Source organism: Diuraphis noxia, unplaced genomic scaffold, assembly GCF_037042655.1.
Source record: "Diuraphis noxia isolate RWA-SAM2 unplaced genomic scaffold, SU_Dnox_SAM2 contig0003, whole genome shotgun sequence".
Taxonomy (NCBI): domain Eukaryota; kingdom Metazoa; phylum Arthropoda; class Insecta; order Hemiptera; family Aphididae; genus Diuraphis; species Diuraphis noxia.
In genome coordinates this window covers 33,849,690-33,921,778 of record NW_028301713.1, presented here as the reverse complement: position 1 = coordinate 33,921,778, position 72,089 = coordinate 33,849,690, and the positions used below count along the sequence as shown (strand labels likewise).

The 72,089-nt window shown below is 31.8% G+C and overlaps 3 protein-coding genes and 1 pseudogene across 6 annotated transcripts; all 4 read left to right on the top strand.

The window, feature by feature from the left end:
- Positions 1-21,591: 21,591 nt before the first annotated feature.
- Positions 21,592-24,495, top strand: LOC149057254 (uncharacterized; annotated as a pseudogene).
- A 7,228-nt stretch (positions 24,496-31,723) lies between these two features.
- LOC149057253 (uncharacterized) lies at positions 31,724-32,320 on the top strand. The gene has a single exon (XM_089223353.1). The coding sequence runs from the start codon at positions 31,724-31,726 to the stop codon at positions 32,312-32,314; it is 591 nt and encodes a 196-aa protein (XP_089079479.1). The 3' UTR covers positions 32,315-32,320.
- A 9,783-nt stretch (positions 32,321-42,103) lies between these two features.
- LOC107166188 (facilitated trehalose transporter Tret1-like) lies at positions 42,104-56,306 on the top strand. 2 transcript variants are annotated; one of them, XM_015514752.2, is made up of 5 exons: positions 42,104-42,286; positions 47,410-47,588; positions 50,148-50,283; positions 53,012-54,009; positions 55,155-56,306. In XM_015514752.2, the coding sequence occupies exons 2-5, from the start codon at positions 47,550-47,552 to the stop codon at positions 55,371-55,373; spliced, it is 1,392 nt and encodes a 463-aa protein (XP_015370238.1). In that variant the 5' UTR covers positions 42,104-42,286; positions 47,410-47,549; the 3' UTR covers positions 55,374-56,306. The 2 variants fall into 2 exon arrangements, with proteins under 2 accessions (XP_015370238.1, XP_089080195.1); XM_089224069.1 differs by having other exon boundaries at positions 42,104-42,290.
- A 2,018-nt stretch (positions 56,307-58,324) lies between these two features.
- Positions 58,325-71,874, top strand: Mtp (microsomal triacylglycerol transfer protein). Of its 3 annotated transcripts, XM_089222878.1 has the most exons (16): positions 58,325-58,517; positions 64,678-64,982; positions 66,277-66,486; positions 66,554-66,706; positions 66,789-66,948; positions 67,019-67,170; positions 67,248-67,408; positions 67,482-67,642; positions 67,712-67,833; positions 67,927-68,084; positions 68,222-68,485; positions 68,684-68,915; positions 70,039-70,257; positions 70,457-70,611; positions 71,223-71,390; positions 71,565-71,874. In XM_089222878.1, exons 2-16 carry the CDS (start codon positions 64,704-64,706, stop codon positions 71,707-71,709), a joined length of 2,739 nt encoding a protein of 912 aa, XP_089079004.1. In that variant the 5' UTR covers positions 58,325-58,517; positions 64,678-64,703; the 3' UTR covers positions 71,710-71,874. The 3 variants fall into 3 exon arrangements, with proteins under 3 accessions (XP_089079004.1, XP_089079005.1, XP_089079003.1); XM_089222877.1 differs by lacking the exon at positions 58,325-58,517 and having other exon boundaries at positions 64,376-64,982; XM_089222879.1 differs by lacking the exons at positions 58,325-58,517; positions 70,039-70,257 and having other exon boundaries at positions 64,375-64,982.
- Positions 71,875-72,089: the final 215 nt, after the last annotated feature.

Below are 72,089 nucleotides of genomic sequence, written 5' to 3'. Positions count from 1 at the left end.
ACGATTTAAACTTGTTTGAAGTTTTCATCAATAAGAATAGTATGTCTATACGTACACATTTGGTAGGTACGCAACTCTGTAAAATTGTACTATTATTGTAATGTTATTAGTATATAATATCTGTGGCACGGACCTTTACTGCCGACCCAGAGGTCGCCGACCGATCCGGCTACACTTAAAATAATATAATAATTGAATGTCACTGTTCTATAAGTTCCCTAATATGACTGACCCAAAACAATTGCGCTAGGCACTCAAACGCAGATCAGTGAAAAGTACGGACACCTTAGGTTACATAAATGTAAATATCAATAATAAATAATAAATACAAATTGTATGTTATGATGACATGCCAGGAGCACGATGATTATTGTTATAAGACGACAAAATGATAATAATAACAAGGTCGAGCTTATAATAATAGGGCGCCCAAGACAATTTAAATGATAATTTTATAATTTAACACTGTGCAATAATGAAGCTATACTAACTAATACGTGTTGGTAAACAATAGATCATTGATACTGACAAATTGATTATATGATATAATCACCGGTCCCCTTCCGTAAGCAGTGCTGCCACTCGACGTTTTTCTCGCGGCCCGCTGGTCCACGCGACGCTGCGCAGTTGGCCCACGGAAAATCCTACGGCAGCTCACCAACTCTCGGCAAACACCAGCAATCCGTGGTCGGCGACGGAACCACCAAACTTCTGACCCAAAAGTGGTACAACAGTCGACAGGATCAATCCAATATACGGCACACACGTCACCGATACTCCGTGCGACAGGAATGCGACAGCCGTATAATAATATCAATAATGGACGGTCACAGCAAGAGCACGAGCATGCGACAACAAAACGAACCACGGGTGATCGACGGAAGAATGGACGGCTTAATTATTACCGCACGTAATAAAAGCGCCACGGCCGATGTCGGCACACTCACGAGTCACAATATTACTCGGGCGCCAGTCTGTCGTGCAATACCTTGCCAAGTCGGTGGCCGGTGCTGTTGCAACGGACAGACGAGTATACTGGTCGAACTTATATTTGTCAAGTTCCCGGTGGTAGATATGGAACAGGCGGGGCGGGGGGTATCGAACATTCTAGATGCCGGATCGACGATAATGACTATAGCAACGATAAACAGCCGATAACGTCTCGGCGATTCATTTCGTCGATTAATATAATATTATATATATATATATCCGACAATATCAGTATACTTCAAACTGTTTGTATGGCTGTTGGAGGTAACTGCTGCAGCAGTGTCATTGAGTCTGATCGTGCTGAAGGCGATTGTCGAACTGCTGCGGACTGTCGTGCATTTATGGTATGATAATTTGAACAGTGCCAAAATGTGTAGAGTGTGTACATTTCATGTTTTCTGACGACTATACTATGGTATGTGTAATTGTGTAATTATAGTTTATAACTCATTTATATGAGGCGTAAAAAAATTACAAACGACGCATCTGCAGTGTATATTACCACCATGGCGTCCGCGTAAGATATATATATATATAAATTATATATATTGGCTATTCATCCCGACTTAATGAACAAACTTATTATAAAATTAGGCGCTATGCATCGGTGTATCTTGTTAGTTGTAAACTACAGTGTACTTCAGTTTACGAAAAAATCGAGATCTGCACACCGCACTTTGTGAACTATTAGTGTTCGAAAGAGATTGGCATTATTGGCCTGAGATTAAATCGATAATCACACTTGGTATACTCGTATTTACAAACTTGGTTCAAACCACTCTCTAAACTTTCTCGATGATATGTCTATGAGAACAATTTTTGAAATTTTCATTAAATTTGGTCGAAATTTATTGAGTCTAAAAGCTACAAACATTAAAAAGTAATGGTAAGATACATGGAAATTTGATGTATACATTTCAATAACAAACAATTTATCGATTAAATGATTTTTATTTAATTTCAAAACAGAACTTTGCTCTTTATTAACGTATAGGTATTGAAATTTAAAAATAATAAATTAAGATATCATAATGGAAAAATATATATATATATTTTGAAATAATGGTAGTGATTTTATAAATGAATAATGAGATCTCAGTTCCACCGGAAAAAAATTGCCACTCTATATGATAGAAATTTATTGATTTTGCCGTGTAAATTTGGTACATGATCGAAAAAATATTTACATTTAATTCACATCACTAATCACAAAATGTTTGACGTATACCACCATCATTATGTACCTACCTACGCATTTCATAATATAATTAACATTGCAAAATCATTACTAAATAATAATAGAGTAAATAAGCCCTTTATAGAGTTCGAAACACCATCTAGCTACTATCATAATAAATATCATAACATGGGCGTCCCCAGACATTTTTCTAGAAGGAGGAAAAATTAATTTAAAAAATAAATGAAGATTTTTTTATACAATTTATGCCTAGGAACAATGCTTACATTCTAAAAGTAATCTATATTTACTAAATTGGCGCGTTATAGATAATGCTTTAAAAAAAAAAATGTAAAACTCTAGGGGGTGGGCAAGGCTCCTCTTACCCCCCCCCCCCATAACTGGGTATGCTCATGAGTCATGCATAGATACACATCATCATTATCGTTTTTTTCTTTAGTTCAGGTGCTTTACAATGGAAAATACCCGAAAGATGCAATCTTATAGTTATATAAGATACACCAATTGTGTATTGTATACTATCATTCGTACACAGAAAAAAATTCAAATAAATAACTATTATTATACAAACAAAAAAATAATTATTAAGTAATAAATATGGTCATTCTTATCACTTATTGTGTTAATAAAATACAGAATGTACAAGCTTATTTTTCTTCCAACAGAAAATTAAAGTTACCTCTTTATCACATATTGGTAAGTCAACAACCACAATAACATATTGTTGTAGGACGTGTTCAAAATCAAATCCCCGCCACGGTACAGTTTATCGGTTTAGCGCGCTCGAAAGGCGGCTTTCGGGAAACCGACCGTGGAAAACGTCATCGGCCGTAAACCACGTGGAGGCGGCGTGATTGCCAACGGCTGAAGCTTACAAAGGAGGAGTAGTAGAAGGAGGAGAAGGACACGCAGGAGCGGAAAATACACGTTGTTTATTTGCTCGGCGAATTTCACCAGATTTTTGTAGTGTCGCTCGAACGCTAAACATTAGTCCTTCAAACGATATAGGGCTTTATACGATGTACCTGAATACGACATAACTATAATTATGTGTAGGTACAGCTGGGTGATGTTACAGGTGTAATGAGTGTCATAATTTTCAGACTCCCCATTGTTTTTCTAATAACGCATTTATTCGAATTCAATAGTTTTAAAATTATTATTAAGACTAATATTTGAAAACAATATTTCCAAATAGGTAATATATTATATTATATATTTTCTATACTTTTTGTAAGGTGTATAGTGTATAGGTTACCTATATAGATATAGTTTCAAGCTTGCAGTGACACAAACCTACTATTTTCCAAGTAAACCCTCTTTTTTACTGTAAATTAAAACGATGAATGATTTTGTTGAACATTTTTATGAACCTATACCCACTTAAATCAAAATTCGAACCAGTATTTCATTGTTTAAATTACAGTATATTGCTGTTTTAAATAAAATATGAAACTGCTATTATAATATATTTACCTAATATACTAGGTATATCTTATGAAAATACTCGGAAATTAATTAATTGTTCAAATGTCGACTTTTTTGTTTTTTAAAGTCATGTAGGTATCTAAAGTTAAAGTATCGATTTGAAAATAATTATGGTCTTTTAGTAGATAATTCGACATTTCCAAAATTTGAATGATCACGTACAATCAAAAGAATAAATGGCAATGACCACGGTGCAATTAGGTGAATGACTATGAATCACTTTATATATATATTATTTAAAAAACAATGTGCAGTCGTTGTTAAATCGCGGGAGCTCTCGAGCGAAGGGGGAGGGTAGAGGATTCGTTGCCTGTCTGCAATGCCGGTAAATAAATATAATAATTTACCTTTGTGGATTTATATATATATAATATAGCATGTAGGTATACCTATATTATGTTTTTCAGCAGGAGGTTCATACCGCGTACGCTTAGTATAATATATTTTCGTGTACCTATATATATATATATATATATATACAGGTCAGCCGCAGCGTGTTTGTTTAATAATAAACGATAAAAAATTGTATTAATAATCACTATAAGCGTATGTATACATAACAACGCGATGAAGGCATAGGTACCTATTATACTGGCTATACTGTAAACATGAAAAAAAATGTTCGGTCGATCGCGGTTCCGCTCTCGTTTCCGAATTCACCGACCAATCGACCTACCGCCGCTGTAACGACGAGGCCGAATTTTAAAATATTAATATACGATTCATAGGTACTAATATATAGTAACAACAATAATAATCGTTTCGATGATTCTCGCTCCCCTGCGCGTCGTTTTGAATATATTACGAATTTATAAATAGCGTGTGTGTGTCGCGGCAGTTTTTTGTCCTCCGCTAACGATATGGCCGGTTTTTAATAATAATTGAAACGTCACCCCACCGTCGAACGAAACGAACGCTGCTTTATTATAGTATTTATTATACACATACAAGCGTCAAGCAGTGTGTGATTTTTTTTTTGTCCTTATGTCGTCGTGGACTAGCCACAATCAATTATTACACATATTATATTTTACGCAAGTTTATATAAATCAGGCACGTAATATTATGAACACGAATTTGTTTACGCTGCAGAAAAAAAAATGGAAAATTATTATAAAGCCAACAAAAATGTTAACGAGAGTAAATTTGTATGACTTGGGTTTGTGTGTGTTGTCCACTGCAGCTATCACTACTGTGTGTTTCCCACATCGTTCAAATGATAAAATATAAAAGCATTGTGTTACTTCTATAATAGTATCATACCTATAAAAAGTTGGATCGAAACCAAAAGGCGAGCACCTTAAAATATTGGATATTTTCATTCCAATTCTAAACACCCAAGGAGCGACGTAACGAGAATTCGGTCTTCAGTTATGGAACCATAGGGGGCCCGGGGCGGAATTCGGTACCAGCCGTTCCCGGAGTTATAACCAATATAGGTTATATTTTAATATAAATATATTTTAAATAAAAAAAAAAAAAAAAACCAATATAGGTAACCATTCTGACTTATTATCACTATTTACCTACTAATAATTGCTATAAAATAAATATTAATTTCAATTTGAACCTTGAATCATTCGGTTATCTGAAATTTTAATGCTTGAACAGAATAATATATTGACATAAATTATTTCCAATTATAAAAGTACAATTTTTATTAATTTTAAATCATTTAAAAAAAAAAAAAAAAATTAATCAAAAACGAAAAGAAAACATACATTTCGTTCGTGGTATAAAAAATAAATTACCGCACAACTTAACGACCCCGATTGGGATGACTATAATATAATCTGTTGTTTGATTAAAAGTATTTCATTACATCACATGATGGTACGTCATAATCTGGTGCCGGTTCATTGATGATAAGTGATAAACTGATAAAGTATGATATGGTTGTATGAGTGCATACAATTCTGTTATAATTTATACTTTGTTATTGAGATAATATTGTATAGGTGTACTTATGTTTACCATCGAACGCATCGACAGTCTGTAGGTATTATAGGTTTTAAACAAATAGGAAAACATAAAATCGACGTAGCGTGGCGCTGAATTAATATAATATAATAGTACCTATACATACGTGATATTTCCATAACGGCGTTTCACTCCTCTTGCTCGTCGACGGGTTTTTTCTCTTCTTTTTTTTCCACATAATATACGTTATTGGAAACGATAAATTCGTATCCGGCGACAACTCGACGTGTGCGCGATATTATATTACAAGGAAACCGGGAGAACTACATGTGCTCACAACGTTGTCGTACCACGTATATATGTATTGTAATAACACGCGCATACGAATATTTCATAATAATAATGTTATTACGTATAAATTATTAAATCGAGTTTTCGAGAGAGAGAGAGAGAAAAGGGCGCAGCCGTGACGGAGATCACCCGTCCGCAGCCGCCAAACGGACGTTTGACAAAAATATATAATAACATAAATATTATGCATGCATAATATTTGTATAATACTGCACCGCCTACTTATAATATTAATATAATATAGTTGACAGTAGGCACTCCATTTATAACATAATAATGTAGCATAGGATAGCCGGTATATACCTATAGATGGGTTAGGTTAGTTAACAAGAATCTCGGTCACGTCATACCTTCCTATGCAGCCCTACCGATCTTATTCCAATATATATATATATATAAACCTATAGGCATTTTCATGAGTATGCCGCTTGTAGTCTGAACCCTGAGGGAGAACTGCCTTATCCCTACTCTTGACCATCACTCGTGTGGCCTCAAAACCACGTTATATTATTTACTTCCGACTTAAAAATGTAAAATATTATCATTTAACCGGGTACCTACATTTCTTTTTTTATTCATTAATTTTGAACGCAGTAAAATAATTATTTATCGTGTAATATTAAACTTAACACGTCTCACTTTTTCTCTATATTAAATCATCTCGACATACCTACACGAATATTACCTACCAGTTACGATTGTTATTTGTTACATTAAATTATTATTATAAATGATAATCTCGGATAATCTCATTTGTTCTCACAATGTGCCATCACAAACGTCCATTATATTTTTTACCTGCTCGTTGACAAATAATACGTGAAACGATGTTTTGATATTCACCTGAGTATCGATGGTTTTTAATCATTATTCCGGAACACAGAAACGGGATACTTTATTTTGTATTTGTACAAAAACGTTTTTGGGACGAATAACCATTAGCGTGGCGTCAAACGGGTGCAAGGGGAAATAGCGATTTATTCGTGTATCCATGTTTTGACATAATATCCGAGACAAAATCGTCGTTTGATTCAGTTTGGTGTTTTTTTTTTTATGTTTTTTGTCCCCCTCCCCCCTAGTCTGGTGCAACGCACATCTCGTATACGTTTTTATTGTTTAGTTAACAGTGACCACGTTACCCGTGCAATGTCGGTTTTGACAAATGAACGTCAGTCCAGCCGACGCCAAACACGGCGTAATCTGATGCAGCCTTATACGCGCTCGCGTTCACTCGGTACACATACCTATTATTATTATTATTATATTATATTATTATTTTAATGACAACGTCTGTGAATAAATTCAATTCGGACGATTTCTACCCAACAGAATATAATAATGTTATGTTTTATGTAAAACGACAGACTCAACGTAAATATGTTTACGTGTCCGAGGTATATGTGCACCTATATATCAGCCGTTTATCGTCTTCGTCTTAAAAAATAACAGTATACAAAACACAATGGTGTAGGATCGAGGGAGACGCTCGATCGGTTGTTTTTACGACTGAAATTGAATCGCAAACGAAAATGTCGAATGAGAGGCTTATGGGTATCTACATAAAATTTTACGACGGTAGAATATTATTATATTATTGTACTGTGTGATGGGTAATAATACGATTCGAACAATTTCACAATTAAAGAGTGGCTAGGTGTTCATCGCGCCAGAGTCTAAGGCCACTGGGGGCTTAAAAGAGGCCTCGCGAGTTAAGGATTTATGTCTATACACGAATAAATTAAGAATTTTAAAATGATTGACAATTATGTAAAGAAAATTTAAATTGATACACTCTGCAATGTTATGTAACTGCATGCAAGACATTTAGAGAACTTGAGGTGTGTAAAATGGAGATAGGAATCTTTATCTCGCACTGCGACAGCGGAAACTGATAATAACAAAAATGTTCACTTTATACTAATCTCGTCATAAGCAAGTGTATAAGTGAACAGAAAATAACAATTTTTATAAACAATAATAATAATACGCCTTGGTTTTTGAATATGTACATGTATTATTAATGTATATTTAATATAGATTAGGTAAGGTTTTATATAGGTTTTCGTCTTTTAAAAAAATTTAAAAGATACAAGAATATTTAAATTTATTTATTGAAGGATGCCTATAATCATCTAACCGAAGTATCATAATTATATAATATTTCCTAGATAGTCCATAATAATAATATGTAACGTTAAGTTTGTATATTTGTTTTAATTTAAAATTATTCGAACAAGTTATTATAGGACGAAAAAATATGTCGAATCGATGAATAGCTACTTGGAATTTTTCTTTTTTATTCTACCCTTAATCTTATTCATTATTTATACTTGAAGTTTATCCAAAAATTCGTGAGTTTTAATATCATTGCACGAAATAATGTATTATTTTACAAAAGACGCAAAGCTTAATGTATACACGGGATAATAATTATTAGAGTTACGCCACTTCAGCATTGGTTTCAATAAAATATTCACATTATATAACTTGAGAATTTTTCCTTGATAACCGTATACACGTTCAGAATATTATGATCATAATAACATTCGAGGTGAGGTACTGAGGTTCATAATATTCATGATGACGCTGTGCGGCCGTTTGGACATCGAACGATAACGGAAAATTCAATATCACAATGATATTTTTTATGGTTCATGAGTGTAATGGGATTTTCGGTAAAACGGATCGAATTATATATTATTATGTACCTAAATATAACCAATAGGTACCTATGAATGGCTCACCAACAGCATACCGGTCCAGTATAAGACATTTATTGTGTGTGCGGCCCACACATAACAGTGCGAATAATACATTTTTTGGCACGGTCGGTCCTTACTATATAATGATAAAAACATAACGGTGAAATCAGTAATCTGTGGCGCACAACGGCGCATATTGGTACCCCACTATGTATTCTTTTATTTTTCACATTATCAATGATTTTGGGTGGCTTCATGCCCAATTTAATTCTACGCTCCAGAACAATGCGAGACCATTGCGGTCAACTAGATTTACGACTTTACCTGCGCTAAGATCGCTTAATCCGACAGTATAAAACGGCACGGTCGCCTGAACGACCCGAAATCATGCTACGAATCACAATAGAAAATGGTTTTGATTTCTTGCACTTTTTTTTCTTTTATGAATGAATTTAGATTGTACAATTGACCGCTTTATTCTTTTTACTATTATTATTTTTACGAACCACTATTTTTTTGATGACCTTAGGATGTACACTGATTCAATATATTTTTACCGCAGTCCATCGGTTGCTGATATAATATTAAAATACACGATGTGGTAAGTATATTATATTATTATTAGAGAGGACGACAGTTTTATTAATCTACGTTTTCATCACAGCGGGTGTATGTACCTGGCGAAAGTTATAGACCATACAACCATTTGGAATGGAATCACAAAAGAGCAGATCGTTAACATTAAGTTACAGAGAATTTTTTCTGTAAATCTAAATTTTAACGGACTTACAAAGAGAATAATACATTTGCGGATTATCTACATTGCTTCTTATAACACGTACGACACAACTATAACAAAATACATACAAAAAAAATCTTCTACGCATTTTTCGTCAGTACAAACATTTAAGCCACTGTCACTTCGTACAAACTAATTGTTTCCTGTATCGTGTACCATGGTACCTACGTAACAATTATTAACAATTATTATTATTATTATGTTAATACGATTATATTTATTTAACTACATGAAAATTTAATTGAAGAGGTGTAAACTAATAATGGACCTAGCAAACATTTATAATCTGTATTATCTACTTATTATGTATGAAATATTTATGTTTTATCGAGTGCGTATGCGTTGGTACATACTTTAAGTACCTAGGTTGTTATATAATATTACAACCAGGAGAATAAATAAAATCCATTTCATCTTTACTGTGATGCAAGTATTTAACTATATTAGTAACAAATTAACAAAGTCAACTCACAAGTCAGTGTTTACTAAGTTATTAGTGATTATTACTAGCGGTGAATTGACAAATATATTAGCCCGGAAATAACTATATAAAATGCCCCAATCCGATATACCTATTATAATAATCATTTTTCACAAAAAACACTTATTTTCTTTAAGAATTCTTTTATTTGTATTTACACAAAACGGTGAACACTGCCACAAACCGAAATAAGACAATTATTCACAACGACCTTCCATTGAATATTACTATAGTAAAACATCTCAAATCAAAATGAGACAGTCTGTATTTCTCATGTTTCATTATAAAACAAAATTTGCCACAATCCGACAAAGCAACATGTCAAAATGTGGTATTGAATTTTTCTTTTTTTTTAACTACAAAAATGAATAAATTGAATGATAATACAAAAGTATAGTACGGATGTGTTGATTATTGTGCTTAACGACTTCTGGTGATATACAGCGTTTTGTAAAATAATAGTATCAAAAAATTATGGCTATCGACCTGTTACAATACCTCAACAAAACGGAAATCTGGTACCTAAATTTCCAATATTTCATCTCGTAAGGTCGTAATCAACAGCGGAGGACGAATGACGTCTAGGTAACGTCTATTTTTCGACTGACACTAACCCCTAACTGCTTACACCCCTAATATAGCATTTATAGCGTACCTATATACTGCGTGAATAAATAAACGCGTTTTCCGTGATAATATTATTTCTCACAGCCCGTCCGGGAAAAAGAAGACAATAATAATTATAAACATTTCTATACACATATATTTATTATATATATATATATATACCAGACAGTAAGCGATCTGAGCATTATAATATAGTATGGAATCGTGTGTGATAGTATGCATAATATATAATGTGCACGTAGGTATATCCTCCGCCGAGGGGACTGCCAATCATTTAGGCCTTAGTGCCGTTGGCAGCGTTCGTGTTTGCGTCCTAATACGCGACCGACTCCTTGAATTTATGGTGACAGTCATCGGATAATGGTTTATTATATTATTATAATACTGTAGTTGTGCGGTGCAAACAGCTTTCGGGCTTCGCGGGATTATCGTAGAAAACATCGCGGGCGCGGAATATCCCGACGACATCGTATTATAATATCATAGAGCAGCGGCGACGGTGAGAATGACAATAATATAATAATGCCTAACGCGCCTAGGGTTATATAATAATTTATGTCATCACAACGACTGTCGGCCGACCCGTAACGGGCGCAGTCCGCGTATAAATTATATGTTACGTTCTTATATGATATTATTATTATTATAATTATTACAACTATACTCGCAGAAGTACAATATTGTGAGAGAGAGAAAGAGAGGAGTCAAGAGTGCGGAAGGTAGGAGTAGATGAGGTGTACACATCGCGTGGAAAAAAAAATGGTACGTGATATATTTTTTTAACAACTAATTCGTTTATGTATGATATATATGTATATATGTAAATATTTGTAAAATTTTGTTTCCTGCGAAGGGGCTGCAACAGTGATGGGCTTCTGTCGGATTAACATATATGCGGGATTATTGTTGTCCCCGCAAGCGGCCAGGGATCATTGAAAAATCATTAAAGAAACCCTTTTTATTTGCTGACAAGGAAATCTCGTCTACTGCACACACACCCCGCGCGCGCACTGCTTTTTGAATATATTATTATCAGAACGACATATTATTATCATACCAGCAACCAGCGGCTATATATAGATATAGTGCACTCCAACTCACAGGGTATTATCTGTTTTTATCAACCTTATTATTTATAACATTATATTATGTACGACTAATCCACTGCTGTAGGTCAACAAGATTTATTATCAATTTATTCCAAAAACCATTGAATATTATGCCCGCAACTTGATGTTACGTATATTTTCATCTGAGCTCTGTAACCCAAGATGGGTGCCACCTAATTCGATTGATTGTGCAGGCTACGTGCAGGAATTCAGTATAGAATTGTGTGTTGACTTTTAAGATGACTCGATAAACAAACGTGTTTACGTGTAATTATAACTGTATAAAAGTATAATCTACAATTCGTCTACCATTTGTAATTCAAATAAAAGGGTTGGATGAACCTATTGAAATCTTATAAACAGAACCAGATTTAGTCTAATGCTCCGAAACACTACAAAAGCATTTTTTACTCCGCTATAGAGACAAATCGACATAGGTAGTCACATTTAATAAGATAGAAATTTTCCTAGATGTTGAGTGAAAGGATAGATATGCACTGGTTTTACAATGTGAAATGTGTATGTTTTTCAAAATTATTTAATTTCGTCATCGCGTTTTGGAGTAAAAAAAAAGAAAAAGAAGTGATTGTTGCTATAATAGCAAATTGGATGTAGAATGTCAAAAGTAGAAAATTCCTAAATTATAATGAGTTGACATTAATAAACATATAAATAGTGTATGATACATTTTTGCCAATCAACTAATATAAATGAGAGCGAATCTTTGGTAAATTATAAGCGTGCTCCAACTTTCAAACACAGTAATCAGTAGTCACCACTACAACCTTCCACGATTTGCCACTGATCTTACATAATATACATTGTTATAATATCATATCCTACGTTGTTTTCCGATATGAAATTAATCTTTTAATATTTTGTTGGATTGCTTGGATTAATATAATAATTCCAATGACTATACAAAATTATTATACATGCATGTGTGGACCACCATGTCTTCCTTTTTTAAATTTTCCACAAACAGCTGACACACAAAAAAATTTGTGGCCTACCCTGCACATTATATCTGCAGTAGTATATTAGTGAGATAAATACAAATATCATACACCTTTATATGGGTAAATATTTCTTTTCGCGAGTCTATCAGTAGGTATAGAATATAATACTTCTATATTGTGTTGAATATAATAATGCATCAGCGCCGCTGTCTTGTAGGCTTTGCGATATATATGTACACAAGAGGGTTAGGCATATTTTGTGTATGGGGTGGATATCATATTATGATACCTATGCCGATAATAACGAACAAAAAACAAAAATGTAACGAACGCTTAAACTCTTTTTTCCTTTTTTTTTCCAAAACGTTAAATCATTTTTTCGGCTTTTGTAGTTTTGTGTGATGTATGCGCGCGCGTGAGCTCGAGCACACACACATGCTAAGTAAGAAAATATGTCCACCTGCCCCGGTTAAGTGTATTATTTACAAAATAAAAGAGGAAAATTGTATAAAAATATAATAATAATAATAATAATAATATTACCTATACACAACAATGTCTTATATTCCGCGAACGTCTGCAGGGAAAACTGCAACAACCGCACCACACTATGGCTTGTTCGGTGAATGGGGATCGGGCGATATGATGAACTCTCCGCGAAGCGTATAAAATATTATACACATTATTATATATTGTATACCCGAGTACGATATTATTGTCAACAAACACGACTGTAACACGGCAATAAAAGCGTGTTTTTGGGTGTAAGGGACAAGGATTTATTTCGATGACAAAAATATTAAGACGTACGCCCGCGACGATTCCTTTTGTCGGAAACGGCGGTCATAATTCATATTATTATTATCATCGGCATCGTTGCGCCGCGGAGGACACTCACAGTCGTTTTCGCGTCCTCATCGGGGCGAACAGATGCTAACGACTCTATATCATCTTCAGACTCTATATATTCCGCCTTCCACCCCGTGGACAGGCTATCCGTCATCGAAAATCTTATACGTTACCGCCTGCACCATATCATAATACAGTAATAATTTACTATCTAACTATATATATATATCGAACCGGCAGCTGTATGTTATGTCTTATATGGACAAATTTCGGAATGAAAATCCAAACGATCACAATTTATTTACTACTATACAATGTTTCGTTTTTAGCATCATCACTGTAACAGGTAATAGATATTATAATTAATGTCCGTATAATTTACTCGATTTCATTCTCAAAGCGCCAAAAACGCTCTTTAAATGTTTAAATGATTCATGAAAAATGTATAAAATTAATTTCGTGGTATAACAATATTTGAATATTATAATACGATTTGGATCATTCGCCAAACGTATATATTCGAAACAGAATTAGTTTCTGCTGAAATTCCAGTGCATGCGTAGGTAGGGGAAAGGGGTGTTAAGCGTATTTAGGGGGCAATAGTATCCTTTAGATTAACAAATTTTTAGTTTCTTTTAATTTTTTATTTAGCTACACCTCAACGTTTTAAAGTTTCACCAATGACTCTTCATTATAAGTATCTTAATAATGTGTATGGTATACCAAGTGTCTTAGCTATGTTACAGGAATTCATGTCGAGTCGCATTTAGATTTGCCCCCTTTCTATACACCACACTATAGCGAATAGTAACGTATTTAGAAGGCCTATTTCCTTTTGTGACACTTTTCTGAACAGTCAGTGTTTATAATGTTTTGTATCAAAATTGTAAAATTAAATCTAAATTCTGAACCCATTCATTTATTTGTGTAGATCGTATAAACTAGAATACGTCTCTACCAAAGGAGAAGGAGGGAATAGTCTATCCAATTTACCTATATCATAATATATTATGCAGTCTGCATAATGCAGATATCCTACACGATGTCATGAACATTTTTTCGAAATGCATTTTGTTTACAAATTTCCCGATTCGTATGTTTTGTATGTTTTTATTGCGTTGATTATTTCCAGGGATGTTAAAAAATATTTTATTTATTCACATTTATTTAAATTATTTAACTCGGCCGTAGATAATAGTTTAATGTACGTTATGTATATATAATATAACGTACATAATGGAAACTTCAAACTCTGTCAGGATTAGTGGCAGAATCAAATTCACGTTTTTATATATGCATTATACATAGGTAGGTATATGTCGTATATGTTACAAAGTAGTAATTACTACACATAAGCATTATCCTAGCACTTCAATTCAAAATCAAATAAATAAATAATATTATATAATATTATTCAATACGCATCACAAATAACGATAATTGACGAGTAAATACCCTGCGAATGCTAAGAAGTATGTCGGATAAATATTCTTATGATATTGTTTTAGTGAAAACACTGACTTTTGTTGCTTCAGATCAGTTGAGTTGAAAATACAATGTTTTTAAATTTATTTTTATTTATGAGCCCATATCTATATACCTTCTTAATTATAAAAAAGTTAAATTATTCTACATTAAAAAATATTTGCCAGTAAACAAAATAAAAATAAAATAAATAAGTGTCATTAATCATCTAAATATGTATTAATTTTAATATAGAAATATGCAACATAGAATAACAAAATATACTCCGTATATTTTACATGCATTTGGACCTATATATTGACGTGAATCAAAATTAAACAGCCATTGCGCTAGTCATCATTTATAATTATAGTATATGTTGTTCTTGTTTTATATACATACTTAACAATACTTTATGCATAAACGCGCCTGCTCTTTAATTCGACGACGATTGAAAATGACGATCAAAGTATCCCACCGATGATTATACAATAAAGAAAATGTGTCAAAGCAACCGTGTTCGATCGACATTTTGCAGAGAGAAAAAGAGTATATTATAGTAACTCTGCAGCCCACGCGTATATAAAATTATAACTTATAACAAAATATAAATGTATATAATGCATGTACCTACAACGTATATGTGTGTTTATTATACGCAATAACATGTAAAAGTGTGTGTCGTGTATATATATATTTATATGTGCTGCCATCATCATCTCGTTCGCGGCGTGACCAGAAATAAAAGGATTTTTCATGCGGACGCGTATATGGTGACGGACTGACGGGCAGACAAGTAGATATAAGCGGTATAGGCAGGTAGTTACGTATAGGTACACGGTGTGGCGTCGAATGAGTGAAAAGGGGTAAAAGGATATGAATTCCCATCTGGGGCACGACCTCGGGGACTCGCGTTTTAATGGTACACGAGTATAACAAACGCTGTCCAAAAACAAATCTTGTCCAGTGCGCCCCCATCCCCGCACGTACTCACTATATTATTATATGGGTATGCCCTTCGTGTTGTCAACCCTCCATCCCACCGACGGTTCTACAGGTCACCATCGCCATATACATATTATATGTTATATAATATATGTGTATATGTGTACCTATGTGCGCAGTGTAATATAGGTGATACATTTATTATACGCATTTATTTATATATATATATATATATGTATAGTGACGTGCACTCAACACTCCGGCAAAAGAGGTGACCGTGTCTCCGCGGATGGTGGTCGGAGAGTGGGTGGCAGGTCGGCAAAGGTTCCCGCGCCAAATAGGATATGAAAAACATTTCCAAGGGCTAATTGGATCTCCATCGTTGAGCCGCGAAACAAGAAGGGCAAAATTACCGGACGCTTCCTGTAGATAATGAACGCGACCCGCCCACCACCATTGCGTGCACATACTGCAACCCTTTGGCCGCATCCCTCAGCAGGTGACCCTCACTCACCCCCTCTTACCCAGATAATATGTGTCCAAATATCTTCATTACGTTTGTGTATGTGTGTAAATTATGTGTCGGACGCGTCCTTAATAGACGCATGTATAAGGCCCGCGGGGAATTCTGACTTGTATACCTGATTGTGCTGTACATGTGATCCAATTACGTCATAATTGTCGTCGGTCCCGGAGATCGTCATCTGCGGGTGCTTGCCCTCGGGTATGTGGAAGAATGAGGAAGGGGTAGTTTTTTTTAATATTTAGTTTGTTGTATGTTCCATAACCCGTTTATAAATTTAACGACTGCCCGAATATTTACGGTACACCGACAAATTGGCTATACCTATATGACTATATTATGGCACCATATACTCCATGCGATAAGAACGATGACCTACAACTCCGAGGGTGTAAACAACACTTTAATAATTGCGAAAACTTTTCACAGAATCATTTTCTACCATAAAATTATTGCTTTATTTTCTATAGTATTCCATGATTATAATGCATTTCATGTTTTTTATTCTGTCACCCTATGACCTGTAATATACTATGGTGAAAATCACTTATATCATTTCTATACTAATCAACTGTAATATTAATTTTTTATTAACATCGTCGATATTACTTAAATAAAATGCATATTATGTTTATTTCGTTCATAATATAAATTAATATTTAATAATAACCTATGAATATTGTGTATTTTCATTGCGCATATTTTAAGCCACAGTTTTTTTTTATATCATACCATCAAACAAATTAAATAACTACCTACCTATGTAAATTAATTAGCTTAACTAAAAAATATGTTGTCTGTCCATTATATAGTCTCACTTCCAAACGACCTCTGCAGAAAAACAATAAAATATACCGCAAAAACTTTCCGCAAAGTTATCTGAGATTAACTAAATGTTTACAAACTCCGTATAAAGGGCTCCGAATATACAAAGTTAAATTTAGTTTTTTAAATTATAACAAAAACTAGAAATATATTTATAATGTACATACAAAAAAAGAGAGTGATGTTATTTCGTCAACAAATAAAGTGTTTTGGTGTTCACATATTAGCACTAGACGTTTGCATTTACTTGGTAAGACACCTCTGCAAAGCAATGATCTCTATAGACCCTTTTATATAAAAATAAATATTGTATATATAAACTTTATGTACTACAATACATTATGTATTATAGGTGCGCTCAAACTTAAAGTCACAGTTATTCAAAATGCATAATTTCTTTTGTGTACATAACTCTCCATATCATGGTAATAAATTGGAGATTTCAAAGTTTTCTTTCTTAAAATATATATTTAATATAATATAGTTATATGCATATGTCTTATAACATTGATGTACCAGATTAATTTTTTATCCATATCCCTTTAAAGATTTAGTTAAGAAAAATTTCTATACACATCATGTTATAATAGTATAGTATAAACATTTATTTATTTATTCTTTTTATAAACATTATACATTTTTTTCTGTATTTTGGTTTTCATAGCTAAGCCTATATAATAGTATAAGTTACCTTTAAGGTATTTAAATCGCTAATATTGCAGAAAGTTTAGGAAAATAACGCGCTCGGAATTCTAATGTTGCTGGCCCATAAGAACGATTACTTATCGTACTCGCTGGCTTGTAACAAACGTTTTCGTCTAGGAGATTTTTAAATTTATCGGTCTCTGTGTTGAAAGGGACGTTTTTAGTTCATTTGCAATTCTCAATTCGACCAGCGACTACATACGCACATTTAAAAAATGGATACTCATTACCGTAACACACACGAAATACAAGTCGAACTAGTCCATATCCTGCATGAAATAGTTGTGGGCTTCATGGACGGATTGTATGACGAACACTATAACATGCACACCTGGCTCCTTACTTTCCTGAATTCTATCGACCAAGACACCATATCGAAACTTGTCGAGCTGTTGCAAGAGTCGGAACCCGTGGAGTCCACTGTGGTCCTCAAAGACGTAACGCACGACGCAGAATTTACTAATAACACCAATGACCAGGTCGGCAGAAGTGCAATATTGTCGAGTGGCGACGCGCCGTCCTTGGAGTTGGGGCCTGTCGAACCCACTCCGATTACCGAGGACGGCCCACTCGACGATACGGTGAAGAAGACGTGTGAAGCTGAGAACGAAATTGAGCCGGCTCAGGGCATTGAAGAGCCAGACAGCGGTGAGGTCGTAGGTAGGCTGGACCCGCCAGCAACAACCGGAAAATCCGACCAGCCACGAAGGTACAAGACCTCGTGCTGGAAAGGCGTCAGGCGGATTTTCCGACGTCTGTGTTGCTGGCGAAGAGAAACCGTCCACGACCCACATTAGTCTGGCGGTCCCCTAAGGGCCGAATACGTATAGGAGGGGAGGATACGGGAAAGAGCACGGAAGGTGCACGGCGGTAAGTCACCCGAACGCGTTTCCGACCACCCACGTAGCGACGGGTTCACGAGCGTAGCGCGCTCGGTCGTCGTTGACGCGCGAGACCCTCTGGCGGCTCGGCGAGCGCCCGGCAGTTACGGTCGCGTGGATCGACGGACGACGATGTCGACGGCACGGTGGTTAGTTGAGGCAACGGCGAGGGCAACGATTCCGCCCCGACCGTACCTACGATGATGACGACGGCGATGGCGACTCGTTACGATGGCAGTGGCGGACACCTTGGCACGGGGTAAGTGGTATAGAGATTTATGCGCTAGGAACACGGACGTCAGCGGCACCGGACCCGAGGAAACTATGAACGTTTCAGGGTCCGGTGGCGTGCGACTTCGTGGCGACGGTCATTGCAGGACAAAGACGCGGCTGAAGGGACGACGCCAGGACGAAAATTACCGATTGTCAAGGATCGCGGCACGTCGCTCGTGCGGCGGTCCGATGGCTCTCGCCTTTTCGTCCCGCGGTAAACCCACATCGGCCGGGTCGCTTGTCCGCATAGCGATCACCGTCCACTCCGCATGCGCCAAATCTCGATTCTCTCGCTTCGTTTCCAACGGTATCCGCCGCAAGTCTGTCGCTAGAGTCGTCTCGCCGTCAACCATCAAAGCGCTAACATCGCGCACTAGCCGCCGTTGCTTGTCGCTGTCGACCATCGCTTCCCGCGGCCGTCTCGGTCTGGCCTCGCCGGCTGGGCAAGGTCGTCACGCGTCCGAGCAAACGCGCCCGTGACACTCGTCTACCCGTGGGACCGGTCGTGGAACGTTGTGGAGGTGACCAGTGGCCAAAACTGATACAAATCCGCACCCAATCGCCATCCCGTATCCTCCCCTCCTTGTTTTTGTGTCTCCTGACTGACGTATTTTTTTTTTTATTTAATTTTATAACTTTTTTTTGTGTATATACTGTTGTTGTTTATAGATTCTTCTACATTGTTTGTCTCCCCCCCTTTTCGACTAAATCTTGTACATGCAATATTTAAATTATAGTCATTTTGTACTATTTTTTCTCTTTTTTTTTAAAATGTTTCCCCTTTTGGTATTTGGACCATGAGCATTCCTCCTACCCCTTTTTTGACTTTGAAAATCTTTTACTTGTAAAAATGTAATAATTTAGCCATTTTGTGCTAATTAATAAAAATTTATACATATTATATCTTCAAAAATGTTTTCCTTATAATAATAGCAACTTTGCTCTATTTTTTGACAGTTATAAAATATTTTTTCAAAACTGTATGTTCATTTTTTTTGTTTGAAACATGTACCTATATAAATTTATACATTTGTAACTGTTCGTTCAATTTTTATAATATTTGAATTTTGTAATTGATTATAAATTTGTTAAATTAATAAAAGATAATTTTTGTATACACAAGCAATTTTAGTTTCTTCTTTTTTCGTATTGTTAAGTGTGTAAATCAAATGTTAATGACAAAAAAATCATTAAATGGTTACGTCGTATATGTCTCACGTTGTACGATATAAGATATATAAAATCTTAGAGTGATTTACTACATTATTCATTTTGTGACTAGATTTTATTTGCCCAAATAAAAAGAAATGCGAAAAGGTTTGATGTTAAATTGGACAGTTCTACATCATCTGGAATATTTAGTTTTAATTTTTTGAGCTCTTTAAAAAAAAATAATGAATATCTTAAAACGTTAAAACTCTACCATCACTTTCTCTCTCTCTCTACCATATACACAAATTTAACTCGAGAATTCCTAATCAAATATTCAAAATAATACCATAGTCAATGATAATACCGATTTTCTTTTCCCATGCATTTCGATATAATAGCATGACAATAGTAAGACAATAGTAGGATATCTTCCTCTTAACCTTTTATATAAAAATAATTTCTATTTAATAAAACTAAATTATTCGTAATTTAATATGCAATTATTTATTCTTTCTGTTGTCTAATTTTATCTAAATATAGAATACATTTCCAAATTTATGTTTACCTATAAAATTATAAGTGTATATTTTTCATCATTAGGTACATACTTGAAACAATTAAAACCGCTAATAATACAAAAATATAGCTAATATTATAAATTAATTAATAAATCAAAAAAATTAAGTAAATATTATATAACTTTAAATAAGTTTAAGAGTATAAAATAATTAATAATTAATAAATATATTTGGGTTTCTGTCTACGCAAAATTAGAAATTAGACAAAAAAAATATTTTATATTAAATAAAAAAAAATTGGTAACGACGACACGTCACGATCTCGGATCTAACATAATTTTATAAAACCAAATAAAAGGATTGATTCAGGGACTAAAATTGTGTGCAGTACGACACACTTTGTGTAGTACGAAATGCCAAGTGTGTAATACGAAATTAAAAAGTGTGTAAAAAGTGTGTAATGCTTTATTACACTTTTTTCTTCATTAATTAAAAAATTCTTGTTGGGAAATTGATAGATAAGAATTTAATGTATACCATCTATGTTATCAATATTTTGATTATATGTTTATTTCCTTATATTATCAGCTATGGCTATTGCTATTTTTAGAATTATTATTATATTATAAAACCATTGATTAAGACATATTATACAGTACCTACAGTTTTATATATAGTATACCATTATACTTCTAATCTATGATAAGATTAATATCAATCAATCAACTACGAAAATGATTCCAGATTTTATTTTAGTTATTATTTAATCTACTTTATTCAATATTGGTTTGAAAATTTAACTATTTAAGTATTAAATATTTTAATATTAATAATGTATAAGTGGCTGATAAAAAAAGAGAAGACAATCGACCCAGCTATATCTACCGTTACAGCTCAAAATGAGCATACAAATGATGATATGCCTAAAGAGCCTGGTGTTAAGAGCAATATAATAAATAATGTTTGTTTTGAAAAAGTTCCTCAGACTAAAGGTAAGAAATTAATATACTCTGAAAGTCATTTATTGCAAATTGTATTTAAGGATTATAATAATAATAATAATAATAATAATAATAATAATAATAATAATAATAATATCAATTTAAATAGTTGATATTTTCATTACTTAATTTTTTAAATAATTTATTATTAATTCAGTATTAGTTGGTAATGTAACTTGAATTTGATTAGATGTGTTATATTGTTTAGATAATGTTAATTTAAAAATTATAAGTAATAATGAAAACAATGGTGATGAAAATGGAGCTTCTTATGTGGCAAATAAATTAAATTCTGTAAACCACACTAATGATGATATGCCTGAAGAGCCTGGTGTTAAGAGCAATATAATAAATAATGTTTGTTTTGAAAAAGTTCCTCAGACCAAAGGTAGGAAGTTAATGAGATGTTCTATTTAAGTTCAGTATCCAGGTACAGTATTGATACACACAAAGCAAAAAAATCATGTACCAGCTATTTGTTCATCTGGTGGTACTGTTCCGAGAAAATATATATTTTCTAACCATTTATTATCAAAAGAACACTTTGAATGTTTAAAAGTGCATCGTTTGTCTACTTTACCTAAAGAAGATAAAACCAAAGAAGCTCCTTTAGATAAACTAATCTCTGCACAAAACCTAAAGGTATCTCAAAAAATCAGTGAGTTGATGTGCACGGTTTTTAATGATGCCAAACGAGGAACTATCAGTGCCTGGTCATGGCCTTCTAGTGAAGTTGCTTATTTAAAACGACAAAAACTAGATATTCAACAAAAATTTTGCCCATTAAAACCTTTGGAAGGAGAACTTCAATATATTAATCCACCTGGACATAGAGAAATGCTTCGGCATATAGTGCTTGCTGATATTCCTGAGCTGAAAAATAAACTAAAGTCTTGTATTTCACTTTCTTTACGGGTAGATGGTTCTGTTGATCGCTTTCAAATAGATAATATCCATGTGTTGCTGAAAATAATTTCTAAAGAAGGAAATACTGATTTACTTTTTTTTGGGATTTGAAGAACCAGAAACCAGAGGTGCTTTAGGTTACTAAAATGCAATAAAAAAGTCGATTGAACATTATTTACCTTGGGATCAAATACTTCCACTGATATCTTCTGTTGTCACAGACGGTGCTTCAATTAATGTAGGAGAAAAAAATGGTTTATGGGCATTATTAACTAATGATAGGCTTCTCAATAATATGCCTTTAATGAAAGTTTGGTGCGCAGTACATCGCAGTGCGTTAGCTTGGGAAGAACTTACAGCAAATGTTGTGGAAGTAAAAAAAAAATATTGAATCATGTGCATCAATAGCAACATACTTCCATCAATCTGGTCTTCGTACTAAAGAATTTAAAAAAATTGCAGATGAGAACGAAATGTCTTTGTTACATTTACCCAAATATTTTGAAGTGCGTTGGACTGAATTTACCTATAAACTTTTTTATGGAATTATAAAAAGCTGGTACATTTTAGTATGTTATTTTAATAAGAAAAAAGAAGAAGGCATAGTCAAAGAAAAATCGGTAGCAGTTGGATTCTTAAAATTTTTGACAGATTTTAATAAATTAAAACTATTATGTTTTCTAACAGATTTGGGTTATATCTATGGACGATTTCAGAAACAAATTCAATCAGATGAGACCTTAATTTTTGATGTGGAAGAAAAAAGAGACAGTGTTATACATATTATTAGTAAAATGAAAGAATCACCACTTGTTGGAGGTTGGGAAGATACTATTATTAACACTACATATGTGTCATATACTTCCAACGATGGTAAAGATACAACAACATATATGCTTAAAGGGTTCCAGCTCTTTGACTATGTTTCAAATTCTAGAAGAAAAATTAGCCATCAATTTGTAACAGATAATAGGTGTTTTTCTGCTATTCGTAATGATATTATTGAACATATTACAAATTATATGCTCAAGAGATTAGACACAAACAACTGGTCTAAATTAAAACCATTGCAGTTTATAAAGATGTCAGTATCAGATATGGAACTAAAAGAATGTCATTCATTAATATGTCCAGATTTTACTTTAGTTGATTTTGTGACTTCATATAAAGAAGCTTCTGGACATTCTCAGATTAAAGAAAAACTCATTTCAACTAGCCTTCTCAAGATATTGATAAATTGTGCTAGTTGGGAATCATTAACTGTTTCAATAGTATGTACCATAAGAAAATTACAAAATAATATATAAGATTAGTCAATATCAAACTGTATATTAGGATTAATATATTGTAGTAAGGACTAAGAATTCACTTAATTTTTATTTTTAGTTTAATAATTTGGGTTATTGTAATTTTTAGGCCCGTGTTCTTTCAATGAATCCTCACAGTGCGGATGTTGAGCGCTTAATCAGTTATTACAATGTTATTAAAACTGCAGACCGTTCACAATTATCTCCAGACACAATAAAAGATAGTCTCTACATTAAATTGAATATGCCAACATTGAGTGAATTCAACCCTCATAATGCAGTACTAGAATGGCTAAAGGCAAAAAAAGGCATAATAAGGTACCTATATTATAATATCACTGATGAAATAAAATATAAGTAAAAAAATCAAAAAATATCAATTTTATTTATTACAATTTTCAGGTTCATATTTATGCAACCAAACAAAAATGGTTTGGGGGAGTTTTTCCAGAGGCATCTGAAAAATCTACTATTTCAACGGTTGATGCAACTAAAATCAACTCAAAACTCATACACTTTTAAATTTATAAATGATGTGATGTAATCTGTATTTTGTATTTCTGCACATAAATAAAAATAGAATTGACTACCCTATGTTGGATCTATGTGTATGGACTAGATACACTTTTGGGGGGTGGGGGGGCGGTAACTTGAATTATAATATAAAGTGTGTAGTACGAAAAAAAAAATATTTTAGCATCCTGGAATGATGCAAGGCAATGGCTATACGAATATAATATGATTTATAACATTTCATAATACACATATCAACCAACTTCGATTTTGAAGAATACCTATATAATATAAAAATATGAATTATTAATTATGATGATTAAAATGTGCACAACTTATATCGATAACTTGTATTTGCACGGTTATAAATAATAAATTGCGATAGTACGTTTAATTGTACACTTTTTAATTTCTTCAATTCTTCTTTTTATTCAGTCTATTATAAAGACAATCGCTACAATCACTTTATCTCTTCATCACTCCCTTTCAAAAAAGAAGTAGTCAATTGTTTTCAAATCTTTAGCAACTACATCAATCCATCGAGCCCTGGGTCCCCTTATAATAGTCCTGCAAGTATGGTGAACCTTTTTTTATCCACCTATCAAAAAAAAATTGAGATTACTTTAGCCGATAAATAGAACATTAGGCTTTATCTATAATCTGTTATATAAGGGTTATAATATGATGTGCATGTTAGTCAAAACGACGTTTCAATGTTTTATAAAAGTCTCGATAATGTGTAGAATAATATATTGGTTGCAAATCAACTATTAATAATTTAAAAGCAAGTATATCATATTTTTCCAAATTTAAATCTTAACCACTCAGTTATCATTTCTTCATTAATACAATACATTTTTCTTAATGTTATATTATTTTGACATACATAATAGTTATTTATGTATGACGTACAGTATAATTCAATTTTGATCAAATTAAATGGGTCAAAAACATATTTATAAACGCTTGAAGGTACAACTAATAGGTTATAATAATAAGCACAATAATATTGTTATACTGACCTTAAAATAATACGTGCGATACGTAGTGAGGCAAAGATCTTATAAGACAAATTTTTAAAAGCTTTAAGCACAACTGGTTCGTGTTCAGCTTAACTAAGTGGGCTAGACTAAATTTTAATAGATATAGTATTATACTCTAAATTTTTCTAATCCATTTCATCGGTTTTTGAGCGGATAAAATTGATGATGGACCGTCCATTCTTCAGTATCACCTATAGGTTAGGTTAGGTAAGGATATATCCGGCATTCCGGCATTGCAGCCCCTAACATTTTTTCAATATTCAATGTTTCTCTATAGTTTATAATCAGGTTCAATATTTTATCTGACCTCTGCACAGAAATTACAGTATGCCAATAAGAATATAACATGATTTATATTATCCCATTATTATTATTATACATAGGTCGATACATCGATTCCGGGGAATACAATAATATTCTCGAAAACAGTTTCCAATAAATCAACAGCGCGTTCATATTATTATACGATAATATAATAAGGTATTCGCGAAAATCCGCAACATTATAATAATGCGTCCACACACTCGCACACTCTTCATAATGAATATAATAATATGATAATGCGTATTGCAATAACAGTTCTTCTTTCGCCGCCGAGTTCGAAGTGTGGTGTGAATCGGTGGTATACAATGGTTGCGTTTTCGGCCATTGAGTAGAGGTGATGTGATCACCGCGTGGGCAGTAATATATTATTGTTATTATAAATAATGTCGTCGTAGCAACGACACCCATAAAAATAACTACGACAACAATAATAAAAATATATGATGATAATAATAATAATAATAATAATAATATCGGGAACGAGCAGCGACAGACGACGACACTATAGACAGTGTACGAGCCATGTGATGTGCACGCCAACAACCACCGTGTTAAAATAACAATAATAATAATATTATAATCGTGACAGGCATTCGCATAATAATAATAACATTGTTATTATATATATTGTACCACGATCGTTCGACAAAAACGTATAATATTTAACGAGTAAAAACTATGTAAGAGGACGTACGCACCGGATCGCTATACATAATAATAATAATAATACCTTAAAATATTATGTGTACATATTATTATAACTATAATGCGTGGTAAACGAACCGTACCTGATTTATGTCGTTCGGTTTTCAATATTTGCTTTTTTTTACTTTTCCGCACAATGTCTGTGCCGGCCGTGGGAATAACCGCGAACTCTTCTGCCAACACATACACACACGTCTTAACGTTCCGTATAACCGTATACGCGGTATACTGCGAGGTAAAATAACGACGAGATATTACCTATAATAAAATATGTCTAAACGCTCAATGTCGGTTCTGAGTAAATAAACATAAATTATAATACTATATTATTCTAAATGTATGCATTGTAATAACGACGGATCTTAAACTTTTGGAGTACCTCATTGGATTCTATGAATCCATGATGAAAGACTGGCTGTGTGACCTACTGCAGGCATTTTAGACACAACAGTAAAGTTGACCTAACGGATTTCCATTGATTCGACATGATATGACCAACCTGATTTTTGTTCATTTTAGGTGTAAAAAGAAAAAAAGATAATAGAAATATTGATAAGTTGTCTTGTATTGAACAGTATATTGTTATATATAATAGTAAACATGTAGGTATATTTACATATCGGAATGCAACGGTTAAGTGAACCGGTTAGGTATGGATATGCCCTACAACGCTGTTATATATAAATTTATATCGTATGTTAATTTCTAGGCGGTGTCAAAACGTTGTGATTATAGTGATAGGATTATTAAAACCCAAGTATATAATATGTACTATATATAATACTGCCTAATAATCTGATCAAAGCATATGATATGGACTGCAAACAGTTTTTACGATACATCTCAATTGATCCAAAGTTATGATCATAACCAATAATACAAATTTATTACAATATCACAAATCACATAAGGATAAAGGAGATTCATACTAACTATATGTTTAATTTTTATTTTTATTACACTAAAATTTTACCTAGATATTTAATAGAATTTAATTTTTCTAATCATTTAACAAATTTAATTTTGTAATTACCGCGAAGAGTGGCGTCAGGCATCGGGCACATTACTCAAAAGCTTTAATCATAGCAGTTTGGACTATGTGTCTATGTTTTCTATAACATGTTAATATCTTATGAGTTTTTGACATAAATAGTGGAGAATTCTTCAGCCGTGGTCTTCTCGAGACCTTCTTACTGGTACTCGAATAATATTATTTTTATTGTTCCATCGGCCGTCCTATAACGTGAAAACCGTTTCAAATTTTTACTCCATTAGGGTTTGAGATGACAGTTACATAATATGACATTCCATATGATGGAAACTTTGTAAGTGCACATACATTTTATTGTCGCTTCCTTTCTGCAAAGGGGGAGGCAAGTTAATAAAGACATTTTACATGTTTCTGTTTCGTGAAGTCGACATCCATAATATCAAGTTTTATGTTAATAGTTATTACAACAAATATAATATTAAACTTAAAAGCTTATAGGTACAGCGAAAAAAACTATGTTAAAAAGAATTTAATTATTTACTTTCAGTGTTCCAAATTATTTTTAGAATATATTATATTTTCTATGATAGGTACCTTACTAAAATTTCCTCTCATTATGATTTCCGTGTATCGAAATCATAAAAAATGCTACAAAATATAAGATGTAATTAATTTTAATGCAACTTTTCATTTAATTTCATAAACAACGTAAAATCGAATTTAATTTCTAGTTATATGTATAAATATGAAATTTTTATTTTTATTTTTTTTAATGCGGATTTTAATTTTCTGTCAGATTTAATTGTTCACTATACTGTATAATATTTTAAAATTTAAATTAATGTAATTACATAAAATATAAATTTATTCGATTATTCGAACTCTGTTATACCTACATAAAAGATAATAGATATGGATAATAAATGTAAGTATATAGATATTTACTATAATTTATCTACTAGAGATTCATATCCAATATCCATCATATATAGTACGTAATGATGCAAGCTAAATTATAAGTACCTATATAATAGTAACTATATGTTGAACATAATAATATTTAGTGAAAACAGTAAAACGGGATATAATTTTACAGTCGATACTCAATCCCTTCTCGACATATAAATATAACTGCTAAACGACTATACTATACGGTAATTATTGGTTTTATCGAATATAATACAGTATACTATGTATAATATGTACATCAATAATTATCATCGATGTTCAATTAGCATCCACGCACCATTCAAACTAAACCCAATGCTATTTATTAAACAATATATGTGTGTGTGTGTGTGTGTGTGTGTGGGTTTGTACAGTGTATCTTATGACATCCACAATCGAGTTACAACTACAGGTTGATTCTTTTAAGTGGGTATACTAATTATCTCGAAAAGTATTTACTTTTTTCAAAATATGGCTTCAAGTTATTAAAAAACCAACGCTTCTATTAAAAAATTATATTCTTAAATAATTTTAATCCTTATCATTTTTCAAGTTTTTTACTTTTTTGAATGACAACATAGAGTTTTCATTTCATATTCCAAAGCAGAGTAACTCATAAACTACTCGTCCTAAATTCGAATAATTCGATTTTTATGAATCAAAATACTTAGAAAAATATTCTGCTTTGGAATATGAAATTAAAACCATGTTGTCGTTCAAAAAAGTAAAAAACTTAAAAAATGATAAGGATAAAAAATATTTTAAAATATAATTTTTTAATAAAAACGTTGGTTTTTTAACAACTTGAAACCATGTAAAAAAATATTTTGAAAAAAGTAAATACTTTTCGAGATAATTAGTGTACCCATTTAAAAGAATCACTCTGTATACAAGCCGGCGTTATGACTTCCAAGTGTCACAAAAGTTGATGTCATTTTCGTAATTATAACAAGTGTTTACTCTATAAATTGTCTTTCAAAGATAGGAATCCATAAGGTCCAAAATAACAATATTATTGTGTGTAACGCTGGTATTTTAAATAGTACCAAGTTTTGAATATAGGCGGCGCAACACTGAGATTTACATGGGTTTATGGTGATTAAACATGCTAAAAAGTATTATCGCTATTAAAGCTTCCAACTGAATATTATTCAATATTTTACACGTCTTAGTCAGGGAACGCTACTAATTTATTAATTTCTATAATGCCATGTTTTAATTCATAACATATAACGAAATTGATTGAATGAGGAAATAAAAAAGGGGGAAATTCTTTATCCTAATTAGGATTCCACTATATATGATATTTTTGGTTTGTACGCATCAATTTCAATGCATCTAATGAACTCCAGGCATAAAATACAATAGTTTTTAAATTAGTCCATAACAGTGTAATATGAAGATTGTAGGTATTATGTGAGTGAAGAAGCCGTTGCAAGGCATCCCTCATCTTAGTTTACTATAAAATTAGACTGGCCAATTTTGAACCTTTATGACTTCCTAATTTACACACTTATATAGTTATATATAATTTTATGAACAGATTTTAAAATAGAAATATTATTCTAAGACCGGAGTTCATAAGGTACATACAAAATTCAATGTGTGTAAATATCGCAAATAAATCATCCTACCATATCGTGTCTATGTAATATCTAAACTAGAATGAAGAATTTTGTACCTTTATGACTTCCTAATTTACACACTTACATAACAATTTTGAACAGATTTTAAAATAGAAATATTATTTCTAAGACCTGAGTTCATAAGGTGCCTACAAAATGCAATGTGTGTAAATATTGCAAAAAAAAAATTAACCAACATGTCCAAATAAAAAAAATTAGTATCGAAATTAATATAATAATATATAATGTAAGTAGTAAGCAGAATATATATATATATAGATGTGATAGGTATAGGTATTATTATAATATTATAATAATTTGTATTAAACATGCATGCCGGGCACCAAATGTAAATGTTCTGTTATTCTTATTCCTTTCGCTCCTCGCTAATTCGCGAAGGGAGTTTCTGGATTGGCATACGTCTTTATAAGCCATTAACAGCAGTTTTGTTAAACAATTTTCTTATCTTAATATTTTACATAAATACACGTACATGTAACCAATGAATGATTTTTTATTAATTATATTAGATAAACGCATGCGTCTATGTTTTTATTCGTATATGCTTATACTAGTAAAACTCATAAAAAAAAAAATGTTTAAAAAATATTTTTAAAAAAAACATTTTAAAAATGCTTACACAAAAATAAAATAATATGTTACAACTAAACAAAACCCAACAATAAAAATAGTCTTTAAAAACTTATTAGTATCAAAAAAATGTTTAACAAGCTATACTTAATATTGTTTTTAAATGTTCGTTATAACAATGTTTTGAAGGTCTGCAAATTACAATTTCACCGAATGTGCGCATGCCTCAATGTTTAGAATATTCTACATCTACAACATAAAACATTTTTTGTAAGTCAAAAAATATATTGCTTCAATACTTCTGTTGTGAACTTTACTATTTGCAAATTCTTTAGCGCATTAATGAACATTTTTAAATGTTGACATCCCGAAATAAAAAAATTGCCTTCATTCATAAAAGCCAAGCATACATAATGAAGTACTTCAATATTGTATGCTAGCCATAACAGTGTCTATTTTTCAAAAAAAAAAAAACCTTATTTGAAACTATTGAAATTTGATTGGTGAGGATGAAACTCAAAAAATCTATCTAGAACTAAGGCTATAGAGGAAGGCTATATATATATATATATATAAGGAATAAATGTTTGTCATTTGATTCAACATTAAAAATATAAGATACTTGTAATTTTGATACGTAAAAAATTAAGTTTTTATTTTTATTTATTGAACATTTAAGAAATATTCTTATGAGATAAATGATTGAAATAAAAAATTTTGCTTTTAGTTACTGTTCATAGATTATTGTAATATAATAGTACGTATAACGTATTTAAATCGCTAACATTGCGGAAAGTTTAGAAAAATAAACGCACTCGAAATTCCAATGTTACAGGCCAATGCAAACGATTATCGTACTCGCTGGCTAGTGGCTAGTAACAAACTTAGTCGTCTAGGAGATTTTTAAATTTATCGATCTCTGTGTTGAAAGGAACGTTTTTAGTTCATTTTCAATTCTCAATTCGACCAGCGACTACATATACACTCGTACACATACGCACATTTAAAAAATGGCTGCTTATTATCGTAACATAAATGAAATAGAAGACGAACTACTCGAGATCCTGCATGAAATTATTGCGGGCATCATGGACGGTTTTTATGACGAAAACTACAACATGCACAACTGGGTCATAACTCTTCTGTTTGCTATCGACCAAGATACCATGTCAAGAGTTGTCGATCTGTCTCCAGATTCGGAACCCATGGACGTGGATGCAGTCCCCGAAGACGCAATGGTGGACACAGAAGATACAACCGATACCAATGACCAGTCGTCCATTATCGTGGGCAGTAATGCATTGTCGAGTGGCGACGCGCCGTTCTTGCAGGAGTTGGGGCCCGTCGAAACCACTCCGATTCCCAAGGACGGCCCACTAGACGATGCGGCGAATACGTGTGAAGCTGAAGACGAAATTGAGCCGGCTCAGGGCATTGAAGAGCCAGACAACGGTGAGGTCGTAGGTAGGCTGGACCCGCCAGCAACAACCGGAAAATCCGACCAGCCACGAAGGTACAAGACCTCGTGCTGGAAAGGCGTCAGGCGGATTTTCCGACGTCTGTGTTGCTGGCGAAGAGAAACCGTCCACGACCCACGTTAGTCTGGCGGTCCCCTAAGGGCCGAAGATGTCGTCAGGAAGACGGCGACGTATAGGAGGGGAGGATACGGGAAAGAGCACGGAAGGTGCACGGCGGTAAGTCACCCGAACGCGTTTCCGACCACCCACGTAGCGACGGGTTCACGAGCGTAGCGCGCTCGGTCGTCGTTGACGCGCGAGACCCTCTGGCGGCTCGGCGAGCGCCCGGCAGTTACGGTCGCGTGGATCGACGGACGACGATGTCGACGGCACGGTGGTTAGTTGAAGTAACGGCGAGGGCAACGATTCCGCCCCGACCGTACCTACGATGATGACGACGGCGATGGCGACTCGTTACGATGGCAGTGGCGGACACCTTGGCACGGGGTAAGTGGTATAGAGATTTATGCGCTAGGAACACGGACGTCAGCGGCACCGGACCCGAGGAAACTATGAACGTTTCAGGGTCCGGTGGCGTGCGACTTCGTGGCGACGGTCATTGCAGGACAAAGACGCGGCTGAAGGGACGACGCCAGGACGAAAATTACCGATTGTCAAGGATCGCGGCACGTCGCTCGTGCGGCGGTCCGATGGCTCTCGCCTTTTCGTCCCGCGGTAAACCCACATCGGCCGGGTCGCTTGTCCGCATAGCGATCACCGTCCACTCCGCATGCGCCAAATCTCGATTCTCTCGCTTCGTTTCCAACGGTATCCGCCGCAAGTCTGTCGCTAGAGTCGTCTCGCCGTCAACCATCAAAGCGCTAACATCGCGCACTAGCCGCCGTTGCTTGTCGCCGTCGACCATCGCTCCCGCGGCCGTCTCGGTCTGGCCTCGCCGGTTGGGCAAGGTCGTCACGCGTCCGAGCAAACGCGCCCGTGACACTCGTCTACCCGTGGGACCGGTCGTGGAACGTTGTGGAGGTGACCAGTGGCCAAAACTGATACAAATCCGCACCCAATCGCCATCCCGTATCCTCCCCTCCTTGTTTTTGTGTCTCCTGACTGACGTATTTTTTTTTTTATTTTTTTTTTATAACTTTTTTTTGTGTATATACTGTTGTTCTTCTACATTGTTTGTCTCCCCCCCTTTTCGACTAAATCTTGTACATGCAATATTTAAATTATAGTCATTTTGTACTATTTTTTCTCTTTTTTTTTTAAAATGTTTCCCCTTTTTGTATTTGGACCATGAGCATTTCTCCTACCCCTTTTTTGACTTTAAAAATCTTTTACTTGTAAAAATGTAATAATTTAGCCATTTTGTGCTAATTAATAAAAATGTATACATATTATATCTTCAAAAATGTTTTCCTTATAATAATAGCAACTTTACTCTATTTTTTGACAGTTATAAAATGTTTTTTCAAAACTGTATGTTCATTTTTTTTATTTGAAACATGTACCTATATAAATTTATACATTTGTAACTGTTCGTTCAATTGTTATAATATTTGAATTTTGTAATTGATTATAAATTTGTTAAATTAATAAAAGATAATTTTTGTATACACAAGCAATTTTAGTTTCTTCTTTTTTCGTTTTGTTAAGTGTGTAAATCAAATTCTAATGACTAAAAAATCATTAGAAGGTATATTTTCAACAAAAACATTGTTTATTATTTATACAGAGTTGAGAGTATATAAATCCGCCGACGTTCAGTATAACCCTTCACGATTATCAGATTATTATATTTTATTCAAGAAAATATTTAAATCATCAAACATTATACGCGAAGAAAACTATGAAATAAATCATGTACTAGCGTATTATACGGATATGTGTGTGTGTGTGTGTGTGTGTGCGGTTCGTTTATGCATGAAGTTATAAAAAACAGAAAAAATCTAAATTTTTGTTTTAAATACCCCATAATCTGTGATCAAGTCAAAAATAACTCTTTTGCCTTCCGTTTCCTTTAACTTCCCATGTTTCTTGTAAACTTCATTAGTATGAATAACCAATAATCAATATTTTAGAAGAATGTTTTTTTTTTAATAGATTTTTAACACCTTCGCTATTTTTTTTCTTAAAACTGAAAACAAAATTTAAAATTTCATTCGAATTTTTTTTTTTTAATTTTCAAAATAGCTGATTTGTGAATCTGATTATAATCACAATTTTGACGGTAAAAATCCAAGTCAAGTAGTTTATTTTTATTTTTTGTAGTACCTCCACTGAAAGGCTTCTACGCTCTGTTAATCCAAGCTATATTTTTATTATTATTTATTATATCCTCACTTGTTCTTATTGTTTTGTATAAAACAAATCGAATAAAGTATTGTAAAAATAAAAAAGTAGTTTATTTTTGCCTATAGTTACATTTTTTTAACCATTATTTTTGGAAATTTCTTGGGATTTCCTTTTATCACACGAATATATTTATTAAATACTATGTATTGTTCATCAAATGTTTTTTTTCAGATCTTTCTGTTGCAGTCTGTAGGTACAACGTAACTTCAAATGCATATTTTATTACCTTGTCAAAAAAAAGATATTCATTATTAATTATTATATTAGCTTTATTTTATCAGTTATTTCTATTTCTATTAGAATAAACCCTGAGTAAATTATCCTGTAAGTTAATTGTATTACAATTGACCGATATTATTTTATAACCTATGCCTGCAACCCACGTGAATCACAATATACTACCTATTCTTTATTTATAAAGTTTATAATAATTAAAGAATTATAAAATTAAGATAAGCATTAATTTGCGTATATATTAAAACATTTTTAGCGTGATATACGAGTATTATATTATATACATGTAATTTTTTTTATTGGTCTTTAAATTATTAATAATATCTACTTCGAAATCTTAGCTAAGCCATTAGCATTACACAAAATACCACAAAAAAAATATGTATATTATGTATATATAAAATAATATAATATATTTATATACTTACAATAAAATTATGTATAAATTTATTAAACTCGTCGCATCCGTAGGTTGATGTAAAACTCTACACGCAAAAAAATATTTAAATGAATGTTGGCTAATAAATAATAATGAAATATATAATAATATGATATAGGCACGTGAATCGTATGCCGTAAAGTACCTATACGTCCTTCATTATTTGTCATAATTTACAGTCGTCATACGCGTATTGTGTTTATGAATCTGTTAAGTGATAATAATTTAATGTAAAAAAACATACCTATTGTATTATGTACTGATCTGCAACTTGCGAGTATAACAAAGTAATAGTTACTAATCTATACTTGCGAGGATCGTCGATCGATGTGCTGCTATGATAAAACATCATCGCTTGTCAGCTGTCGCGTGTATTACAAATTATAATATGTAAATCTTACATTATTGTACTAGTTTCGTGACCTTACAAGGACAGCAACTAGCAAGTGGCCAGCAGCTTTACTCGTAAATCACTGTACATATACGTGTAATATCAGTAAAATATTATGTACCTATTGCAATATATTATATCCATACAAAACCTATGATACTAACTTTATTTTTGATGTACTTAATATGTAAAAACCACGCGTCATAATATGTAACTTATATTAGTTGATATTTTGTGTTTATCACGCCTCTTTTTGATTCCTATAGCCACATGTGCAACCGATGATACTCGGACGATATAATTACAATTTTGCCAATGAAATAATAAATACCCATTATGCATATTATACAAAAGCTGTAGAGTTTAAAATTTAAATATTATTTACCTCTTTCCTGCAGACCTTGTTTATTATAATATTTATTTATTTTTTTTTTTTTTGTTTCAGAGGAAACGTTATAATTTAATACAATTGATTTTAAATCGGTTGCACCAAAAATTAGTGGTATAGTCATATATTTTACTATTAATATTATAATATATTATCATAATACAATTCTCAGTTATTTACATTCCCAAAAATATTTCAGAAGAAATTCCATAAAATAACTAATAACCAATATTGACGAGACTAAACTAATAAACCGATTATAAAAACAACAATTATTGCGTTTTGCGAGTATATATATATACTCGTATATAGGTAGCTACTACAAAATATTTTGTATGTATACCTGAAGCATGCGAATTATATTCACTATTATTCAACCCCTTTTTATTTTCTAAAAAATCGTTCCAAACATGTTTTGAAAATTTATATTATAATATAGAGACGTGGGAGGCTTTTACCCTCACCACGGTCACTTTGTTCGCTATCTATAATACCACTTTCAAATCATTATAATGAAAAAATTAACTAATTTTTTTATTAATAAACACTTTTTTGTTTTAAATTACAGACATGTAGTTGCCGAGGAGTCCCCACCATGCCAGTTTATTTAAAAATTAATAAACACTAATTTTGCAAATTATTTTCAAATATTTGAAAATTAGTTTTTAGAATGTTAGATATTACAGGAATCGTCAATTTGCAAAGTATTGGCACCATTTTAAAATAGTTACATAAAGGTGGTTGTGTGAAGTTGCCCCCCCTCCTAATCTTATAATTCTTATACCAGACTGTGGGAAAATGATTTGCGAATTTTGAAAACCAATTTAAAAAATGAGTATATAATTTCTATTTCTAATGATTTTATTTAGAATTTATGATTAAAAATGGATTGATCTAATACTTGACATCGTTTTCGTAATTCTTGCTTACACTTATTGCTTTACCGTAGGTGAACCTAATCTAACCGATATCACTTTTTTTTTTCCTTCTTGAAACCGGGAACGGGTGGGAACTGTTTAGCACAATACTGCCACCCGAACCCGTATCGTTTATTCACCAACCGATATCACCTACGTATATGTATTATTATAACATGCAATTTTATGGAGTTTTGAGGATAACTTATGAACTTAACGTATCAAACGAATATAATGTGTTTATACTCACATATTATTGTTATTAACTAATAATAACTATATAGAACACACTTTAGACCGGAGATAGGCTGCATGGTGCACATTCCTTGCAACTTTGGACTGCATCACGCTCTGTGTCGCGGATGCAATAAGAAAAAAAACACGGTTTATAATATACCTAACGATGTATCATATACCAACGTATATATAGATATCATTCGTTTGTAATCCGAGAGTTGCTATAATAATAAAATATAATAAAACATAATCTCGTGTTCTCCGTAGTGTTTTATTATACCCAATATACGACGTGTAGATATTATATACATCGCAGAGGATCTACTCGGGAATTTCGAAGGAAGAACGGAAGAACAAACGATGAGACCCTTACGGCCTTACGTTGTGTTATTCGGCATCAAAGCATATCTATACAGAAATCTTATATATATATATATATATAAGATTTATATATTATTTATATAATATATAATATTATTATATACGCCGTGCGTATCTATAATACATAATTGTATAAAATATAATATTATATTATATATACGAGTATATGGGTGTTTTATTTCTTTACATTCGCTCGACGCTGTTGCGTAACCCAAGAGGCAGCAGGAGACAGGTCTTTTATTTTCACTGTATAATATTATTATTATACTATTGTTGTTATTATATATTTTTTTGTTCCCGAAAACCTCGTAATGCGTGTCTGGATTGTTTGCACTCAAATCGTAAATCGCATACCTACATATAATGTGCTGCAGCTATAACCTATAATGCGTATAGCATGTATTTATATATGTATATACTGAGTTGCAGCCACCCACACTGCCAGAGACTGTTTTTAATCTCTATAACAACACACAAAATAACCGTGAAATTCGCGTAAAAGACAAAAAAACACACACTCCACCATATATACTGTACCGCACAAAAGAAACGGAAAGAGTCTCTATATGTGGGTTTTTTTTTCGCCACGCCAAAAATCCTATCCGAAAACACACAAAAACGGCTACTGGTATTCGCAATGTAATATTATATATAAAATAACATATATAATAATACCACCTATGCATTGTACCCCCACTGTTCCTGCTGCTGCACCACCAACACCTCCACCATCACCGCCGCCACCAACTGCGCCCTGTTTTTTTTCTTCTGATTCTTCTTCTTCTCAGCATTCCCTTTCGCGCTGTGGTGTAAAATTCGATTGTGTTTAGGGTGTAGCACGGTAGCGCTGCCGATCGCAGAAATTTCTGTTCGACATTGTGTCACCGTATTTTATTGCTTATTATATTGAATGGACGGCGAAAAAAATTGTTTCCGCTATTGCGTGCATTGCGTCACACATACGCGTATTACGTCGCCGTGTACAATTATTACATTGTATTTCATCCCCGCAACGAGGGCACCCCATCGTTACCGAAACCGCCATAATTTCCGTTTTGACAACACATATAATAAAATGGTTAAAAAGAGAGAAAAAAACTGGTCGCTTTTACGGGTCAATTTGTTGTTACGTACAAACATAGCGATTCGCATATCACGCGCATTGTATCGTACACGCTTGTATATAGTATTATTTTATTGTATAAGTGTATCATGTATAGGTATATGTTATGCGTCTTGAACACCGCACAACAATATGCACGCATTGGGTCACGCAGGTCGTCGTCAACAACCAATAAAGTCTTCCAACTGCAGTTTATTATATTATTATTATGTAACATATTTTTCGTCTAGGAAAATTTTTCTAACATCATATTTGCCAAAACTCAAAATATAAACAAACCTACAATGTCTCCTGCAGCAAAGTGTTTTCGACTGAATTTTTTTATCTGGCGCAGGGAAATCTAAAAACTCATTTAAAATAATATTTATTTAATCGGTAGATGCGGTACTTGTGAGTACCGACCCATTAGAAACACAAAAATAACGTTTTATGATATTTCATACACGTTTTATTTCGGAGGACTTATAAGTACCGTCGGTCGACAAAGGGTTAATAGCAATATATAAGATATAACTCGCCTTATAACCACTTATTTAAGTATACACCAGGGTATTATTCCGAAAATGTTTTAAATGTTTTTTCAAAAAGTACTTATCAATGTACTCCAAATACTTTTTGTTAAGTATTTATGTTTTAAAATAAATGCTTTTTGATAAGTATATGTTATACAGATATATGGTAAAAATATATATGGTGATATGGATACTTTTTTGGGAACATAAAAAAGTCCATGTTAGCCAAATAAGAATCGAATTGAACCACATTATTTTTTAATTACTGTTTTGAATATACAACTTTTAATTCTTTGGCAATTAGTTTTTACAAATTTTTTACATTCAAACATTTTTACAGTGTTTACACAATATTTTTTCTACATTTCATTAAACCTCGTTGTTTTTTTGATAATGAAATAATTTGATAAACATTTTTAATGTGCACTATTTCTTTTATAGGTAAATAATGTTAAAATATAAAAAGTAACTTCTTTAAAATATATTATAAATTATAATACTGTCACAATGAACTGTTAATAATTTATTTTAGAAGTATATTATTTTATTTCATGTTTCATCGATGATGAATTGTTAAATGGTTAAATGTTTGTCTTAGTTGTAATAGTTGAATTAAATTATTTTATTAACTGAACACGCTCAACTCGCTCAACTCAACACGGAGCAAATGATAAGACATCATATTTAAAAATCGATTTTGGATGTATCTCTGTTAAAGCTAAGGTTACATATTTTTTAAATGATTTTCACAGTTGAATAGCTTATCCAGACGTTATCGTTGTACAGTGTCACCATCATCAAGGTATAACCACAGAATAAACACATATATAGGGACCTATTTACAGGTGCACGTGCAATACCTGGAGTGATTTAAGTTTATTGATAAATCTCATATCGATGCAAGAATGGTTTGAAACAAAATTCTTACTTATACGTTGGGAATAAATTGAATACATTAATTGTGAGGAAGGTATAATCAATAAAACGAATGTCACGTTATCATAATAATTTAACACAGTATAAGTACTTAAATTTTATTTTATTTTTCAATTTTTTCTCAAATATTTTTGAATCAACTTTAAACAATTTTCTGTGTGTAGGAGGGGGTAAGCCACCAAGCTTCTACCGTTGATTTTAAAAACAATACTTTTACAATATACAGGTGATTGATTCATCATAAAACACTCATTATTTCAAAAAGTATAGACTTTTTCAAAATATTTTTTTACATGGTTTCAATTTGTTAAAAAACCAACGTTTTTATTAAAAAATTATATTTTTAAATATTTTTTATCCTTATCATTTTTTAAGTTTTTTACTTTTTTGAATGACAACATAGAGTTTTAATTTCATATTCTAAAGCAGAATATTTTTCTAAGTATTTTGATACATCGAAATCGAATTTGGGGTTAGTAGTTTATGAGTTAAAAGTATTTAAAGTTTTAATAGGCAGAGTGAAGTGGTATGGGGTTACCCCGCAAAATGTTAGTCCACTACTCCGCTTGTCAAAACTTTAAATACTTATAACTCAGAAACTACTAGCCCCAAATTCGATTTCTATGTATCAAAATACTCAGAAAAATATTCTGCTTTGGAATATGAAATTAAAACTCTATGTTGTCATTCAAAAAAGTAAAAACTTAAAAAATGGTAAGGATAAAAAATATAATTTTTTAATAAAAACGTTGGTTTTTTAACAACTTGAAACCATGCAAAACAATATTTTGAAAAAAGTCAATACTTTTTGAAATAATGAGTGTTTTATGATAAATCAATCACCCTGTATATGGTCCTATAAACACATCACTCATTTCAATTTCGATTCATAAAAAATATAATGCAAGATCCTTGACGTGCGCCCTGCAGTAATTACCATCACCACATACCGTATAATACACAGTATGCATAATAATATAAGGAACAATTTATTGGTTTATTGTGTATAATTATAAAAATCAAGTTTAACACTAAACAAAGTGCACGCAGTTTATTTTTGCGTGTTTCGTATTTTATACGTAAGTTCTCATAGGATGTTAGTCTACTACATTTATGTTCCATTTCTCTGGTCCACATGTAACATAACATATTTTCATATAACAGGTCCGATTTGTTGTTATTATAGCTTCAAAATTAGGACGAATTAAACTTAAAGGTATGAATCTAGGACACTATAGGCTTTATTGATGTTTTAATTTTAACTGAGTAAAATAATAGGATTGTAACTCGTTTTAAAATTAAAAACCTATAAAGGCTTAATACGTTTCTAATATATCTCTCAGATCGTTCTATTTCGCACGTGGATCATGAGTGAGAAAACAAATATAGGTAGTGTGCATTAGTGTACTGAAGCACCGTAATATTCATCCGTTTAAGACGACCATCGTACACGGTGATTTAATTACAATATAATGTTCACATACTTATTATTATATTGATGTAGATACATATTATTGTAACATATATTTGTATTTGCACGCCAAATCGGTGCGTTAGATTGATATAAAAAAAAAAAAAAATGTATAAAAAACACAACTCGTCATTCCGGACGTTCCGGCGTTAAATCTCGGCAAATATAGGTTACTCTGCATACTATAATATTATACCTACGTGTCTATACGTATATCGTCCTCTCCAAACACCGAAATAAATTGATATTGCCACAATATACGAGGTACTTTTTCAGCTGGTTTTCGAAAAGCAATAATCGTAAATTATACGCGTACCTGTTTACATATTATACTATACTTAATATTTATAATAATATTATACCTAATACCCATTACTACATAAAGTGTGGATAAATAAAATCCGTAAGAACACGTACTGTGATAAGTTATTATTTACAAGCGTCGACCGTCGTAGAAGGGGTATGCCGCGCAAAACGTGCAGCGTAGGTTTGCATATTACGATAATATTTTTCATAATATTATTATTATCGTAACGCAGTCGCAATCAGTATATTTCTCGTGATCGTGGAGTGGTGTTTTTCGCGCGGTCCCCGTAGACTTAAACGATTTTGCCAATACGCGCAGTGTTTCTCTCGAGCCGTTCTCGTTTCCACTGCAGTCATTGCCAATCAAATATCATTCAAGATTGTAAACAGCACGCCGTATTCGGAAACGACAAGGTAGGTACTAAATTATTTTTACAATTATAATTTCACTTATATAATTGTTATATATTTACCTATACCCATATAATGGCATTTGTGTTAATAATGAATTTATTTTACATGATTTATATTATTATTTATTACGATTTATCAGATCAGTGTGTACCTGTACCTATACGCTAGTATGCTAACGTATAATTTTGCATATTATTATTAATTTTATTTAAAGTATATACAAAATAATAACATAATATTATATTATTTTATGCGTCTTAAATGGTGTTTTAATAATGGTAAGACTAATTGTTTCTGGTAAACGATCACAAATATAATTATTAGATATTTATATTAAACGTATAAAATATTTTACAAGACGAATAATGTATAGAAACGTAGACAGACGTGTGTTTTGGTTCGAGAATGTTTTTCTTAAATTTTTTTTGTAAATGCTGCAATCAACTATATACATATTATAATGTATAAGTAAGATTCTGATTGAACATTTGCATATTATTTTCTAGTGTATCGTATTATTGTATACATAACTGTATAACTATCCCACTCGGTGTTGCCCGTGTTAAATATTTGTTTTTTAATAAATACATTTCTGAGAAAAATGTATGTAGGTACCTATTTCCATTTTCTAATGATTCAAGTATTAATATAATGTGTAACCAATGGCAACCATTTAAATAAATAAATTCTTTTGTCATGAGTTGAAAAAACTGTATGTGTGAGCTACTCTTTAGTTTCCGTCTGGAGTTGGAAAATAAGGATAAACACCATCTAAGTCTTAAGAAATCTATATTGATGTAATTATTATTGAAAACGGTCTAGTAGTTATAGAATCTATAAATTACAAGCAGACAGATACCAACATTCATTTTTATAATATATAGATACATTATATGTTTATTTATACAATAAAAATACCCACTATAAATAACAATAATAATAATAATAGTCGTGAACTCGTACAAATACCTATTATACGTTTCTTATGAACGTTTACAGAAATATTCAAGCCGGTATGGAATTTCAAAATTGTTCGAGATTTTATGGTATATTTCATATTTTTATCATAATAGGTTCATTTCATTTTCATGTATTTTGTTGGTTTGTATGTAAACATAACGTTATCTTACATTTACATGTATGAGCATGTCTATTGTCTACTATCTTTATCAAAACAAAATAAATCGATAAATTATATTATAATTATAATTTACCTATTTGTAGTAATTTGTATATTGCGTGCATTAATATGTTATATTACATTACATTAAGCAAATTTATTAACTATTTAATAATAATAACAGTAACTTAAATGTATGGAATTCACAATAAATGATAGTCAAAGACTACAGTAATTTAAAAAAAAAATTTTACAAGTAATCGAAACACGTGAGAGTAAAAATAGATTAAAAGACTAAAGAGAAAAGAAATGAAAAATCATTTAATGCATATTAAATTGATGAATCTCAATACATATACGCGCTTTCCAATAAATATATAAATAAATAATTACAAATTAGAATTTGGAGATAATTTTAAGATACTAGCTGGATCAAAAGAGATCAATTTGAACTTTTAGGGTAACAATTTAATAAAATGATATCGAAAAGGACAAAATTATTATAATTTTGTTTTTTGGTTATTCGTAAAATATGACGGAAGGAAGGGTGAATATAGTATCTGCTGAGATATGAACTCTGCAGGACAATGAATTAAATCATTTAATAATTTGTATAAGGAAAAAATATTATTTTACATTTAAACTGTCTATCTACGAGGAAATAAAGGTTTAATTTCTAGCTAATTCATTTGTACGTTCTTAACATACATTTAAAGGTAGCTAATTTTTAATTCAATGATAAAATGTATTTATAGTCCAATGTAAAAAAAAGTCATATGTTTAAAAAAAATTCTATTATTATTAGGTAATATGTACCTATACTTAACAATACATTAGACAATCAAAAAGTGAAATAGAATATTTTAGATATCTATATAAACCTATATCAAAATATAACATAGATTAATATATTATGTTTCATATTTCTAAATGCATTTTTTAAATTTTTGAAGTCCAACAGTAATAATTATTCAATCTGAAATTAACAATAACAACAAAAATACCACTTTTCAATCTATTTATTCTCTTGACCCACAATAATATTATTAGGTTTGCTTACCTGTTGGTGTACAGCTGGTACCTACAATGGTACAGTTTTTTCTTATGATATTTAATAAATCAATTGTACAAGTAGAACGAATCAATTATATCAGTGTACGCACCGTACTACCTTCATACTATGTGTGTGTCCCGCTAAAAAACAAGTAGTCATTACGCAAACGTGTAAATTGGTGAATTTGGAAATATGTGCAGTTACGACACACTCGAACTAATTGTACGTACCTAATAAATAATAATAATTAGATTTATAATATAATATAATAGTAAAATGTCTAAACATTTGATACCCACGTTATCGTTCAATGCATATCCGCCAAGCGCAAAAATCATCACGGTCACAAGGTGTAATTAAACCACCTGTAAGTGCTTACTGCTTATTTCATTTCAATATTGTTGTTGTGGTGTTACTTCGGTTACGATGAAATAGATCGATTTCGAAAATGAAGACACGGACAATTATAAAATCTTTTATTTATTTAAATATATTCAATTTGCTCACAACAAAAACAATGAGAAATAAGGTTGACAATAGTATATATAAAAAATAACATAATGAAATCTTTATGACAATACAAGATACACGTTTGTCATACACCATAATACCTATTATTAAATATTATTCTTATAAGTTATGAACACAAAATTTATTTTGACATTCGAAAATTCACACCTACGATAATACATTTTAATCTCTCGGTGATGCCGTAGTTAAACAAATTTTCGTCCATCGAAAATCTCGTAGAAGTTCAAGACAAAAACAATTCATTTTGATATTTACCTGTGCCGACTGTACCAATACTTTTTCCATACCTGTGTAATACACTCTGGGTGATTTGAAGTAAAATAATTTAGCCCGAACACGAAACAAATCCACTCGACTCTCGGCAATAATATTTGAAGTTATTTCGCCGTGATCATTAAAAATGCAATGTTATTCGTTTTAATAGTATAGTTAATAACTAACAATTTATTACAAACAAAAGCTACGTTATTAGCTCGTTTATTCTTCGCGGACACCATCGAATTATTAATGAGCATATTATATACATATATATTTTTAATAGTTTTTTTTTTTTTTTATCCTCGTATCTTATCGTATTTTTAATATGATGAGGTGATAAAAAAAAATTGATGAGACCTGCAAGGCTATCGACATCATTGTTGTATATTATTAATTGTATCGTTTGTGTTGAATTATAATACACTATATAGATATACAGCAAACATCACATAAAAGTACATATTTTGCACATTACTGCTGACATGTATATGAGAGATAAGTGTATTTAGGTATATTTAGGTAAATAATGTTTAAATTTTTCATGACTTCGTGGTAATTCGAATTTTGTTGTTTGTTCTTTAAATATCTCAAAACCGTGTATAAGCATTAAGCAATAATCACTCGATGATTCAAAGTTGCTCATAAGTCTCCCCAACTTCAGAAACAATACACCGATTGTCAACTGTACCAATTTTATTATAACTCATATAGGTAGGTACATTAATACGATCGACCACTATAATTTTTTTTCCGTAAGCGAATGTTCAGCAAAATAAATTAAAAATATAAGTACATATATCATGTATATGGATCATATATACTTTTTTTTATATATATAAATAAATGTATTTACAATCTGTAATATAATAAAAACAATAAGTAAATTTGAGATTTTTTTACAAGGTTTGGAGACTTGAGTGAAGGATGTGTCTATTGACACTACTCTTCAAACTGGTTTTTTTTTTTTTTAATATCTACTTTAAAATATATTTTTAACTATGTATAAGGCCATATTAAATGTCTGTATCACTCTACTCGAATATCGTTTATTTATTATAATTAATTTAAACGTGTCGACGTTGTTTCCATTACCTACATTAACAACGTTCGTTCATTGATAAACGTTTTACGCGTGTTTATCGCGTACGTCACGTGCTGACAATCGAATTGGCCATCGCGGTGATTCATGTGCCGCGGAATCACATAACCGATCTCCCCCACGAAATCACTATGGATAATATATAGGTGTAAACCTATATTGACAATACCATATCCCTCCTCGTCGCAAAACGTTATGTAAATTACGGGAAACAGACGATAACTGCAGCGTGGTGCGTATATTACCATTATTGTTGTTATTGTATGATAATTATATAATGTCAATGGTAATAATAATAGTAACAGCTATTGCCACGCAGTAAACGACCAGCAGCGTGCAGCGATGGAAACTGCGAGTTTTCTACAGTGGCGGAAATTACAAAAATACAATGAATAATGCGTTGGTATACTATATACAATATAATATAATAGTATTATAAAAGTTAGAAGACGAAACACAACATATATTGTGCGTACATAAGTACTTGTAATTATTGCCATAGTCGACAGACGATTTTTTTGCGCCTACAACACTATACATATGACTTTTATATGGGTGTTTAATTTCGATTTTTGCACTTTGTGTTTTTTATCATCGCCACGGCCAAGGCGAAATTTTATAATATTTAACATGATGAACACCTCTATACCTATATAATATATCCTCGCCGCGTTGATCTTAATCATCTGCCCTCACAGTGTCTATCGAGTAATCATCATATTGTTTCACCGTACGCAAGTATAATAATAGGTAAGATAGGTATAATGGAGCAGCATATAAGATTAAATAATAAAACATTGATCTCTGACCGAGACCTTGGCGCTTAATTTGTTTCGGGTGACCGTGAACGGATGAGGAGTGCATAATGCGTACCTATGAATTATGATACACTGATGATAATAGGTATATTGTTGTTTCCTCCGCGCGTTTTGCACATTAAAAGCTACACGACACCGATGATTCGACGGGAATTCGGAAGTTTAGTGACGATTTGAACGGCGGCACACGTCGCAATATCATTCTGATCATATTGTTATTTTGATTTTTTTTTTTTTTTACAGACGTATATAACGAGCATCAGAAAAAAATCCGATCTCCATTATAATAATAATACAATCATGCGATCTACGGGTTTGATTCCTGCGATTACCGCGGCGAAGTTATTATAATAGTGATTTCTCAGTGATACAATCATAACATCATGCACATCAAACTCAACGTTCCGCCGGTCTTCAAACAGGTAATGTATCAATACGGAACTTAATGGAAACTTGTACTAAAATTATATACATACATCAGCAAATTACTATCTGCGGTTAAGATAGCCAGCATGCCGGCTCATTATTATTTTGTGACCGTGATTAGAAGTTGTGGATATAAGACAGTAATACTTCCTCACTGCAGCAGTAGGTCCAGGGGAAGACGAAAAATAAATACATAAAAATGCGTTTAATACTAAATTATGTTCTTAGCGTGCCAACCGTCTTAATAATTGATTATTGGTACACATCGTACATAATAGGTTACAGATACAACAACAACACTATCCATGATGTACACGCGTTTTAGTATAGATATTAAAGTTCTTCAACTATTTGTTTGGTTAAGGTTGACCCTAGTCAATTAATCATAAACATTTAAACTTTTCCAACAGTCATGGGTTTAAATTATCGTATAAAAAATCATTCTGCTGTTCGCGCATACACAAATCTAATGACATCGAACTCTGACTAAAATTGGGTGGAGGCAATTAAGTGTATATATTCATACATCGGAATTTAGTGTTTGTTTTGTATATCGGTGTTTGCTGTCAAGTCAAATAATGAAACTCTTCACAAACTATAATATTTTAAACATGACACACCCAAATATTGCACACAATCGCAGACACAATAAACCACCATAATGCGATCTACATCATGTTTTTTCTAGTAAATGTTATAGTGGCTATTCATCTAGTGTTTTCAATCAAAATCGTCCAATAAAATCATAGGTATAAAAACCTATACACGTTGCATACTTGTATTAGGTACATTTATATTTTGCGAAATACGTAATGATATATCATATTGGATATATTAGCTATGTACGTTTAAAAAAAAACTAGAAATCCTTCAAACGAGCCTAAATGATCCTTCGATGCAAACAATATTTATTTTTTTCATACTTCCTGATTAGTGACTTCGATATTTATTATAATATGCAATTTATCGTGAATTGTAATATTAGTACTAAGCACTTACTCGTATATTGCATATATGATTTTTGGGATTCAATACACCAAAATTTTTTCAATACAAATGTTTTTATTATATCATTATATGCATATGTTACCGTAAATGCCCGATCACTATAGGTAAACTTAGGTTTTACTAGTTAATGCTAGGTTTTACTGTTTGTACTCAGTAAATACTGACATTCTTAATTTTATTCGGACTTTTACTAAACACGTTGTGTACATCCTAGGATATACAAATAATTGACTTAGTAAAAGCTGATACACGACACATAACATTTAAGCGATAAGCTGCATAAAAATTATAATTCTATATTATTACAACAAACTACTGACAGTTATTTAAATTTCTATACAAAAAAAAAAATACATTTAAAATTCCATAATGTGCAAACAAATAAAAATTTTAAATAATTATTTTTAACAACCCACCTGCAATTTTACTAATTTGTATGAATAAATAAATAATTATTCTGTTTTTAAATGCATTTTTATTTTGTATAACAATTGTTGCCATATGACTTACCCCGCTGTCACAAATGATAAATTTAAAATAAAAAGATAAATATAATATTAAAAGGTTCGAAACATAATGAAGTGTAGATCATTAAAACTGTACGAACTTATGACTCCGCATTGAATATTAAAATAGAGATTTAGTTGTATTATACTATATTATGATATACCTACATCAATTTTATAGTTAATTTTTGTTTTTATTTGTCAACATTTTTTTTTTTGTTACCATCTATAGTAAAAGTTATGCGTATAACATATTTTATGAGTATATGACATATAGTTACAATTATACCTCCCAACACTCAAATCTTCACCCTACACAGTACACATGCACTTCTTCCAGATCACTCTACGACTTCTGTTACTTATAGTTATACTATTGTAAATATGTAAATATCTTATTATTGTAAGCACCTTGTTACTTATGTATATTTTATTACCTATGTAATTTATCCTTAGTACCTTTAAAAATCTTTTAATTATCACGTTATAATGTTAAAAATATTATGTAAACTGTAAATATCCCTAGATTTAGATAGCCTTAGGCTAGGAATGTCTTATGTTAATAAATAAAAAAAAAAAAAAAAAGAATAGTTATAATTATAGTAGATATTATATACTCTAAGCATAATCAAGGTGAATCTTTTGAAGGTAAGCAATAAGCACTTATACTCTCAAAAAAAATTGTCGAAAATATTTTTTTTCGCAACTTTAAGTAATTAAAAATAACATTTGTAAAAAAATATTTATAATTAAAAAAAAAAATTAAATTGTTAAGTAGGTATACAATCTTTTAATTTTCTTTTCTTTTTTTTTTTTTGAACGAAATTATATGAAAATAAATTTTTTCCGATAACATTCATATTATACAGGTACCTAATAATATGAATTATTTAAGAGTACCTATCTCAGATTTCAGTTATAGCAAAACGCGTTTAAGCGTGAGTCTTATAACAATAGTTATATATATATATGTATCGTAATATTCTTAGATGAATATAATAGCATAATATGACGTATATTGAATAACTATTCGCTCGACAGATGTTCGCTGCATCCGGACCTCTGATTGTGACGCTCGGTTCTGGGATGACCGTCGGGTTTTCGGCTGTACTGTTACCACAGCTCAAGGACCACCAATCGACCATCAAAATCAGCAGCCATCAAGAGTCGTGGATAGGTGAGCTATGAAATATAATTATAGATAAGTTTCAGAACGTGTGCCCCGTACCAGTAGTGCATATTTAAGCAGAGCGCCCTTGGTATATATACCTGTGGGAATTCGTATTTCGGTGAGGGAATGCTGAAAATTTTAAGATTTAAAAAGGGGAGAGCCAAAAACCCGGAAAATGTAATTTATTATTCATACTAATCCGATATATCATGACGATGGGTGGTCCATAATAATAACTAATAAGGCTTGTTTATACAAATTATACGCATCACAGTAGCAACGTGTAGTATTTCTAAATTTAATACATTTATTATAATAACATACGGGTAAAATAAAAAATAAATGTAAAGTATAATGAAATATAAAAATCTCAAAACGGATAGGACGTATGGGTGGTGATATTATATTGCTTATTATATTAAATCACTTATCACAAATTATATTATTATTATTATTAAAATTATTCTTGATTTATAATCACATGACATTGGCAAAACGGAAATTTTCAAAAATTTTCAATTATATAATTGATTGTCTATACTGTTACAAAAATAACAACAATATATGATAACGATTATTTTTGCATCGATATAATACTGTCACATAATATTTGAGTTTATGTAATCTCTCATCTCTGTGAATGTATCCACACGAAAAGATAAATCATAAAGTCACGGTTATATTAACGTTTGCAAATAAACTGAAAAGTACGAAAAATTTAGTATAATATAGTGGGTCGTACGTAATGACAGAACTTACGTAGGTATTAGACATATTATTTAAAAATTATTTCTCTACATAAGTTTTAATTTAGGAAAATGTGTGACTACCATAATATGGTGTTATACAATAATAGGTATGTAGCCAAAGTATTAGTGTATGTACACTGAATTATTAATGTACACAGAGTGTAATAGAAATAGATATATGACAAAATATGAAACATATAAAAGATATGATATTCTGTCATATCTTTCTGTTACACACTGTATATTGTAGAATCCTCCAAGTCCTCAAAACTCTTTTCATCGGCCCCTATAATAAATTACATACATGCCTAGTACCTATATATGTATATAACATTATATTTGGTTCATTATTACAAGTACGTCATTATTATAGCCGATGCAACTGATGCAACGAAGTGCGCTCTGCTGTATAATTAAATACCACCATCACGCGTATGCACTACATTATACAGGTATAGGTATAAGCTGCAGATGGATTAACTGTCCGGTTGTATACCTGTGTTTGCACTACGCGCATATAATATAATAGGTATGTCTGGATGGGGTAGAAAATCAAAACTTTATCACTCGAACGGGAATGGCTTACGCACAAATCGGTTTAACCGTAAATGTATATGTGTAATATCGGTATTTTCAACGCAGGTCGGCATAAGCTATCATTTAGTAGCAGTGGCCAATCGACTGACGAAGCGATATTTCGATTAATCGTGCGCAGACTCCACCGGCAAGGTGTATGCAAAATAAAATATTGTTCCTTTTCGTTTTGAAACAGAAAAAAGAAATGAAACGTGATATAATAAAAATACAAATCATCGCCATTAAAATCTAAACATATTTGTTTCCTAATATTTAATAACTTTTTATAAAAATACATAGTGAATTTAAGCGTCTTTAACTTGAAATTTCCATGTTCTATGGCAAATTTTCATAATTTTAATAAGTACTGCTGAGTTCATAGCGAAAAAATATGATATTTATACGAATCACTACTTTGGTGTTGCTGTATCCGGTGTATACGATGTATAGGTACGCTTGCGCTCACCCAATGGCCAACTATATACATTATAGGTACTATAATTACAAATTACCAACAACTAACTATGGTAAATTGGTAACGTCTAACGATAGATAAATATTGTTGGTTAGACGTTAGAGCAATCAGCAATCGCGTTCCCGATACCAACCAGCGTAACGCGTCATTTAACTTACTAAAAGTCGAATTGATTTTTCGAAAAATGCACTCATTTAATGATGGTGATATTTATGATATACCATATTATAATAAGTTAATTTAAAACTTTTCGTATCCAGGCCAACTATAATTTTTTATGTATTTTTATTATTTGTAAAATGCCTACATTTCAAATGTTTATATATTATAATAGGTAATTTGTCATCAAACTTGATTTAATTTATTCATAGGTATATGTTATAAACTATTTTTTATATTTTATTACAATAACCGTATACGTCATAGCTTAATACTTTCCTACGAATAAAGCCTTTAGCCGTATTATGATATATTATTCATTAACAATTATGATAAAAAATCACAAAATATATAATTAAATATCTAAATCTAGGAAACATAGCAATACGAATGGATGAAAGCAATGAAAATTGAAAATGGCTCCTCCATAATCAAAAGTCACCTAACGCAGAGTTCGGCAACTTTTTTGATATCAGAAGCTAAAAAATATGAATATAACATATTTCAAAGGCCACACCCACAATTTGGATATACCTTATTTTACTTTAACAGTTTAAACTGAAATGTATAATCATTTCAAATTTAGTTTAATAACTGCAGTTAATCATGCTGTTCCACCGCACAAGCTTTAATTTTTGATTTTCGGAGCACTAGCCTAATTATTCACGTAGTACCTACACGGCTGTTACGTTTATCCCTGAAATACGGTCCTTGCCGACTGTGAATGGGAATGACAATATTAAAATTATAACCAAAGCATTTTTTTTTCTCGCAGCCAGCATGGCAGCGCTACCGATGGCCGCGGGCAGCGTGCTGGGTGGCGTAGCCATGGACAGGCTGGGCCGGAAGACTACCAACCTGCTCATCTGCGTGCCGTTCGTGCTGGGCTGGACGGCCGTGTCGATGGCCACCGGCGTGACTGGTGTGTACGCAGGCCGACTGCTGACGGGCCTGAGCACCGGCCTACTTGGCCCGCCAACGGCCGTATACATTGCCGAGGTGACAGAACAGCGTTACCGGGGCGCAGCGCTGGCCATGATCTCGTTCTCGGTGTCGGCCGGTATACTAGTCGTGCACACGATGGGCACGTTCCTCGGCTGGCGGCTGGTGTCAGCTTTGTGCTCCACCGTGCCGTTCACCGGCTATGCGCTCATATGGTTCACGCCCGAATCGCCTGTCTGGCTGCGTGAAAACGAGGACAGGCGCCGCCGCGTCCGTCAATCCTCAGCAGTCTGCAGCGACCACGCGATTGCCGGTGTACCGCCGCGGCCACCGCCGGAAGTCGACTCGCAGCCGCCAGTACCGGCCGTCAAGCCGACGGCACGCCAGTGCTTCAGTAGGCCGTCGTTTCTAGGGCCGTTGGTCGTACTGTCCACGTTCTTCTTCGTCCAACAGTTCTCGGGTGTCAACGCGGTGGCCTTCTACTCGGTGACACTGCTCAAGCGTGTTGGGCCAGATCTCAACGAGTACCACTGCACCATGGCCTTGGACATAATTCGGCTGGCCGTGTCCGTGCTGGCCTGTGGCCTGACAAAGCGATACGGCCGTCGTCCGCTGGCGGTCGTTTCAGCCGTAGGCACCTGCGCGTCTCTGATTTGCCTGGCCTCATCGGTCCGCGACGCAGGAGCACCTGCAACCGCAGGGAGCGTGGCCGTCCATGCGGTCCCGGCACCAGCGGCCACCGCTAGCCTGACCCCCGTCCTGTCCATCGTTGCGTACATGGTGTTCGTCAATATCGGGTTGGTGCCGTTGCCTTGGATCATGTCCGGCGAGGTAAGCAATGGCATTACGGTCGTCATACTTAATATAAATTTTGTGTTATATACACTTGTACTCAATAATCAGCACATAACAGCAAGTCTGAGTAATTAACGAGTTAAAAATAGAATGAATGGATGACGAGAAACTTCTTTACAGAGGCTAAAAACAAAAGTTATCACCCATCATGATGGTCAATTTTTAGGTCAGTTTTTAAAATATAAAATGCTCAATTGAAATTAACTTATTATTATTATTACACAAAGATAAGACAAATGGATTATTATTTATTACCATAGAAAGGTAGGTAAGCTACGCAAATTAAGCTTTTTGGTTACAGCGGCTTAGGTAATCCGCCAAAAGAAGTTTCACTTCAAATATTAAAGTTTATTTATTTTTTTAACTAATAATTTAAAATCTAATTATCGATTAAAATATTATCCATCTTTATATTTTAAACTTATATTGCCAATATCATTACTATTATCATAATTTATTATTATATTTTATTAAGACTTAGTTATACAGTATAACATATACAGAACTGCTATTACAGTCTATCACCACACAACCCATTTAATTTTACAGACAGTAAAATCTAAAAAAAAAGTTCATACTAACATTTTATAGTTTTATTCAATAAATTAATTTTTATTTCAATCCTCATTTGATATATTTTATCTGTTTTTACCGAATTAAAATAACGACGTTTGTGTGCAAATCATCGTATACGTTTGGTTTAAACACAAGTCATGTTTGAATTACACTCATTTTACTTATTCCAAAACAACCGTAAATATTAATTTTACTTGAAAATTGCATATTATATCATTGAACGACCTTATAACAAAATGTAAATATGCAATTTAAAAATAATTGTGGGCACCTATAAATTATTTTCATATTATTATTTTTAAGCTATGACTATCTATATATAATATTTCAATGGTATTTATTTATTCAAACATCTTTTTTAAAAAAACGAGTTATTTTATACTACCGTTTCTTAATTAGTTTTAAAAAAGCCATATTTTACTTTCGATATTGCAGCTACAATAAATACATATGTCATTATTAAAATTAAAATAATACAATTTAAACATACGTTACCCACCCCGTAGGTCACAATAGTTTTATCGTAAACCGTTATCGTTTTGTAGATGTTTCCGGGATATTGCCGAGAACTCGGCAGCGGCCTGTCCACGTGCTTCGGGTTCGTCATGTTCTACGTGGTGATCCAAATCAGCCCTTATCTGCTGACCAACATCGGCACGGCGATGACGTTTTACATTTTCGGCACCGTGGCCGGCGTCGGTGCGATATTCCTCTATCTATGTCTTCCGGAAACCAAAAACAAATCAATGGAAGATGCGACGTGACGAATCGCTTGATCAACGGCAATAACGGTCCTATACATGAATTATGCACAACGTTGTCAAATCATTTCTGGATGGAAACGCGGACGACATCATTTTACGTTTTTATCGTTTGGCCGGGAGATCTCGCCCTGTGTGGTTATGCCGTTCAAATCGTTAGAAATAATATTGATAGTAGTGTGATACCTATTTTGATTGAATTTTAGCCGATCGTTTAATAAATACATTAACGATCTTAATTATTAAAAAATAATATTATATTATTATTAGCACCTTTTAGTGTTATATTTACCTCACATTTTGTGATATTATATTATGTTCGAATTCTTAAAACAGTCGATCACAGTAAAATAGAATATAAAATAATGTGCATGTGATAGTTTTTAGTAAACATTATAACTACATAGTACTATGATCCCTAAGTATGGAATGTCATTATTATATAAATAATATACGTACTATTAAATGTACTATTATATAAATTACCAGTGTTGTACATTGCGCCATTGCCTATTTATATCTTTATCTATCTGTAAATAAAATTATAATCCGAGTATTCCGAAATAAATAAAATTACTTTAATCATTTTTTGTGACAAGATTTTCAATTTTAGTTTTTTAAGAAAAAGTTGTTGTATGATAGATGTTAATTTTTTTAAGGTATAATAGGCAACAGCCTATTTATAAAACTTTATTTTCATGTTCATTAAGTTATTTTATATACATTTATTTTTATTGCAAGTACTTTACTGCAGTTATTTTGTAATTGTAATATAATTTTATTGTCCATTGTCTACAAACCACTGATGGGTAATCGTATGTAAAACACCAGTATTTACAAAAGTATAAGACAAGTGTAACTCTTGTGTATATTATATTATTATATTGCTATATTTTTAGCAAAACTGAAATTTTATAAAACGCAAATTTTAAATAATCTGTTTCTTTTTAGCTAATTAAATTTAGTTATATTTATACTTTGAAGTAGGTGCAAAATGTCATTTTAAGACAACTTTAATTTTCAATCTTTGGAATAGTATTTATTTACACTAGATCCTATACTAAAATAATAAACATTGATATCAAATTTATGATATAAATTGCAACAAGTGAAACAAAATCAATGTAGAGAGCAATTTTTCGTAATAATATTATACCTAATTCTTTAACATTTAACGAATAAACCGTTCCTGTGCATGACGGCCACAGGCCATGGATATTATTTGTCCGGGAGATTACGCTACAGAGATAATAAAACTGTTATACGAGTTGTGTATCAACAGAATGACTAAAACTATTATACGAATTTCGATATATCAATAACAGAATTACCTGTATGTACACCGCATACAATTTTAAATTATCCGGAATTCATGTAAAAACCGATAAACGAAATGTACTGTATTACGGCACTCGGTGTATGCAATAACGATACATGTACGTATTATTGTAGTCGCCGTCGCAAAGTTTTACTAATTTCGGCTTATATCGTTGATATTTTGTACTACATTATTAGGTATAGAATATTTGGTAAGTATTATCAAATTTTAAGTCCCATTAATGTACAAAATGCAACCAAATATTAGACATAGCCTAATATTATGATCTTTGTTGTTCTTTATTAACACTGCGTGGGACTTTTCCGGTTAACACTCAATTTTGTCGGCCGGCAGATCGCGCTACGTTATTAGTTTTATTACATACTTTGCTGTTGCTGTAGATTGTTTTCTGTAATGTTTTGCCGTAGAATTTATTCTAATGTTACATCAAAAACCAATATCGATTTTTTCGAAAACTGATTGTGCGTAAATATTCCCGTTTTTTCCTTAATTTTTAATTTGTTTATCCCGATTATTTAGAAAATAATTTTATACTTTTGACCACCCAAACTCCAAAGTACCAACTAGTTTCCTTTTCTGGTCGAACGAGGTACTGTAATCAAAAATCGAAGCACTTTTACTGCCCCAAATTAAGTAATATACAAACAATACACAATATTAATATATCTATACTTATATTTCCCTGCCCTCGTTTATAAAATTAATTTTAGAGTTCCAAGTTTCTTTTCCAGATACTCTTTCCCTTCCTGGATTCCTTTTAGCCGTTGTAACTATCTAACAAATCGTCATATTGTCCGTACGATGAAACTGATGGCAAATGATGAGGACTATTCCTTAGTAATTATAGCATTAAATTATTGTCCATTCCTTCTTTATAACTTAATATTTGTAATTTAGTAATTTTTCTCTAATTATTATGTATACTTTACAATGTAATTGGGCACGCCCCGTATTTAATAATAAATAAATATACCATGTCTGGCGTAGACGTATAGGTGTATCGTAAATATCTATTTCTTAAAATTTGTGAAATAATTGAAATTAAAATCAACAGTTATATTATAAACTTTTTTCATATACAATACAATTGTTATAGAATCACGTGCATCCATGTTAGAGTAACAAATAACGAGTGAAAAGTTATTGTCACACCGCTATAAAACGTGGAATAAGTGTTTTGTATTATATATTATATAATGTAGACACCAAGTGACTTATACTATAGTAATGGTTAGATATGTACATTGTACAAAATAAAATAACTTTATTATTATATGTAAGTACACTGTGTGGCTGCTGTTCTAATTCAGTGTGGTTCATTATAATAAAACAATAATAATAATATACACTATAATTTTATGCAGAAGACGAAAAAGGGCACACCGCATAAAATATCATATGCATGTACATTATAATATTATATGCGAGCTCACGCGACAATTACAAAACATTATATCTCTTGCCTACCCGTGAATTAATAAGTCAACGTTGGGCGTCTTTTGAGAACGCTTATTAGTCGCGTCAGATATAACTGCAATTTATTACTAATCACTATACCGTTAATCTCAACTCAGCAGACGATCGCACGTGAAACCTATAACATAAACAAATAATATTTAATAATAATAAAATATTTTGTCTATTAAATGCATTAAATTGTTAGTGTTATTATTATATATTATAATTTAAAATTTATTTTAATAATACAACATAATTGAGTACCTATATATATACCAATATATAAATTGAAGGGATGCAATAACGACGGTTGACGATTCGACGGATCGAACGGTTAATCTACAAAATCGGTATGATACACTCTGTTTATATTCTATTATTATAATCCCACAGATATATAGAATCAACTAGATTGCTAACTTACTGTGATACGACATCTATTCTGTATAATTTGCTGAAGCCATTGGCCGCCATTTTAAACGAGGCCAATGTTCATATCACTTGTGTTTATATAAGATAACGTAAAATGATTTTTATTTAATATTTTCTAAAAAATAATTATTATTATTTTCTAAAATCTAAAATAATAAACTAAAATCAAAATTTAACATCTAACCAAATTTTTAATAAAACAATAAAAACTATTACAAGAATTGTATAATATATTACACTGAAATTTAAACTTTATGAAAATTTAAATGCATAAATAATTAAAATAATATATTATATTGAAGTTACTTATTATAAAAAAAAAAACAGTCATTGTCTGCTTTTGTCTCTTATTATCAATATTAACTATGTGTGTTAAGACCCATTGGCTTCTTTTTAAATGGTGGTCGGTGGATGGTAACTTCACGTCTTATCGCAGTCAGCAATCTAGTTTTTCTATATATATATATGTGTATAATCCTCATATAGGTACTACTAACAAATATGAGGAATTGGATCATTATGTATTAAAAAATATGTAAATATTTACATTGTTATTTTTTCCAAAATAAATATTTAATATAGAAAAAATACATATTTTGCATAGTATATTCTATTACTTAATTATGGTATATTTTTAATACTAAATAACATTGAGTTATCAACCAACAAGAATTGAGTAGGTACTGAATTATCTAATTAATTTTTCTTCTACCGTTACTATAGACAATTTTTAGTTTTTATAATTATTGTCCTCTAGTAAACAATTGGAAATAATAAACACATGGAGATATCAAAATTGATTTTTATTTATACCAAGGGAAATATAATATTTCATAATTTTAACGATACTTAAATGTATTTTTTCAAGTTTATTACATTATTTACTTATTAACTGTTGGAGATTTAATCAAATTTCAGTATAGGGGAAATTAATTTTTTTAAATAAAGCTTATACTCATTAATCATTAAACAACATGTATACATACATTTAATATAAACATATAAATTCCAATGACAGTTATAATTATCTAAAATAATGCTTCTATCACAGCAAAAACTAAAAATATTTTAGATTTTTATTGATCACATGTTACATTTCAGAAATCAAAGGTTTTTGTTTCAGGAATACCCATATAATATATTCGAAAAATGGTAAAATCATTTTTGAGGGACGCTTTTTCCCCCAACCAGAATTCTTCGTAAATGCGTTTTGACTATTTTGAGCGTGGGCAAAAGAGAGAAAACAAACAGTGCGCTAATATCCTTTAAATTATTATTGCTCGTTATTAAAATCAAAATAGTTTTTAATGGAAAAGTTCAATTATAATTTGATACTAGTAGATCTTCCTGCTCTACGTGCGATAATGATTGAAGACTGTAAAATAAAGAATATAATTTAGGATGTTTTCAGTACTTACCTATACATAAAATATTACCTAATTATATTGACCTAACATAGGTACTCAATGTATAAGTACTTATTCATTATTGATAAACAAATGATTTATTTATTAATAAAAAGATTAGAATTATCGTAAATATTTTATCACAAAGAAATTATTTTAAAAATTTAAATATTTCAGTGTCACTTTAACTGAAATGTAGGTGCAACTGGATAAGTTATTAAATCTACATTAACATATTACAGGAGATGATAAAATTATAATAGCGTATTATTATTCTACAATTCCCTTATTTGTACGGCCAACAATATTTTTAGATTATTATTATTTATTTACCTATATTATTTTTGTGTATAAAGTAGATAGCATTTAATACCTTATTAGTTATTATACAGTATAAATTCTCAAACTTTGTTTAAATCATTCTGTACTTATATTGAATTATATCATTATTATTTAGATTAGTAGCAATCTACTATTATATTCATTAGTTATTAGTTGTTACTACTTAGCTACAATATTACTAAACTATTATTATAATAAAATATAATATATTATTGAACCATTAATGAAATGTTGTTAGAATAAATATAAAATGTAAAAAACTTATCGAGTCAAAGTTCGCATACGTATGATACCATCAGGTGTCAAAGGTCTGGTGTTTAATTTCCATTCTACCTATTTTTAACATAGACATGTTTACGCATTCCTGCTGAACAGCGACAGTCGTTCGGTCAGACGCTAACTGCTATACTGTACAGCCTGTACATCTTCACTGGTTCACTGCTATATATTACACCTATCCACACGACTGCAACGTCTGAGAAGAAAAAAACTTCTTCTAGTTTGACCTTCGTCGTCAGTTCGATATACGCACACCCATTTATGTGTAGAATAAATGTATAGTGTATACGTTAAAATACCATCACGAGTCGTTCGACTAAACCGGTCTGATACCGATTGATATGTAGTATGTACCCTATATACACATTTAACCATGTTTCACGTCTATAATATTATAAAACGGATACGGATAATGTTAGGTATTGTAATAATATTGTGTCTATACGTACGCCTTCGAATTCACTGATCAGATAGGTTAATAAATTATTCAATTTTAACGATTCTATTGAATGGAATTATGATTTCTAGCTAGTAGCTATAATACTATATAACTATAAATTATAATTATCGCGCGTTGTATAGATTGTTTTTAAAACATCATCCGATCACTATATAATATAATTCGAGCTATATGGCGTATTATATAAATATATTGTTATCGCCAGATATTAATTAATATAATTTTTTATGTATATTATTCTATAATATTATAGAGTAAAGTCCGGGTGCAGTAGAAAACGATGTAATTATTTGGTGTTTTTTGATTAGAACAAATCGATCTCTATTCCACTATTAGTGTGTGTTAATACCAAACTATAGTCTCAGGTAATAATATTATAATATATATAGTTGCATAACAATTAATAGCAACAGTGAACCGATAGCAGCAATAAAAGTGAATAAACTGCAGCAACTGCAACTCGGGCGACGATTTCATGACCTATGTAGTATAAATGCTGGCATAGGTGGGGCGGAAGATGTACGCCGCCGACAAGACACGTCATCAATACTTGGGTAGTCTGGATTTCCTTATAAATAATTACGAGTAGCGCGTTCTTTTCGAATAACTATTCATACAGATGCCCAACTTACTGCTGAGGCGTATGTACATAATATTAAATCAATAATATAGTATAATGTCATAATAAACACTTAAACTGTATATTATTATTTATTAACAATTTCGACCGGTATAAACATAATACCCGAGTCATCGGTTATAGACTTATAGTCGAAAAGAGTAAACAGCACGTCATTATACTTTGATGTCACACATCGGTCGACAATACAAATATAAAACTATAACAAACCATCCGACGGAATATGTGTATTATTTGACTATGTTTAATAATATATGAATACTAAGAAGACCCAATACAATCACCGAACAATTATGCACACATTTAAAAATACAGTTTTCATGTTTGTTAAAATAAAATATTTACATATACCATAGGTACTGTTATATTGTATTTAAGTAGGTAGGGAATTGACATAATGTAATAGGTAGGTATATTAAAAGTTTACTCTAATATGAAAACTGAATAAAAAACTGATGTAACGACCAAATCTTAAATTTTAAAGTGTATTATAGTTAATTCAGTAGGACCCCGAATACAAAGCTTAACTTAAGAACGGAGGAGAAAACCTCCCACAAAACTATTTTATCCACACACGACACACCATACTCACATTTTGTTAATATAATAGCGTTCCAGAAGAACTCATCAAGAGTTAAATAAGTACCCAAACTAATACACTTAGGACTGACTTGAAGACAGACTACAATGAAAGCTGTGCCGTCGCATAGAGCTTCTCACAGTAAAAGGCCCAGTGACCAATCGAGAAAAAAATCAACTTTTGGGAATATATATATTGCTACTTAGAATAGGCAACACTTAAGTCATAATTTTAGGGAGCAAAAAATAATTATCTACAAAAATTTCCATCCGGATGATTTGATTCACTCACTAATATCCGAAATCCTTTAATTAACACTTGATATTCAAAAACAGTAAATTTCATACACCATACAATATCGTCAATATTTAATGGCCATCTTTTAGATTCTGAGCGGAGTAAGGAATGTATTAGTTTTACAATGACGTTTATTTCTTTTTCTTTTTTATTCTGTAAACACTTTTTCTCCCTCTAAACTTGCTCAAAAGTATCAAGTGTAGCATCTTTTCTGAAAGGTAATGTTCTTGAGCTGGTACTTTAAACAAGTCATTTTTCGTATTTCGAAACGGTAATCGAAATAAAAATGGTTTAAGGGTAAAAACGTATAATTTCACGATTTTATAATATTAAATAATTACGGACGACATTTTTTTTTAAAATTATAACAGTATAATTAATATAGCATAACATATTTAAGACTGATAAACCGTCTTCACTCAGAATCGTATTTCGTATTCAATAATATTAATACATAATTTAATTAAAATTTAATACCATACATTACAGTAACCCACTTATAACCTACTCTACTGCAGAGCGACATCCACTTACTCACCCGATTTTTATTTTAAAATTTGAATTAAATCTGTACATTTTGTATATTATAGAACTGCACGATACAGAAAATAATCTTTCAAGTTCAAACTATTCTATAATACTTTGGTATATACTATTATTAAAAATAATTTAAGCTGTAACACCCCACCAAATATTTACCATACCGGTGTCGATAAGTTAGACTTCAGACCTTATCATACAATGGTCCGAAAAATGTATCTGGTAAATCGGAAAAAAGGCGGCTAAAATATCGGTTCCACTATAATAACATTATGTATATTATACAATATATATATATAATTATATATACAAATATATATAAATAAAAAAGATTTTATCTTAAAAATGTTGTCCATATTAATTTTCCACCCTGATACCGTTGACATATTTTAAGCAGTGTTTTTTAGTAAGTTAGTAGTTGATTTTGTTTTTGTTAGGATTTCATTACAACGTTTTAAAATTATAATTTTGTTCTATAGGGGTTGTAGTAAATTGCATTGCGAGAATAAAATATCAATACTACATTACGCGTTAAACATACTATAGGTAGCTACAGTGTTCGAAATTTTTCCTGCAAAACTGTTTTTCGTGATACAACAAATTATAATTAAATTTACACAGTTGTCAGTTACGCACTTACGCCTCAAGAAAAAAAAACCCACGGCAATAAAACAAAACGAATATAAAGCCATAGGTTTTCACTTTATATGCCATGTTGAATTGTTGATGTTATATAGAGTTGAATAAAATAAATATAATATTAAATTTGAATTTTCGGTAACAAGTTATGCCGATATTTTTGCTTGGTACCTATTTATATTATTAAATAATAATACAGAACACAACATGATGCTTTATAGGATTGATTACAAAATATTATATACCGCGGTATTAAACACAACCAGTGACCGTAACGCGCACCGTTGGCCCGGCCGCGATGTCTTAGCTGCAAATACGCTATCATATCAATTCAAGACGTTTCTCAAACCTCAACATTGCGATCGTCATCTCGCCACTGCGCCGCCGTAGCCGTCTTTCGGGTTCAGTGTACGGGAAGCGCATTTTTAACCGAATGAATATTATTACTTATTATTATACGGTCAGCGTGCAGAACTGCGGTAGTGGTAGTGGTAACGGTGTAGGTATACGACATGATATATATATATATATTTATATAATTTATAGTAGCCACGCCGGTCGTCGTACCGGTGCAGATAATAATAACAAAACAACTCGAAGGCAGTGCGTGCGCGTCGGTCGTCGTGTTCAGGTTTGTGTTGCTTATTATTTCTTGTCTCGCCTATCGTTTCGCGCACGCCTAACATATTATAATATTATAATATTGATAGGTGCTAACGTAATTCGTAGCCGTAGTTAACAGTTGTACACGAAACTGCGAATAATCGAATATATTCGTAGGTACATGATATTCGCCAATCAACGATCTTCCAATAATATCTGTAATTTTATCTCCGATGTATTTAAATATTATTTATTCATTTTCGTAATCCGTAAAATCGTTCGTCTGCATCAGCCGCTGCAGTGCCCCACATCTCACCGATGGCGTTGTCGTCCGATCGGACCGCAGCTTCGTTCCCGCTGCTGTTTCTGCTGCCTCTGATTCTGACATCGTCGCCGTGTTCGGCCGCTGCGACGGACAGTGGCAGACTGTTTCCAGCCGGCGTCCAGTACGAGTACGATTTGACGACCACAGTGCTAGCCGGAGGATCTTCAGACAACCGAGATCCGCCGGTTGGCCATCGGGTGGTCGGCCAACTGTTGGTCGCCAATCTCTGGGCCGCTACCGATACTGCCGACGACAAACTGCTGCGGCTACACGTGAGTACCTGTTGATGCATATAGTATTTATTTTTAAGCTGTACGCTACCTACTAACTATTTTATTTTTAAAATTATACAAATAAAATTCATAATACATTCTTGCACTCAGGTCCCCAAAGACAATTTACTTACAGAATGCAATTAAAAACAAATAAATACCATTCATTAATCTTGAACAAACATTTTTTTTTGGTTCAACTTTAAATTTTAGGTCTGAAGAAAAATACAAGGAAAAATTACAATATATACATAAATACAGGGTTGTAAAATGTTATATATGCGAGATACATATTATTATAACATATTTTCTATTTATTGTTGTCCTAATTTATTTTTACTGTAGGTAGGTAATATATGAATTACTTATACACACTGAGGTAAAAAGTATAAAGTGGTTTAAAGTTATGATCACTGGTTAAATTTCAAAAGACAAAAACGTTTCCTTATACATTTTCCGTTATATATTTTCTAAAACGCAGATTTTCTAGAAGTTTCATATTCTAAAATATAGATTTTCTAAATCTTGTCTTTCTAAAACTTGATTTTCGAAAACACGCACCCAAGTCTATTTTATAATATACTGAAAATATCACCAGTTGACAGTTACTAATATTCAATGGTGACGTGAAATCGTATCGATTAATTGCATACTGCAGGGGACTTATTATTATCAGCTATACCGCCGTGTAACTATTTTGTTATAAACTAACCTTTTTTTCTCGAGATTTTATTGCAACCTATTGGTATAATTTACTACAAATTTGTATTTGTGTTAAAAAAAAAATTTGAAACGGTCATTCAAAAAAAACGTATTACTACAAGATACTAATTAGTAATAACTAACTAATGAGATTTTAAATTATAAATAGGTGTTTTAAATACTTAAACTGTATAGTTGATGTAGAGGTATACATTCTACATCACAATGAAAAAAAACTCAATCATAAATACTCGTAGTAGCTCGTATGAATGGAAGTTCATGCACTTAATCTATCATAAAGTAGGTACGCCTTTAAGCACAAAAAAAAATAATAATCATAATTCTTTTTCAAATAAAATTTTTTTTAAATTGCTTTTATGCTTATCTTATTATTATTATATTATATAGGTAATGTATAAAAATTAAAAATATATACTTATATTTAATTTTAATTTTATATTTCTGGCATATTGGCAATGATTTCAATTTTCGACTTAACTAGTTATATACTTTTTTGGACTTTAAAGTTTAAATTAAAATTAAAATAAAAAACCCATTTTTTGACCTAACTTAATAATATATTTAACTATAGCTCAAGTCGCTCAAACTTCAAACGTGGTCCAAGAAATCAAAAAATGTTATTAATCGACAATTTATCGACCGTAAATCAAAGATCGATAGGTTTTCAGACCAACCGTTTTTTGTACACTGGAGGAATGGTCACGTAGAAAATCTGTATGTCTCTTCTGCTAATTCATTGACTGAAGGAAATTTTAAAAAAGGAATCGCTGGCCTCTTTCAGGTACATTAAAAAAAGAAAAAAGAAAACTAGTAATACTAATGATTCTAAATAAATTATTCTCGCGTAGTTTCAATTGTCAAACCAACGCGTAGTAGAACATTCAACACTCGGAGAGTGTAACGTGACCTATAACAAAATTAACGAAAATAGTGTTTCAAAAGTAATTGATGGATGTATTTTACCAACAACACTGCCACCTGAAATAAAGCATCCTGACAAAGTAATATAAAACTAGTAATTATTATAATATATGATAGACTGACCTCAAAGATTTTTGTTTGTATCGAATGTATTTCGCTTAGATTTGGCAAGGAACTTTACGCTCAAAACGCGAAGGCTTACTAATTTACAACCATGAATCCTTAGTTGATGTGTCTTTGGACGAAAGTCACGAGTTCTATACTGTCTTTATGAATGAGGTAGGAGCTTCGGTATCATCAAAACAACACATAAAATTCAAAGGTATTTGTAAAAATAAGTTTTGATAGCAACACGTGAATTAATTATTAATCAAAATAATACTATTTAATAGAAACCAAACCAAATGACGATATCATTGAAGCTAATACTTTAAATGAAGCAGTTCATCAATTAGAAAAACAATTCAAACTGAAACTCGAAAAGCAAAATTTAAGTCCAAAGCACGAAGTTAAAAATTGTAAACACTACAATTCTTGTAATAAAGTAAGTAAACCAAATAAGTACTTTGTTATAATAATATAATATAAAAAATAAATTATTTTAGATATTTTTTATTTTAGTTGGAAGAAGTGGTTAATAACTACCACGATTCTTTATTGGATTCAGAACTAGGAAAGTCCAAATCAGCTTATGGTGCGATTAAAGTAATGAATGCTATTGTAAATAGCGACACAAAAACTATTAAAAAAGTATTGACAGATAAAAAAAATGAGGATATAGTGTAAGATATTTTAATCTAGCTTATGTTGTGTATCTAAACCTGTATATATTAATTGTATTACTTTTATTTTTAGGGTTCAATTATATGATTTATTAGGAGCTGCATTAAGTGAAAATTCACATAAAGCCTCAATGGATACACTAGATTTTACTGATGTTAAAAGCGTCGAAAAAATAGAAAGATACTTATGGAGTGCATCTATAAATTTCAATCCAAAAATAGAAATCATAAAAAGTAATATACCTATACTCGAATCCAAGATATAGCTTATTGAATTTATTTCGACATTAATGATTTAAATAGGTTTATTGTCAATCAATGATGAGAAAATATCTAATAAAAAAATAATGGACACCTTATTTAACACAGTGACCGCTATGGCTAGTCGTTTGGCTCGTTACAATCACACGGATACAAATGTTCTCGTAAGTATTAATCGAATGTTCATTCACATTTAGATTTATTATTTAGTGAGACATAAATATATAAAACATTAAAAACTCGTAAATTTATTTTAGCTTAGCAGCGAACTAGTCGTCAAAACATTGGAAAGACTGGAAAAATGTAAATTAGACGACGACGAATGCATACTAACATACATCAGAGCGTTGTCTAATCTCAAACATCCGCTGTCAGTTGAAATGCTGTTGACCTTTGCACAACACGGAAACAGAAAGTAATAACTTAAAGGCAATAATTCTAAAGGGGGAAGGATTGTATTAAGTTTGAAATTTATCAAACTTATCATGAACAATAATGTGACAACTATACAATAGTTCCAATAATATTTATATAATACATTATTGTTTTCAGGACTAGCGCATACGCGATGAAAACGATTAAAATGTTTGGTCCTGGTTTTTGGGACAGTCGAGTGCTGAAATATTGCAACAGAATTTTCTTTCAGCTGGTCAAAGAGCAGGACAGCAGCACCAGGACAATAGCACTGGCCATACTTCTGGAGTCTGATCCAGACTATGACCTGCTGAAACATGTAGTTAAATGGCTTGCGGCACCGGGCGAGGGATACGAAATCAAACAGTACGCGTTGGAACTATTGAAGGAAATGGCTAACCAGTGAGGCATTTGAAAGGTTCTTAAACGTATTAGACGCCCATATAGACGTATATAATAATAATGTTAGCGATCTATAATATTCAGAGAATAAAACGAATTCGAAAAGTTTAAAAATATTATGTCTCCATGAGTGCGTACCTATCCCTGAAAAAAACCTTAAGTCATAACCGTAGATGTTATTTTACGTTTTATTTCTAGAAACGAGACATCAGCGAAATTGTTGCGGACGGTGTTAGTTCGTGAACGGTTGAACCACTACGGCAGCATGGCTCAAAGAGGCTTGTCGTCATGCTTTTCAAGAAAATTAATTAACTACAACAACATCACCGGACTGGTGAAAAACTCTCAACAAGTATATTCGGGAGTAACCAAACGCGGGTCGGTAGACATCGTCTTGGAACATAATAACATTAAATACGACTTGTGTAGTGTAAGTTCTTCCATTATAATTTATAATATTGAAGCATCTGTAGCTATCTTAGAATATTATATTCCTCAAAATCACAAACATGCCTAACTTAATCCGTGTGGTTTTATCTTCAAAAAGTAAACAAAATTATTTTGTATCGGTTAGGTCAGGTTAGGTTTTTAATTGGACATTTAAATTTAATTAGGTATTTAAAATTAAAAAATTCATAACATTCCAAACATTTTACATTTGTAATCAATTTGACAACAATAAAATTACTCTAGTATAATTTAACTGTTGTTTACTGATGAACTTGGTCGAACGTATTTTCAAATTTTTATTTTAAACCGTACTACTGCAAGTACCTAAATGTTTGCAAGGCTGTATATTGGGGGGGTTCACCCCCACCCCTCCCAAAAATTTGTTCCAGCTACGGCCCTGAATGTTTGTTACGCATACATTTTGATATAATGCTTTAACTTAATGACATAGGTAGGTAATAATATATACATTATATACTAAGTCGTAGTGGAAATGTGGGGGGATATATTGTGGCCGTCAGCCAGCCGCAACGGCAGACAGGTAGCAGCAGCACGTTACGGCAATGAAAAATAAAATTCAACAACGTAAACATGTTTACGGAAAACAAAAAAAAACGATTTTAGAGAAAAAATACCTATTATGAGATTACATAAAGAAAACAATATTTCGGGGACAACCTCATCGGGATTTTGTTTTATTTCAAATAAACAGCTTGCTGTAAATTAAATAGAAGGCACAAAAACATTTTTTTTTTTTTGCATTTTTTAAACAACTATAACTTTTTTAATAATTTATATTTGATTAAACGCCGATGAGGTTGTTTCCTAAATATTGTTTTCTATAAATTTCATTATAGGTATTGTTGCTATAAAACCATTTTTTAATAGCGTTTCGTTTGATTTTTGTAGACGTGTTTTTTACGCCAAATATTACGGGTATAACGTCCTCTTAATCCTCTCCATATAATGCTAGTAATTAATGAGTGCGATACTCACACTAATGCAGATTATTTCATTACGTTTTTATAATTAAGATATGCCGTGTGTATTGTGTACCTTTTATTGTAATTATTATGACATTATGTATAGTAATATCGTTGCAGTTCGGCATGTTCACAACCGGACTCGGGTACTTTACATCCCTGTATGACGATTCGGGCAAAACAGACTCGTCCGACGAGGCCAACTTACCGGCCACAGCGGGTCTGGAACTCGTAGTATTCGGCGTGCATATCAGACCATTCATTATGTTTTCTAATCAAGGGCAGTTAATGGGACACGTTTGGGCTGGAACCGGGTCAGACAAAACACCCATCATTCAGGTACATATTATAATATTAGGTATATAGTTTCAATTATATAGAATCAATGATTATCAGACGGTGCCTCCAATAAGTGCAGGGTTCAGTCTCCCCCACCCACCCAAAAAAAAAAAAAACTAATATTAAACGTCCTTAAACAATACACGGGCAATAAACAGTACTAACTTTCTAACTTAAAAATAATATATTGGTTTTGCAGGGACTATCTCAAATGATCGAACATCTAGAATACATACCACTAAGCAGTGGAATTACGGCAGAGCTGAACGTCAAAGGAATGTTGTCATTGGACATATCCGGTCAAATAGAAATGAGCCTCTGGAATAAAAACGCGCAATCGGTGATCGAGAAAAAGTAAGAATAGCCGCTGAATACTGATTACATTTTTTTTAAATATTTCAACAATATTACATAATTTGTACCAAAATACGTCATAATAGTTGTTTGAATGTATGAAGTATTAATGTATTATTATTACAATACAATCTTCAATATTCGCCAATTGACACGTTTTGTAACTAACGATTGTAATTTGTAAATAAAAACCTGATTAGTTATCCAATACAATTTAACAGTCTTACGATTTAAAAACTATAACGCATAATACACTTGAAAACCGAAAAATTGTTTACTATATAGACATAAAATAAAAATAAATAGACAGATAAATTGATAAAGACAACTCATAGTCGTACAATAATGTTTATGATGAAACTTTTAAATTTTATAACATAAATAACAACGGGTAAGGACATTATTTTACGATTACATTTTAAATACATAAACACGAAAAATAAAAAATACAACACACATCATTTTAAAATCAATAGAAACGGATCATTCTTCTCTCAGCTCAGAATCTAAAGTTAGTTCCGATAAAAATTTGACTTTATTATTTTACATAAAAACTATTAACGGGCACTGTCACATTTAATATAAATTATAATGGTCTGTTCTTCGTATAGCGGCGGGATCAGCATACAGGGGTCATTGAAACTGGATACAGACTTGGTTACGGACGAAGTGGACTTTGCACTAATTACCGAAGGGCTGTTACATATGCATAGCGACGCCGAATTCGCGACAAAAATTGTTGTTTGCATGCGTATTGATTTCGTGGATACAAACGTGACGTAAGTATATATTGTGACTATACTTAAAATAAATTATAACAAATAATAATTCTAAACTAATTCATGCTACATTCAATATTTGAGCCACTTTTAACAAATCACCTAGACCTAAATTTTTACTTAGTCCTTACTTTTCACTTATTTTATCTTCAAGCTAAACTATTTAAATTTCAGCACGACTGTAAGAAAAAGTGAAAAAGTCCACGGACTACACCACAAATCATACACGATCACGACGCGGACGCATCCAGTTTCCGGACGGACGTTCGCCTTAAACCAAATGGTCAACGAATTTTGTAATATCATCCATTCTCGGTGAACTGGTAGACTAAAAAAAGTCAACAATACACGCAAATTAAATATTTCAAATAATATTATTATTATTGTTGTTACCTCAAAACACGACTGAATTATTTTTATTTTAAGTTTTGTTATACAGACAATTCAGAACAAAATATAATATGGATTAGTTATTATTTATTAATTATTAAAGCTGTTTTAACTTTATTTTGAATTCCTATTTAAGTATGAATGTATGTCTGATTGTTAAAAATGAGTACAATATTGATATCGAATATGATAATTCACAATTTTCAATAACTTAATTATCGTTATAGTTTGTATAGTATATTTATTTTTGGTTTCTTAGTATATTATATTACAATGAAATAATAGCACGTAAGCTTGTATAAGTAAAAC

What these genes read in the sequence shown, in the direction of transcription:
- LOC149057253 (XM_089223353.1), top strand. Translation starts at nt 31,724, where the DNA reads ATGGCTGCTTATTATCGTAACATAAATGAAATAGAAGACGAACTACTC.
- LOC107166188 (XM_015514752.2), top strand. Translation starts at nt 47,550, where the DNA reads ATGCACATCAAACTCAACGTTCCGCCGGTCTTCAAACAG. An exon ending in TTCCGCCGGTCTTCAAACAG is followed by an intron (nt 47,589 to 50,147) that starts GTAATGTATCAA and finishes TTCGCTCGACAG; the next exon opens with ATGTTCGCTGCATCCGGACC. An exon ending in CTTGGATCATGTCCGGCGAG is followed by an intron (nt 54,010 to 55,154) that starts GTAAGCAATGGC and finishes ATCGTTTTGTAG; the next exon opens with ATGTTTCCGGGATATTGCCG.
- Mtp (XM_089222878.1), top strand. Translation starts at nt 64,704, where the DNA reads ATGGCGTTGTCGTCCGATCGGACCGCAGCTTCGTTCCCGCTGCTGTTT. An exon ending in ACAACACATAAAATTCAAAG is followed by an intron (nt 66,949 to 67,018) that starts GTATTTGTAAAA and finishes ACTATTTAATAG; the next exon opens with AAACCAAACCAAATGACGAT. An exon ending in AAAAAAAATGAGGATATAGT is followed by an intron (nt 67,409 to 67,481) that starts GTAAGATATTTT and finishes TTTTATTTTTAG; the next exon opens with GGTTCAATTATATGATTTAT.